The 72089-nt window shown below is 41.9% G+C and overlaps 1 protein-coding gene across 1 annotated transcript; it reads left to right on the top strand.

Annotated features, from left to right (window-relative positions):
- Positions 1 to 15171: 15171 nt before the first annotated feature.
- Positions 15172 to 71092, top strand: ATP10B (ATPase phospholipid transporting 10B (putative); the record flags this gene model as incomplete). The annotated part of the gene is given in 10 exon segments (XM_080698630.1): positions 15172 to 15440; positions 17201 to 17395; positions 36267 to 36471; positions 58173 to 58258; positions 63527 to 63633; positions 65398 to 65529; positions 68259 to 68386; positions 70655 to 70936; positions 70939 to 71040; positions 71042 to 71092. Coding segments are annotated over 10 exon segments (1557 nt in total).
- Between the last annotated feature and the right edge of the window lie 997 nt (positions 71093 to 72089).

The following is a 72089-nucleotide window of genomic DNA, read 5'->3' as shown; positions in this document are numbered from 1 at the left end:
CTTTCTGCTCATCGTCTCCTTTGCGATCGCAACTATAGATCCTTTTCCATGGGCTTCCTAAATTTCAGAGGATCTATCAGGAAAGTATTTGCAACTTTACTGTAAACCTAAAATTCTTCCCAAAAATAAAGATTATTTTAAAACAAATCCACCAGGGCAATCTCAGATGTCTCTGGCTATAGGGGTAAACAGGTGGAATTCTGTCTTACCCTGAGGTAGGAAAATCCAAGAGCCAGGGTATCCAGTCTTTGAATAAAGAAACTGATCTTAACTCCATTATTCACTGTATCTGTGACATTTTTAAGCAAACCACCTCACCTCTATTATTTGTATCATGTATTGTTATAAATATATATGTATATATATTATATGTTTACATTATAGCTGAACATGGTGGCACATGCTTGAAATCCCAGTACTTAGGAGGCTGAGCAGGAGGATTACAGGTTTAAGGCTAGCCTTGGCAACTTAGCAAGACCCTGTTCAAAAATAAAAAATAAAAACAATGGCTAAAGGTATAGCTCAGAGGTAGAATGCCCCTGGGTTCAATCCTCAGTACCAAAATATGTACATTATAAATTATATATTATTATAAGTATCTATTATTCTAGAAGGGTAATGAGATTCACATGTACAATATGAAAGAATTCAGATTTATGCACAGTCATCCTCTAAGCCACAATTTCATCATATGTGAAAATTCAGTGTAAGCAAATTTACTTCTGCACATCTTCTAGTTGATCTAGACAATTTCACTTCCAGTATATGCAAATACCAAGTTTAAAAAAAAACAGAGCTACAAGGTTAGAAATAAAGATGGCATTTGAAAAATAGGAGGAATACTGAAATCATATCAATTGCAACCCTCGAAGTGTACCCTAATTCTATTGAAGGAGAATTATCTGCTGAGAGGTAAGGGGCCATCCTGTTACAAGTACTTTGGCCAGAAATCTTTCTGAGTGAGAGTGAAGGATTTGTCATCCTCTGTAATGGGAAAGGATTTCAGAAACAATTCCCCAATAATTCGCCTCTCTCAAAAATCCAGTTACTCACAATCTCTGTGACCTAAGGAGTCAAAAGTCAAACGCCCTGAGTCATAAGATCAGACCACTTTGTTTTAATGCTTTATAACAGATGTCAGCTGCAAACAAAATTCATTTCACATTTGTTGGGTCAGAAGAGGCAAACATTAAAAACTTCCAGGGAGAAGTTTTTAAATGAAATTTAGACTAAATGAAATTGCATCATGCATATTGTTTTCTAAATGAATTGCCATTGATATTGATGTTATTTAGTAAATTGTCTGGATCGCTTCATTCCAAATGTTTTTCATTTTATTCCCAAATGTTAGTCCCAAGAAAAAGGAATTTCTATGGGTTATCAAGTTCATTAACCACATATACTTTTAAATTAGAGTAAAGAGGAACTTTGCTCCTGTGCTGAGGAGACCACTATCGTATACACCTATCCTACCTCAAAGGATTGTTGGGGGAGAAAATGGAATGATAAGGATGGAAGTTTTTGAAAGTTTTTAAATAACTATAAATTAAAAATTGTGTGGGTGTTAATCATCACACAAGTCTAGCACCTCTAGGTGCAAATCATTGCGCCTGGGAAGGAGGTGTAAAGTGACTGCCCGCCCGGTGACTGGTGGAGGTTGGTGACTGTCCCCAGAAGGCTCTGGGGTAGAGTGCGACTGTCCTGTAAAAGTCCTCAATGCAGACAAGTATGTAGCTCCGTGCACCGAACTAAGAGCTAACCTGGGCAAAAGACAGAGAACTACAAAGTGGCTATAATAGAAGGGCCAAGGAAGCCCTTCTGCGGGAAGCAATCCCATTCCTGGGAGGCTGAAACAAGAGGATTGCAGGTTCAAGGCCAACATCAGCAACTGAGTAAGACCCTCAGAACTTAGCAAGACTTCAAAATAAAAAAGGCTCGGGAGTGTGGCTCAGAGGGAGAAAGCACAGACATCAGGTAGACATTTGGGAGCATGGGGAGAGGGCTGCAGAGTGCTGGCGGTGATGGGTAACAGGGGGAGAGAAAGGTGGGCAGAAAAGAGAAGCGCTTCCTATGGCTTGAGTGTGAAAGAGAGCTCAGAGAAAGACAAAGATGGGGCAGGGGAGAGAAACGGTATAGAGTTCATGACAAAGTTACAAACTACATTAGAGCTTTGTTTCTCCTGCTGGCTAAAGGAAGCTGGAAGCCAGGAAAGGTTTCAAGCAGAGCAATAGCGTGGATGGATTTAGAGTCTGAAAACGTCTTTTTTATTTCATGGTGGTAAACAGATTGGCAGGGAGCAAAGTCAGAAGCCAGGGAACACACCATTAAATTGCTCTGGTGACTGAGGTAAGAGAGGAGAGTGGGCCGGGCTGGTGTGGTAGCAATGGACCAGAGAAGAGTGGAGGAAACTGACGGGGACTTATGGGTTGAAATCAGCAGGACTTGGTAAAAATTCTGGGTAAAAATAGCATGTCTTTTGCCCATGTTAGCTCTTAGTTCTGCTCACTGAGCTACATACTTGTCTGCAGTGAGGACTTTTACATGATAGTCAGACTCTACCCCAGAGCCTTCTGGCGACAGAGGGAATCGAAGGGTTGGGCAACTGAAGGAGTAGCCATTCTACTCCATGAGATGGGATACAGGTCAAAATGGCAGACATGTAGGGTGAAGAGGGTGAGTCTATCCAGAGGCAAAAGGAGCTTTACCTTCTTGAGAAACTTCCAAGTGGCAACATCCAATAGACAGCTGATCTTTCTTGAAATTTTTCTCTACTTCGGGACTGGAATTTGGAAGGCTCTTTGCAAATCTTGTTATTATACTAATCTAATAAGAGGGGATAGAGATAAGAATGGTATTTCGTTATTTCTTTGGAAGTATGACAATGCCAAGCTCAAAGAACATGAAATGCAACTCAGCCGGGACAAACATGGGAAAGCGCCTCCGTGTCTGGCCAGAGAAGGGATTAGCCACATACGTCCTTTGAGATCCTTCACTTTGCATAGAAAGTCAAGGCTGTCATCGAGGGATGGAATAATATCCCTCATCAGGTCTACTTACTCCCTGACTTGGCCCAAGTAAGGATAGGGATTAAACTTGGGGATAAAGTGTTAGAGACAAATATGGGCCTTCACAATTACCCAATTTATTTTATAGAGGAAGAAATGAGAGCCCAGAGAGTCCAACGATTTGCCCATTTATAGGTCACACAGCTGAGCAATAGGATGTGTAAGACAGATGTCTTGACTTAGCTTACCCTGCCCTTCAAGATCTACATGAGATCAGTGTGAATCCTAATCCCATAGCCTATGCAAACCCAAAGCCACAGCTCCCACGACTTCTGCAATCCCTATGGGGCTTAGCTTTCTCCCAGTCACCTCCGGTTCTCACTTCCAACATTGGCTCTATTTCTCATGCTCCACTCTTTCTTTCTTGTGGCTATTCTTTTATCTCGCCCTGTGGCCCTGAGCCAAACATGGGGACAGCCCCCCTTCTTCTTGTCTTGCAGGCCTCTACCCCCATCAAATGATACCCTTCTAGTTGGGTGTGGTGGCATATGCCTGTAATCTCAGTACTAGGGAAGCTGAGTCAAGAAGATTGCAGATTCAAGGCCAGCCTCAGAAACTTAGATCCTCAGCAACCCAGTAAGACCCTGCTTCAAAATAAAAAATAAAATAGGGTAGGAGTGTGGCTCAGAGATAGAATGTCCCTGGGTTCCATCCGTGTGTGTGTGTGTGTGTGTGTGTGTGTGTGTGTGTTTCATAATCAGCAACTCTATGTTGCAAAGGCTTACTAACAATTTCAAAGTAAATGAAAGAACAAGATATATTATCATATATTCTCACTACATATATATGTATATATATATGTGTATATATATATATACACACACACACACACACACACACACACACACATATATTATTTCTTTTTTTTTTTTTGGTGGTGGTACTGGGGTTCCTGGAAGCCCTTCTACCTCCGGGCTACACTCCCAGACCTATTTTTACATTTTTATTTGGAAACAGGGTCCCCTAAGCCAGCGCGCACGGCTGGCTTCGAACCTGTGCTATCCTCCTGTCTCTGCCTCCCAAGCACAGGGATTACAAGCGTGCGCCACCATGCCAGGCTTATATTGAGTATTTCACTTCTTAAAAAAAAAAAAAAGTTCCTCTGCCCTTTTTAGTCAACATAGGCACCAAACTGCTACACTCTAAATCACGGTTTTGTAGGCTTCTGACAGAGGATTCCCCCTCCCTTTTCCTCTTTCCCTTAATTCTTGATTCCTTGTCTTTCACTCCTGTTTCTGATGAGATATTGCTTCCAGTGAAAACCGGGGAAACAACTATCATTTTTCTTCCTTCCCTATATAAGTGTGGTCCCATGCTCTTTGCACTAACCGGGAACCCTGGCTCATATGACCGTGATGATGTTCCTCCTGAATCCCCCAGGTCCTGTTCTCTGCCTGTCCCACCTCACACTTTCTGGGTCTTATGCCAGCATGTAACTTGGCACCATGTGCATGTTCAAGTGAGGGCTACGTATGAAGTAGACTCAATATGTTCCCATATGTACCCATATGTACTCATTTGGACTCTTATCTGGTAATTGCTTTCAGCCCAACGGACTCAGAACAACTTTTTCCACTCTTTCATCTCAGCCCTGATTTATTCAGCATCACTGAGCAATTTATTCACTTTTAATTAGACCCAACTTAATTATCTCGTCTACAAACCAAAAGAATCTATCAAACAACTTTTAAGTGAAATCACACTTCTGCCTGGAGGGATATTAAAAAGCGAAATTATGCATCTCATTCTACCTGTCTCTTATAAAGAAAAGATTGTCTGTATTGTCTTTTTATTTCCCAAGATCCTTTGCCTTTTCTTGGGAAGACACCTGGGAAATCGAGCTTGAAAAGGAAGAAAATGGGAAAGGAAGTTCCAGTTTTCAGTGGAGTGGGTGCGAGAGGCCGTGCTGCTCTGGGTTTTCATTGTGCCAGCTCCTACTTTAGCAGGACGCTGTAGCTAATCAACACTGCAAGCCTCCCCTTCCATCTCCAGAGCTTCAGGTGTCTGGGGTGTGGTGAGGTATTTAACTTCCCATCAACCTGTCCTTCTGGATAACCAGCACCCTGAATCACCAAATGGCTACTTCTACCTCTCTAGGAAGCTTGACTTCTCAGTCATCCTTGTTTTTTTTCTATCTTTGACAACATCTAGTCCTTGCTGTCTGCCATTCATTAGTTCCCCGCTATTATTCTAGCCAGTTACTTTTTCTCACATATATGATAATACACACACTTACCTGTATGTCTGTATTTCATCTCCATTTTATTAAGGCAGGAATTCTGATTTACTGTTCTTCCTCTCCACACGTCACCACCAACCCTGCTTTTAGTTTTAGGCTCCCTCTACTGCCAAGTGTTTCCAAACTTTCTGCAGAAGCCCAAAGATGTATTTTGTTTTCGCAGGATTCACACCTCTACCTGAGAGTAGCTATAACTTTAGGATGCATGGATTGGAGAAAATATGTAACAGCAAATCGATCATGAAATCGGTAATATATTAGACGTTTATATTATATATTATAATGCGATTTGCTACAGTTGAAAATAATGGCCCTAGCTGGGTGTGGTGGCGCATGCTTGTAATCTCAGCATTTGGGAAATGGAGACTAGAATATTGTGGTTCGTGGAAAGCCTCAGCTACTTAGGCCCTTCGCAACTCAGTGGGACCCTGTTTCAAAAAATAAAAAGACTGAGACAGGAGGATATCACAGGTTCGAAGCCAGCCTCAGCTACTTAATGAGGCTCTCAGCAATTTAGTGAAACCCTGTTTCCAAATAAAGTATAAAAATAGATCTGGGAGTATAGCCCAGAAGTAGAAAAGCCCCTGAGTTTCACCCCCAGTACCACAAAAAAAAGACTAAAAAATAGGGCTGGGGGTGTAGCTTGGAGGTACAATGCCTCTGGTTCCATCCCCAGTACTAAAAATAGTGGCTCCCATATATGTAAAGCCTATTATCTGTTTCCTTGTAGACCGTGCCAGGAGCACATGCTAGGCTTCTTATGTCTTGCTATGAGTAGCCTACATCAAAGCAGTGTGTTTGTGTGCTGCACCCTTGGCTTCAAATTTGGAATGGGGCACTCAAATAGAAATTTTCCAGAACAGACCTAAGGATAGTTCTGAAATATATCCTATCACCAGGTTGCCACCGAATTAATCGTATGCCAAACTCTTTGAAGAAGCGTCCTTTAATCTGGGACCTGACAGATAGTTAATGCTCTCCTAAGATCTTGTGTGCTTCCCACACAGCCCAGCCTCCCTTGCAATTTGGTGAAACTATAATGCACCAATAAAAGTATAAAAATAAAGAGGCCATGAGACTGGTTGTGGTCATTTGACTATGAACAGAGTGGTGTAATTCATTTCTGGGTCTCTAATATGACTGTACCTAAAGCCACATGTTTAGATCATGAGGTAGAGGGAGCCTGGATCCCTGGGTCACTGGATGGAAAATAATGCAGCTGGAGTTACAAATTCTCCATGGGTTGCTTTTACCCACTGATATTTGGGGCTTTGTTTCATAGGATGGCTTAGCCCACTTTAACTAGGCAAAGAATAAAGAAAGAACTTTCAAAGATGAAAAACTGCCAAGTGCCATTCACCCTGTCACACAGAAGGAGGGAGGGGGAAAGGAGTAGGAAAGGCTTAAGAATCTGGTGAATATTGAGAAGAAAAGAGGTAGACAAAGGCTCCTAGGCCATGTGGCATAACAGGCTGCAGCAGTAATCTTGGGTCTTATAGAAAATGAATCATAGTCATTATAAACTTTGATAAAATAACTGACATGGTCTGGTTTCCTTAGAAAACTCACTCTGGATGCAACATGAAGATCGGTTGGGAGTCAGCAAGTGAGGATGCAGGAACCAGTCAGAGTTCTGTTACAGTCAGAGGTCCAGGCAGCAGGTAGCGGGGCCTATATTTTGACTGGAAGCCTAAGAAATATTGAGATGCAGATGGGTTTGAAAAATATTTAGAAGAAAAAAGTGGACAGAGCTTAAAGCTAGATTGGCCTTAATTAGTGGAGGAGTCAAAGATAACTCTTAAATCCTTCAGGTCAGCAGAGATTCTAATGGTAAAATGAGGATGCCTAGAACCCGAATGAATTTTGGAGACTCTTAGGAGTTTTATAAATGTTTATATTGAGATAGCTAGAAAATAATTAGAGATGGCAGGACACTGTGATCTAAAGTTCAAGAGAAAAGTATATCAAATAGGAGATCATCCTACCCTAAACTGCAATCGATTTGGGAGGTGGTGAAGTTAATGGCGAAATAGAAATATCTTTTTGTCTGTTTTGAAATTAGTTAGCTGTGCACAATGACACACAACTATAATCCCAGTTCTTGAGAGGCCAAGACAGGGGGATTAGATTCAAGACCAGACTCAACTACTTAACAAGACTCTCGGCAACCCAGCAAGACCCTGGTTCAAAACAAATTTAAAAGAAATGGGGGTATATGAAGTTAGAATGCCTCTGGTTCCATCCTCAGTACTTTAAGAAATATATTTTCTCTTGAAAATCTATAAATAACTTAGGAGTTAGAAGAAAACCAATCAGGGTAAAAAGCATTAACTGAAACACTAGCAACAGAGATAATCATGGCCTGCTGATGATGTTTGAGCTATGGAAAGGTCTCCCTTTCCACCATTCCTTTCCCACAGAGCCCTGTTCCATAAGATCTCATTAGTCGAGTATTTTAATTATCTTCTACAGAAATGCGGCCTCTGATTAATTTTATTTTGAAATTAGCAATTGCCCTTTCTTCTTTATTCTCCCCTCCCCTTTCCTACTGGGTCTCAAGCTCAACAAACAAAGACAATATTCCCAACCCGCCCTGCACACATTCCTATTCAGTATTCTTCCTCTCCAGAGGCAGTGAGCACCTAGCCTCCTAACAATGGCAAACATTGTGTAGTTTGTGAATGAGGCACAACCACAGCTCTTGCTCTTCCCATTAGAAGATACATAGAGCTTCTGGTTGTGTATAAGCTGCCACGTGTAGACTCCTGGTAGCTGGACACAGTGCAGAGAGGCTGATGAAGCTCAGCCTTCCCGGGGCTTCACACCCATCCAGACCCCACGGTAGGTTCAGGTTTCCCCTGTGACCATTCCTTTACCATGAAGGCCTTGCTCAACTTTCCTGGCTAAGTCTTAGAAACAGAAAACTTACTGGGATCTTTCAAATGATGATTGCATCTTTTTGTCATATCTAAAACTTTTTACAACTAAAAGTATTTTCATGTATCTAAAGCACCATCAGTCTAATAATACTTTAACATGTAAAAAAATATATAAGTAGAATTATCACACCAATTGTATAGCATAATCTAGTTTCAAAATAGGAAATTGTGAAAAAAGGAATACCTTGGATTTCAATAAATTCAGCTTTTCCTGAAAGGGAGTTATAAGAAATGATAGGTTCTAGAGAGAAATCGCTTTGGTCCCCTTACTTTTATCTTTTTGCCTGTATGAAAGGTAGAGACTACCTAAAAGTGATGGCCATTTCCTCAAGCAAATCCATTCAAACTACATGGGAACACAAAATGACTAAAAAATTGACAACAATGTTTTGTCTTTAATTCCAAATCCTTCCTTCACTTACTATAATAAAGGCTTGGGTAATAGAAGCTAGATCATTGGTGTTTAAACTTATTTTAGGGGTAAGTAAAATCATTGTTACCATTGTTTTGACCCTTCTGTGGCAGGAAAACCTTCCAGAACACATTAGCAGAACACATTTTCTTCTATTAGTAAATAAGCTTGAAAGAATAAAAATGGCTGATGCTTTGTGGGTGGTAATGTCTGAGAACCTGGTTTCCGTGGAAACAGCGATATAGAATGTGTAGGGCAATGTTAAAATAACAACATCTTTTATCTTAATAAAAGTGGTTACTGTTAGTGCTTATTTAAAAAATAAATGTCAACTCCTTAATTTCAGATATCAATGCTTTTAGCCCAAAGCAAAAGTCAATATTTAAGCTTTTAAGAAATGAATTGACTTAAAATATATTGTATTAGATTAAAAACATGACATTTGGGTGAGGTACAGATTAGAAAAGTGATTAAAGAATTATTATAATTTAGGGAAGACTGAGATAATTGATTGATTTGAGGATATGCCAATTCCAAATCATTTCTTTTTTGGTGGTTATTGTTTAACTAGGTGTCCAGTATAAAATTGATTTTGTGAGATTTACATATTTTGTCCTGAAGGTAGAGTGGCTTAAAATTTCCTGTGGTTAATTGGAGCCCAAGCTTTCTTGGATTTTAATTAATTCTGATGTCAAGATAGTATACAATATTTATCAATGTAAATTTCCAACAAGGTCTCGAGAGTGTTATCAAGTCATTTATATATTTCCATCAAACACAGAGAGAGATGAGGGAAATTAAACCACATTAAACCACAGAAACTCTTGGAGAAAGGTGCTATCCAAGAATTGATGGCCAAAATATCCACCCATCACACAAACAAGATGAGGAAATCTCCTTCCAGTGCTAATATAATACAAGATTTCCTAGACCAGACAGCATCTAATAAACCCAATGCAAAGAGACACACACACAAAAAAAAAAAAAACAAGAAAAACGTAAGCATAGATTACATTTGACTTTTGTAGTTTTTTCCCCATGGTCCTAACCAACCAATACAATTTCTAGAGAATTGTTTTATTAGATAAAATAATTGTCTAACATATTCTTGTCCAGTTTTCGTGTGTGTGTGTGTGTGTGTGTGTGTGTGTCTAGGACTGAACCTGTCTCCATCAACATTCTCACTGATATCATCTAAAACAACCTACCACATAACTTAGAAGAAGAAAGCTTTGTTTGCTCATGGTTGTTGGAGATTTGGGGGTTCAGTCCAAGTCAGGCTGGGTCTGAAGAGCTCAGCACATGGCAGTGGGAAGCAGAGTAAGGGAGACAGCAAGAGCTCTGTTCTCACATAAGGTAGGCAGAAAACCAGAGAGCTAGAAAGCAAGGGGATTCAAAGACAAAAGCAGAGTTCCTAATGCCACAGCCCCAGGGACCCCCTTCTCTAGCCATACCCCATCTGCCTGTGTTACCACCCAGTAAATCTATTACAATAGATGTATCCACTAATAAGATTATAACCCTTGTGATTTATTATGTTATCTCTGAACATTAAGTCATGAATTCTTCAGGGGACATTCTATAGCTAACCATAATAGAACTCAAGGAAGCTCTACCTCTGAGCTATCTGTCCATCCCTTTTTATTATTTATTTTGAAATAGTATCACTAAGTTACCATGAGTTGGTCTTGAACCTGTGATCCTCCTGTCTCAGCTTCCCAAGTTCTGGGATTATAGGTATATGCCACCATGCTTAGCTTTTCTTTCCATTCTTGAAGTCATCAACATATTGGCTCCAGCCAGGAGCAGCTTTTAAATATGTCTGTTCCTTCTTAGGATACTCATACTTCTTAGTATGCTCATAATTATGTATATAACAAACACACACACACACACACACACACACACACACACACACACGCACATTGGTCCATCCAGCTACCTCTTACTCATTCCTTGATCTCAGCTCAAACCCCACATTTTCAAGAACAAGGTCACATGACTCTAACATGTGGCTTCACTGCACTCTGTTCTCCATTGTGACATTTATCCTAGTTGCAGAATATATATTTATATATAAGTTTGTGTTTAAAATACCTCAGCCATACTCAAGTCTGCTCAAGAAGAGAAGAGTGATTATGTAAGTTTTATGCATCTCATACAACACACAGATTTAACATGTACTTGTTGATTCAACAAGTGGCTTCTTAATTGACCCCCTAGCCATTAAAACATGGACTTTTCTAACTATGGGGTTACTTGGGTTCCACTAAAGTGCAAAAGAAAGGAATTAGAGTCGACTGGAAACATAGACCACCCAAGACAGAACATTTTGAAATGAGGAACAGGATTCTCAGAAGAAAACTGTAATTAATCTGGTACGTTATTCTAATGGGCCACCTTATAAAATGTCCCCCTTTCATCTAGAGTACTTCAGCCAAGATGAAAGTAATTCGGGTACTTACAAGAAATACTACTTGAAGCCAGAAGTCATTTCAGAAAAGCAGGAGGAGACAAATAGTACAATGCATCTTCGGCAATCATTTTAGGCTTTTTTTTTTTTTGGGGGGGGGGGTTATAGTTGTTGTTTTTTTTTTTCCTAGTGCTGGGGAACTCCCTCAGATTTCTGAAAGCAATAACAAACCACACCTCAAATAAAAGAATTACACAATCCTCCTTTGTTTCCTGTTCTACTGGTGGGAAGAAGCACTTTATTTAGGTGAAAGGGGGGTCAGAGAGCTGCCACCCTGCCCCTAGTCTCACTTTTCTGCCTTACACTGTTGAGAGCTCACCCTTGTTCTCAGCATGAAAGCTTTAGTGGGTCCTGGGCCCTGGACCGACTCTGGAGCCTCCACCTTTGCTATTTTATACCCTTTAGTTCCATGTGCTGCACAGGACAGGCCTGTGAATTTCTTTTTGTTTCTACAACTAGTTCATCTACCTGAAAAGCCTTCCCCACCTCGCTACCTAGGTAACTCTTGTGAGTTCTACAAGAAACTGTTTAAATAAATGTTTCTTTTTCCAGGAAGCTTCCCCTGATTCTGCCAGTGTGTGTGTGTGTGTGTGTGTGTGTGTGTGTGTGTGTGTGTGTGCATGTTCACATTTATATATACAAAACATACACTTTTCCTTGAACCTTGAGACAACTTTCCCTTTACCTCTAAATACCTTAGGATAGAGTTCCTAGGAATAAATTACTTTTTAACCACCCTATACTTGCTGATCTCAGAAAATCTGAGATATTAAAATACTGTGACCTAATCTTCACTTCATATTCAAATTTTTCCAATTGTCTAATAAAGTTCTCTATATTTTACCTATTTTATCTCTCCTTAGTCCAGAATGGAATCCATAATCACATATTATGTTTGGTGGTTTTATCTTTCTAAGCTTTTCTCAATCATAAATAGTTCTTCTGCCTTTCTTTGACCTTCGACACTGGAGAAGCGCAGGCCAGTGATTTTGTAGAATAACCTCTAATTTGAAGCTTTTTAATGCGCCAGCCACAGAAATGATGTTATACTCTTCTCTGGACATCATATCAAGAGGCACAAAATGTCAACCTGTCCAGATATTGGTGATACTGGCTTTGCTCTCTTGAGTTAGAAGGTGTCTTCCAGAGTTCTCCACCACAGGGAGATTCTTATCACTGGACTAATTATGGAAATTATGGAAATATGCAATTTGGCACTATGTTATTATCTACTAATTCGGCATCCATTTTACAACTTGTTTTGTTTTCATGGACATTTACTTTACATAGTTAAAAAGGACAATAAGAAATATAATTATGATAAATGGAATTTAAGCTACCCACCTAAAATTCCTGCATCTCGCATATCAATCCAATCTCTTCATTCAAAAAGGGCTTCCCACCTAAAAATGAGAGAAGTCTGATATATTTGGCATTAGCCAAAGCACAATTTCTCATTTGCATTTTTTACTCAATTTGGAGATTATCTTTGGATTTCCTTTTCCTTTGCAATAAAAAAGCATCCATGAAAGAGGTATTTTTTTTTGGGGGGGGGGTACTGGGTTTCCTGGAAACCCTTCTACCTCTGGGCTACACTCCCAGACCTATTTTTATACTGTTTTTATTTGGAAACAGGGTCTCTTAAGCCAGCGCAGCTAGCTTCAGACCTGCGCGATCCTCCTGTCTCTGCCTCCCAAGCACGGGGATTACAAGCGTGCGCCACCATGCCCAGCTGAAAGGGGCATTTTTTTTAATAATGATGAGAATAAGATGTCTGCTATTACTTATGACTTGCCAAATGTCATAATATTGCTTTTGGTTGCATTATGGTGGGCATTTGTCATCGTATTTACTTTTCCATTCTTGCTAAAAGGGTTTACTTAGGCTCTGACGAGCCTTCTGCAGCCTTGGGGTCTATGAATTGAAAATCATGTGGATTGATTAAAGCTGTGAGGAGAATTACGATGAAGGTCAGAGCACCACCAAGAAGATAAAATATTACCATTCAAACTAGAAATATAACCTTTTTTTCCCAAGTGATGATATTTACAATGGCAGGCTGGGTGCTCATTGTAAGATTAATAATACCTGACATTTACTCATTCACCTATTCAAAGGAATATCATACTATGAGCCATAGTGAAACTCACCATGACATACAACTCGTAACTTTGCAAAATATACATTCCCTAATATATGTCTGAGTCTTTAAGCAAAATTTGGCCCAAATTACTTATAGATTCCATTGAAAGAGCTCAGCAAGATGGACATTCTTCATACAGCAGTCTCTTCCTCCATCTACAGAGAATGTCTGCCTGGCCAGGTGCCCAGATTCCAGAGCTGCCAGATGCAGCCAGGAGCAGGGGCAGGGTCACCATGCACATCCTCGCTGGCCAGGCCTGGAAAGGCTGGCCGATGGTCACAGTGCCAACAGTGGTCAGTGAAGCTCACCTGGAGCCCAGGTGTCCTGGGAAAGAAGCTGCCTGTGTTCTACTTTTTCTCCCTTTAGACTTACCTACTTTCTTTCTTTCTTTCCTTCTTTCTTTCTTTCTTTCTTTCCTTCCTTCCTTCTTTCTTTCTTTCTTTCTTTCTTTCTTTTTTTTTTTTGTGGTACTGGGGATGGAATCTACCTCCAAGCTACACCCCTAGCCCCATTTTTATTCTTTATTTTGAAACAGAATCTCACTAAGTTACAAAAGGCCTCACTAAGTAGCTGAAACTGTCCGCAAACCATGATCCTTCTGTCTCAGCCTCCCAAATGCTGGGATTATAAATGTGCACCACCATGCTTGTCTCCGTCCCTTAGACTTTCTGGCTCTTTCTGAAATGTCCGATCTCAGAAATCCTGAAGGAAAAAAATACCTTTCCTTTTCTTTAAAAATATGACAACATAAACCAGGTGTGGTGACAGAGGCTTATAATCCCAGTATTTGGGAGGCTGCGACAGGAGGATTACAGATACAAGATGGCTTCAGCAAGTAGTGAGGCTCTCATCAATCTAGCAAGACCCTTATTTCAAAATAAAAATCAGAATAGGGCTGGAGATGTAGATAGAAAGTGGAGTGCCTCTGGATTCAATCCCTAGTCACACACACACACACACACACACACACACACACACACACACACATACACACACACACACAATGTCAATATACCTTTAAGTCCTGTTCAATTTGTTCTCAAAAAATCGTGATCAAGTGACAAAACATATAATAAAATTAGTGTTCTCAGCATGGTGTCATGTGGTGGCATACACTTGTAATCCCCAAATTTGGGAGACTGAGATTAGAGGATCGTAGGTTGAAGGCCAGCCTCAGCAACTTAGTAAGAAACTCTCAACTGAGACCCTGTTTCAAAACATAAAAATTACCGGGCATGGTGGCGCACGCTTGTAATCCCCGCGCTTGGGAGGCAGAGACAGGAGGATCGCGCAGGTTCAAAGCCAGCCGTGCGTGCTGGTTTAGGAGACCCTGTTTCCAAATAAAAATGTAAAAATAGGTCTGGGAGTGTAGGCTGGAGGTAGAAGGGCTTCCAGGAACCCCAGTACCACCAAAAAAAAAAAAAAAACCATAAAAATTTAAAAAAGGGCTGGGGGGTCTAGCTTGGAGGTAAAAAGATCTGGTTCGAATCTCTAGTGTCACCAAAAAGAATTATATATACATATATATTTCTTTATTGTTTCCTTTTTCCAATAAAGAAAGTAAGGTCAATCCAGGTGATGGGAGATGACTCAGCAGTGCAATTAAAGCAGATTGGAAGTCTGGGCTCCAGAGTCCCCGCCAACTCAGTCAAGCTTCTGCTTTGCCCTGATTGTCTCATCCCTCTCCACTGCCCTCAAGACACTGACTGCAGCATTAGTTTATATTCTTTGTATGACTATTTGCTTATTGCCTCTTACCCTAGAACATATGGGTTATGGGGATCAAACTTGCAGCCGTGGACTTCAACATCTACCATGCATGGACAAGCAAATAGGCTGCCACACATCTGTTTCTCCTGACCATAGTGTATCTGTTTCAGCCATCAGTCTGAGGCTAGAAATGGCCCTCTCCGTGGATTCGTGTTGGCACCGGTGGCAATGGCGAGTCCGAGGCAGCTTCCCCGAGTCACCATCAGAAACCAGCCCACTGCTCTCCTCAGAGAGGCAGAGCTATAACCTAACGCAGAGGCGGGTCGTGTTCCCCAACAATGGTATATGCCACCAGGACTGGGAGCGGGTCTCCGGACGATACCCCAGCAACAGAGTCAGCACCGCCAAATACACCCTCTTCACCTTCCTGCCCCGGAATCTCTTTGAGCAGTTCCACAGGTACACAGCCACTTATCCAAGCTATACCTGTTTTAATCAAATATTTGTCTTTTAGATCAGTGAGACCACCTTTCCTTTACTCTCCAAATGCATGTACCTTGAGATGTTTCTCTCAGCTGTGCAAGATGGCAAACATTATAATCTCAGTACCTGGAGGCTGAGACAGGAATTATAGGTTTGAGGGCAGCCTCAGCAATTTACCAGAACCCTCAGAAACAACTTAAGCAATACTATTTCAAAATTAAAAAAAAAAAAATAAAAAGGGCTAGAGGTATGGCACAGAGGTAGAATGCCCTTGGGTTCAATTCTCAGTGGAAATAAAAAGTTGTTCTCATTCATTCATTCAATGAAAATATATTAGTTCATATGTTGGGTGCTGGAGATACATGAGAAAGAGTAGACTGAACTTGTGAGTGTATTGTCTAGGGAGAGACAAAGACATTGCCTTTGTCTTGATATATAATTATGACTACAATAAATATTTTCAAGGAGAAACATTTGGTGTTATTAGAGTGAATAATAGATAAATTTGGCCTAGGTAAGGACATCAAAAAAGACTTCTTTGCAGAAGTTGGAATCGAAATAGAACCTGAAATAAGAGAATGTGTTAACTGAGTAAAAAGAAGTAGAAAGAGTCAGGCCAGGAGCCAGAACACTTTCTGCAGACAGACCCACACATGCAGAGGCTTTCTGGCAGAAGTGAGGTGTACTTGTAAAACGTGGGCACATATGCCACTCTTCTGAGACAGTGTATGAAAATTATTGCTAATTATCAATCAAAATATATCCATGCCTATTCTCCTTGTTATTATAAGCTGCCATTAATTGAACAAATACTATTCTCCAGACCGGCTATTGTATAACCTGACAAACATCATACCACATAACATTTATAAGAGCTCTTTAAAGTAGGTGGCACTCCACTCCTGGGTATCTTTCCAAAAAAGCTGAAATCAGAGGACTACAGTAATATATGCATACCTATGTTCATAGCAGCACAATTCACAATAGCCAAATTATAGAACCAACTTAGGTGTCCATCAACAGATGAACGGATTACAAAATTATGGGAAATACACACGATGGACTTCTACTCAGCAATAAAAGAACAAAATTATGTAATTTGCAAGAAAATGGAAGGACCTGGAAAACATTATGTTAGTTGCGATTATCCAGTCACAAAAAGTAAAGGGTCCTATGTTTTCTCTAATACTCGGAAGCTAGGGAGTAATTAGGATACCAGAGGGACTGCAGACGATGAAGGAAGAACTTCAGAGGAGCCAGGGAAGAGTTCTAAGGAAAGGAGAGGGAGAAGACTGAGGTTCATCAATTGAAACACTACCATCGACTCTGTGTACATACATGAAAATACCAATGCCAATCCCAATACTTTGTATTGGAAAGGGGAGAAATGGGGAGGCGGAGAGGGCACCAAGTGCTGTGTGCATGTATGACATTGTCAACATGATTTACATGATTATGTGAGACTATAATGCACCAATATAAGCACATTATTAAAAATAAACAAAGTAGGTGGTACTGTCCCCACTTTGCACAAGCGAAACCAATCTGGGGTAGTTTAATCCAGTAAGAAAAATGTCTAGACCCATTGGCCTCAGAGCCCCTATTATAATGTTTATCATTGAAAGATTGAAATATAATGTGGTTTTAGTTGGTAAGGAACAAGAGCAGGAAAAGGATAGGAAAGATAGCGTCTGTGTCTTGGTGGTTTCCACTCCACACCTTGTCGCCCCTTCCAGATGGGCTAACCTCTACTTCCTATTCCTGGTGGTGCTGAACTGGATACCCTCCATGGAAGTCTTCCACAGAGAAATCACCATGTGGCCACTGGCCATTGTCCTGTCTATCATCATGGTCAAGGACGGCATGGAGGACTTCGAGCGACACCGCTTCGACAGAAAGATAAACTGTTCCAAGGCTCGGATATATGAAAGGTAAGGACAATCTGTTCCTATCTTCTCCTTTGCCAAAAAGTTATACAGACTCATCAACATGTTCAAAGAATTGGTCTCTTTCTTTACATCATATTTTTGTAGCTTTATTTAATTCAGTGATTCTCAACTGGAGGTAATTTTGATACTCCCCCCAAGTGAGCATTTGACAGTATCTAGAGATATTTTGGGTTGTCGTACTGGTAGAAAGGGTACTTCTGGCATCCAGTGTATAGAAACCAGGGGTGCTGGTAAATACCCCACAGTACAAAGGACAGACATCCCCCGCAAACACAATGAGGAATTATTATCTAGTCACAAATGTTAATAATGAGCCAGGTATGGTGGCACATGTTTGTAATTCTAGGACATAGAAGACTGAGACAGGAGTCTCAGAGTTTTAAGTCCAGTCTCAACAACTTAGCTGGACCCTCAGTGACTTAGTGAAACTCTGTTTTAAAATAAAAATAAAATAGAACTGGGATTATAGCTCAAAGGTAAAATGTCTCTAGGTTCAATATCTAGTACCAAAGAGGAGGGGAATGTCAATAGTGCTAAAGTTGAGAAACCTTTGCTTAACGTATGAAAACACTGATTATTAAGAAGCAGTGTTGCATTAGTAAGAGAGGGTTGTAAGCTCAAGAATTCAACTCTGGGATGACTGTACCATCTCAAGAGACAAAGTACAGGAAAAACTCTCTGCAGAATATCAAGTCATTTCTTCCTAACAACAACAAAAGTCTGCCATTTATAAAGCTCCAGAGTTTCCTGGCTAAAAATCCTTGCTTTTAGAACTGAACCAGGTAGGTTTTAGGACCCAGAGTCAACACACCTGTTGTTGGCTGCCCAGGATGAAAAAGGAAGATACCTGTGGGTGACGTGACATTCCAACAGGTGGAGTCTCAAACCAGTAGAAGGAAGTGGCCTGGTGAACACACACCCATTCCTGCTAGCTCCTTGCTGGACAGATTTCTCTCTGGTGTTTGTAGTCCAGATTCTTATTTTTTGAATTCTTCTTTTGAAAGAAGAGAGAAAAATTCCCATCCCAGGAAGTAAGTCAAAGATGAGAATTAAATTATGAGAATTCAAGAGGCAGCCCTGAGCAGAGATGAGAAAGGAAGGGAAGAAAAGGAGGAAGAGAAAAGAAGACAAGAAACGAGTGGTGGTCTCCAACTTGCCTTTCGAAGGATGTTCCCCCAAAGAGAACCCCAACCAACATTATCTCGGGAATCAGATAAAAACCAGCAAGTACACCGTGTTGTCCTTCATACCCAAGAACATCTTCGAGCAGCTACACCGGTTTGCCAACCTGTACTTTGTGGCCATTGCCATTCTGAATTTTGTGCCTGTGGTCAATGCTTTCCAGCCGGAGGTGAGCATGATACCAGTGTGTGTTATCTTGGCCGTCACCGCTATCAAAGATGCTTGGGAAGACCTCCGGAGGTACCAGAGTGATAACATGATCAATAACCGGGAATGCCTCGTCTATTGCAGGTAAAGCCAACAGCTCCGGGGTAGGCTTGCACGCTCTAATTGTTCGGTGGCTGCTGCCACTGCAGCTGCTGTTTGTAGGAGGGATGGTGGAGGCAGATTGCATCATTCTCTCTCTGTGTGAAGCCTTCGAGTTCTCCAGGGCAAGGATGGTAGTGTAATACCCAGATGAAAGAAAAAAACTCAGTCTTTTAAGATTAGGAAGTCTTTGTTATATAGCATTTTTATAACTGTTCCACTTTTGCCCAACACGGAAAAATTTTGCATACATTCTCGTTGCTTCTTAGTTGAGTGGGGCCGTGAGTATATTTGAGAGTCTGGGGGAATCTTGGGAGGGAAGAGATCTGATTTTTTTTTTCAGAGAAGTACTGGAGTGTTGCATTGGGAGAAACAAGACAGGAAAACATGGCCGGGGTTGACCACTAACTAGTACAGGACCTTAGACACGTGGTAGAACCTCTCTTAGCCTCATCCTGTCATTTTTAAAATGAGAATATTTCCTGGGGTCATCATGGGAATTGCACAAGATAATCTTTAAGAAGTTCTTAGAATTATGCCTGACATAATACATGCTTCATAAGTGCAAGCTGTTGTTAGAGTGTAAAATTCATGTTTTCTCCATTGTTAAGACTGTCCTTGGGCATCCTCACTGATACCAGATCCCACGTCACCATCTGGCCACATTATCTACTGTTATTTTATACAGATCACTTAACAAAGGTTCCATTGGCAAGTGAGCTCGCCAGGCCATTAGAAATGGGGCATGCTCCTACTGGGTAAGGAACAAGGAATCAGAGTGTGTCGCCACTCTGATAACCTACATGTCTCCCAAAGAAGCAAGGCCAGGGCTTTTTGAGAGATTGCAGTAAGAGTCTGTTCTGAGCCAGAACTTAACCTGCAATGATTGAATCACCGGCAGATAAGGACTCTGCCTCTTACCAGACAGAGAAAAATACCCATCTCATGCAAGGAGCGCCTGGGGTCTGTCTTATTCCCTCTGACTTAATCAGCCCAGTTTAGCAGAAGTTGGTTAGAATGAATGGGGCTTGCTTTGATGACCTTTAGGCAAATTCTAAAGAAGGTTTCTCTCTCCTGTGGCAGTGAAAGTTCACCAACCTGTAGCTGGCTGGGAAAAGGGTTTATAAATCAAACTTCACTAAGAAAGCTCTAGCCAGAGGAAGCCCCCAACATGACTATCTAGCACAGGGACTCACTGATCTTGGAAGAAACTCTAAGTGAAACTCCAGTCTCTGCTGGGCAGCAAGAAGGCCTCTGGCCCCTTTGCTGGGAGGCCCACATCTTCACATCTAGGGGGGGGAATTATCTGAGGGGGTTTATTTACTTACATTTTCCAAATATGCCTAATTGCCTTGAATGCTCTTAAGTACACTGGACAGGTAAAGCCGAGACTGAGAGTTCCTCACCTTTGAGGAAGAATCTTATAAAGAATACTGCTAGGGTGTGAGGCCTTTCTTTGAAGAGGCGATTTTATTTATTTTTATTTTATTTTATTTTATTTTATTATTATTTTTTATTTTTATTTTTATTTATTTATTTTTTTTGTGTGGGTCTGGGGATGGAAACCCAGAGGCATTTGACCTCTGAGCTACACCCCCTTGCCCAATCTTTTTTTTTTTTTTTTTTTTTTGGTGGTACTGAGGGTGGAACCCAGAGGCTTTCACCTCCAGGCTACACTCCCAGACCTTTTTTTTATATTTTATTTGGAAGCAGGGTCTCACTAAGTTACTGAGAGCCTCACTAAGCAGCTGAGGCTGGCTTCGAACCCATGCGATCCTCCTGTCTCAGCCTCCCAAGCGCGGGGATTACAAGCGTGCGCCACCACGCCCGGCTAGAAGAGGCGATTTTATTTAAAGTTAATTTAATTTTAATTGGTGCATTGCAGTCGTACATCAGAGTAAGGTTCAGAGTGATAGAAACATCCATGCACAGAGCACTTGGGTGTTTCTCTTCAGGTCCCACCCCACTTCCTCCCCCTCCCCATACATAATATTAAAATTGATATTGACAACTTCACATATGAACATAGGATGATTTGAACTGTTTCCATCATCGAATCTCCCCTTTCATCTCCCTACCTCTCTCCCAACTTCCCTTCCACTATTCTACTATCTCCCCTTATTTACCTGAAGTTCTCTTTGTTTCCCGATTTCTCTCTAGCTTCTACATACGAGTGAAACTACATGGCCCTTTACTTTCCGAGACTGGCTAATCTCACTTCTCATAATATTCTATAGTTCTGTTTTCCTGCAAATGACATAATTTTTGTTGCAGGGGATAGGTTGGGGGGGAAAGGTGCATGGTGTGTGTGTGGAAAAGTAACCCCCCCCCACCCACTATCACACAGACAGACAAACAGAAAAACCGTGGATTCTTGTCCTAAGCTAAGAATAAGTATTCATCGCTTGGACAGCTGCTGAAGATTTAAAGAAGTTTATTAAAAAGGTAGAAATATAGAGATAGTTACAGCCCTGTGCCAGAGAGGGGCACAGGGGGGCAATTCGAATGAAAATGCCAACGAACTCCAGTTTACTGAGTTTTTATCCTGTCTAAGTCCAGCAGGTCCCTCTGATTTTTGGAGGTCATGTTACCCCTTATCTCTAACCCCAGCTCTGCTTCTGTTACCTCTCCAGCCGAATTTATGGCCTAAAGGGGGAGACATCTCTGTCTCCAAACACAGGCCCAGATTTATGGCCTGAGGGGGAGGCATCTCTGTCTCCAGACACAGGCTTTTTTTACCTTTCGTCTTCTCCCCCAAAATGTGTTAAATTGTTCTTAGGAATGCAAGGACATGTTAGCTAACCCTGGCTTTCTTAGTAAAGAAGACATATTTCAAGATTGGACATCTTTCCCAGTATTGACACATTAATACATTTTAAACCCTCTTCCCAATACCAGTACAATTTTGTTCACCTTTATGGCTGAGCCAAACTCCATTGTGTGTCCATCCCATCATTTTGAAACCCGTTCATCTGTTCATGGACACCTAGGCTGGTTCCACAGTTTGGCTATTGTGAGTTGAGCTGCATTAATACATAGGTGTGTGTCACTATAGTATCCTAACTTCAATTCCTTTGCGAAGACCCCCCCCCCAAGAGTGGCATAGCTGGGTCATATGGTTCCATTCCTAGTCTTTTGAGGACCCTCCACACTGATCTCCATTGTGACTGTACTAATTCACAATCCCACCAACAGCATGTTAAGGGTTGAAGAGGCAATTTTTAAGAGACCATTATTTTTCTTTGGGCACCAATCACCCCTCACTTCTTATTTTTCACCTTTCTCAGCCCACCCTCTTTTATTTTATTTTTTGTGGAAGATGGCAATGTGGGGAACCAAGAAACTGTCTGGGGAGGAATGCAACTGGGCCCCAAAGGACCTAGTCCTGTTCTCCTGGCTTGGCCAGAATGTCCTAGAATAATGAGCCTGTTCCTGGGGATGATCTCCTTGTTGATAAGATCACAGACTCACCTGTGCTGGGGGATGGACTGACCTGGACCAGCCTGCCATTGTTCTACTCCCAAAATAGCTTCCAGGCAAAATCAGAAAACCAAGATGATAACACTCTAGAAAAAAAGAAAAAGACTTTAGTCTATAAGCTCACTGGCAGGGGAAAACATAAAAGGTTTTCACGGCAGTATTCTCCAAAGGATATTTGGTGGAAGAACAGTGACAAAGAGATGTTCTATGACAAAAGATGTCCAGGGCCAAAACACGTATGCTGCCTTCATGACCCACAGCCAAGGAGGACTCAGAAAGACACACAGGAAAGAAACCTGTTTCTCTTTAATGAGCTCAGCATTGCTCCAAACTTGTTTGACCTTGTGATACGTAGTGTCTCCTCTTGTGCTCTGATCCAGTGGGTCTTGATAAATGAAGTCCAAGGACTAGTGAAGGGTATATAAATATCAAAGTTCACTTTAATTCAAGGAAAGATAAAAGACAAAAACAGTTCTCACAGAGGGGGGTGGGGGTTCCTGAAAAAGAATAACTACTGAAGTTCTCAGAAAGTGAGCTCCTCTACATTCTCATAACTTCTTCATCAGCCCTTTTGTGATTACTGAGAATTGGATCTGGGGAACCAATATCTTTTGCCCACTACTAGTCCTTGTTTTGAATAGCTTTTTTTTTAGGTCTAATGGACTTTAATCTTCTGGAGCTAGTGAGTTCTAATCTTCTGGAAGATACTTGTCTGCTTCCCTGCTTAGATCACCCTCGGAGTTTATTATATTCTTTTTTTTAATTTTTATTGGTGCATTATATTCACACATCATATTGGGGTAAAAAACTGTGTGTACATACATGTACACATCACTTATTTAACCCCTACCCAATTCCCATCCCATTCCCTCCCCATCTTTCCTTCCCTTGCTTGGCTTAGTGGTTGACTTCGATATATTTATATTTTTATTTGAAATAACTTATCTTTGTTTTATTAAGGAAGCTATATAGTTTTTTATGCGAAGTAACCTGGTTTTCTAGTGATGCAACTGATATGATTATTTCAAGCACCTCAAAACTATTTTGCTTGACCTACAGTACTATTCTGCCTGTGAACCCTCTAACTGGCAACCTAGTCCAAGAATCTAGAGTCTCTCCAAAAGAATAACTAGATTCCTCTGAGGTTCATCCTCAATGAAGAAACCTCTCTTGGTAGAGAAGGGGCGTGAGGTTGAGGGGAGAATGCAGGTCTGAGAGCCGGAGGCCTACACCTGAGGGCAAGATCTGCAACTTGTAGTAATGTAACCACATTCTTCTTTTATTGGGTCCTTTCCCTTGTTATCGCATCTGGGATGCTAAAGTGATACAGGGTGTCTCCTCTTGGGTTCTTGTCCAGTGGATTTCAACAAATGAAGTCCAAGGACAAATGAAAGATACAGAAATATGAAAGTTTAAGCCAAGAAAAGTAGACAAAAACAGCTTCACCTGCACAGGGGAGGAGGTACCCTGAAAAAGACTAACTATTGAAGTTCTTGGTAGGTAAGCTTTTTAAGCCTTAATGGTTCTTTTATGGAGAGAGGTTCTCTGTCTCTTCTTCTATGATTGGTCAGAATTGAGATGTAGGAAACCAATATCTTTGGCCCAGTTTCCATCCTTAATTGAATCATTACCTTGTGGGCTGGTGGGCTCCAATCTCCTAGCTTCATCTGTCCACTCACCTCCCCTCATCCTTGTTTCTATTCCCTGGTTTTGATGTTTATACAGACACCCTCTTTTAACCTTTGCTATTCCCAGGTCCTCTGCTGTGCCTCATTCAAAGTTTAGGAAACTTACTTAAATCACGGGGTCTCCATGTCCGCTTTTATAAAACTTGAGAGTCAGACTAGATCTTGTCCTTCTGAGATGCACAAGGAAAGAACAGAACCCTCAGGTTGCTGAAATAGTACATGACGCTTCCCTTGAGTCTAGCAATGCATGTTCATAAGGAAAGGTTCCGGGACAGCCCTCAGTGAATACCAGCTCCAATTTTGTTTAACTCGGGCCATCTAGGTTTTCTCCCGCACAAGCAGTAGAAACCTCAACTCAAACAGATTTAAGCAAGAAAAGTATTCTGTTGGCTTAAGTTACAATAGGTAATCTAGAGGTGCATAAGCAATCAGCATGATTATACCAAGGATTCTAGACCTGGGCTCGGCAGTCCTGTTCACTCAGCTTCTCTCTGTGTTATCTTAACCCTCAGGCAAACTGGCCTCATGGTAGTCCGTTGGCTGCAGCGGGGTCAGCCCTCACAAATACTTCTGGCAGCCTTTCGTGGAAGGTCAAGAAACTTACTCCCTAAACCTTCCTCACAGCCCAGTGGCCCCCAGTGTGTCACACGTTGACCCAATCCCTCACAGAAGATGTGGTTATGGTAATGAGGCCATACCTGAGCCACAGTCCTCACCCACAGAGCCCGGCCCACGGTCAGCTTCCCTGGAAGCTCATAAGATATTCAGGGAAGATGTTAAACCCACCCAAATGTAAAAATAAAATAATCCCTAAGAAGGGAGAACAGGTGTGTCAGAAGCCACCTCCATGTCCTCCATACTGTCCCTTTAAAGTATGTTTGAGCCTAGACTCTTGGCAAATTATTTTTTACCTATTAATGGGAACATTCTGTACTATGTGTCCCTAAAGACCTTCTGACTCTGAAGTCGATTGATCCTATGAAAGACTCTGGAAAAGAATCTAGAAATACTATGTAGGTGTTAATTTATCTGAATTGATGGAGGCTGAAGGGCATTTCACGGACACATGCTGGGACGTTAGACAAAGCACACAGGACCTGGAAGGATGACTTTTTTTCCTGAGAAGCAGCATATAAGCTTGTATCTCAAACATTGATATTCTCCATTTCATCCCGGATTTATGTATTTCAGAAACTGATGCTCGTTTTTTTTCTTTTTCTTTTTTTTTTTTTGTGTGTGTGTGTGCAATTGAACATTAGGGCCCTTCAGATTTTGCTCACCACTTAATCCCATGCATCATCCAGCTCAGATGTGTTTAGACTGTGAGAAAATGTCACTTTGCAAACAGCAGAAGCCTTGTTAACAGAATTACAATCCTATTAGAGCATTTTCTTTTAATATAGCAACTGTGCTTGTGGTCTAAAGGTGACCCATTAATCAGATTTATGCAATGACTTCGAGGAGAGATTAGCTTCAGAATTGTATTAGCTTAGTTTCTCCCAGGGCTCAGTTTAATGAATCTGGAAACCATACCCAGCAAGAGATTTGTATTTTTTTTCCATCTACCTTAGTTAATTTTATTTGTATTCAGAAAACATGCAATACCAGAGGAGAAATGTAAACCAAAGGAATCCAGGGCAATTTCTGTCTCCATATTGGAATGAAATAAAAGCCGGGCATGGTGGCTCATACTTGTAATCTCAGCATTCGGGAGGCTGAGACCAGGGGATAGCAGTTCACAGACAGCCTCAGCTCTTAGCGAGGCCCTTTGCAGTTCAGTGAGACCCTGTTTCACAAATAAAAACACTAAAATACAGGGCTGGGTATGTAGCTCTGAGGTACAATGCCCCTGGGTTTCATCCCCAGGACTGCAAAAATAAATAAAGAAAAGAAAGAAAAAGCATTCAGACTTTCAGCAGCTAGTCATTCATTTATTTATCTCTTTAGCAAATATTATTTTAGGAATTGGTATGTGTATGCTTCCATGGCAGGCCCTATGTGCTCTCAGAGTATTCTCAGTGTATTTGAGTTGTGATGGGGAGGAAGTCACAAAGAAGGAACTTCTATTAGTCCGTTTTCCTTTGTTGTAACCAAAATACCTGACCAGAACAGCTTAGAGGAGGAAGAGTTTTCTTTGGCTCATGGTTTCAGAGGTTCAGTCCATACTTAGTCAACTCCAAGGCAGAAGTGTCCTGGCGGCAGAATATAAGGCAGGAAAGCTGTTTGAGGCAGTTGGACACAGAGACAGGAAGTAACTAGGGACAGATAGAGTCCAAGGCCAAGCTCCCAGTGACCCAACTCCTCTAGCCACACCCCACTTGACTACAGTTGCCACAGAGGTAGTTTGTTCAAATCAATGACACACACACCAATGGATTTACCCACTGATGAGGTTAGAGCCCTGATTCAGTGATTTCACCTTCAAACATTTCCACGTGGCCAACCGTGAGCTATTCTGGGTACATTCCACAACCAAAGCTTAACAAGCAGTGTCCCGAGTACTTTGCTAGCCCATGCCCAAAGGGACACAGTGGCACCAAGGACATGGCGCCCATCTACCTGCAGGAGCCTCCCCCAAAGAGGTGACATTTCTGTCGGGCACTGAAGAAGGAGTAACCTTAGCCAGGAACAGGGGTCCTAGTTCCCAGCTGTCCATGTGTCAACTGAAAGTTGCAAGTGAAGCTTATGCTGATATCAGAAAGACCAGGACCAAAAACTATAAGAAATTTAGTGGAAAAATAACACAGATTAGATTTTTTTCCAATCTGACAATTAACCAAGACTTAGAGACCTTCCTTCTGTAAGTCAGGTGGCTTATTATAGAAGGAAGGTAAGGTGAGTGCTTTAGCATCAAAATAATCCCATGTATCACAGGAAAACATCCAGTCTTCCAGAATGTGGCACTGGGGGGCCTGCTCTGGCCCACTGCCTGTTTTTGTTTGTCTGTCAATGGTCTTTAATGGCTGTGTCCCCATTGGGAAACCTAAGACTGAGAAAATCAGAGGTCCTGGCCCTCATCGTATTACTAATTAACAGCATGATCTAAATGAAACCACTTCAGTAACCCACTGGTGTCATCTTTAAATACTGATCATAATCTAAGTTCTGTTTCATCAAAAGAATAGGCAAATGGCATGCACGGGGGCTCAAAAAGTAACGGTGCTATAGAAGCAAATGGTAGAGTGCTATGCCGTAGAAAAGCAAGGCACGCCACCTCAGTAATGACCTAACCGGCTGCTTCCCTCAGGGACGCTGACATTAGACCCGGGCTTGTCTCCAGCTGACAATTAGCTCATGTGTGGCCTTACATAGTTTCTTGGTCACTTGAGCCTCCATTTTTATTTTTTATTTTTGGTATTGGGAACTGAGCACCGGGACATTCTACCTCTGAGCTACACCTCCCAGCCCAGTTTATTTTTTGTTTTGAAACAGGGTATCTCTAGATTGCTGAAGGTCTCCCTAGATTGCTGCAGGTCTCGCTAAGCTGCTGAGGCTGGTCTTGAATCTGTGAGCCTCCTGTCTCCCCAGTACTGAGATTACAGGCACATGACACCATGCTCACCTTGGGGCTCCACTCTACAAAATCAAAGCAATACCAGCACCCACCTCCCAGGGATGTAGGGATCAAATGAGATGATCTTATAAAACACTTAATTCAGTGCTGGTGCTAAAAGTAACCATCAGTAATTTTTTTGTTTAAATTCCCAGTCTTCTCAGCTCTAATTTTCTCAAGGCCACACTCAGCCAAAGTCTGGCAAATGTCCTGCTATGGTCTCCACTGATGCAAGGGAGAAACTGCTCATTTTATTAGTAAAAGCCAAGCATATTCACTGAGCCAGACAAACAGAGGGTAGAGTTAACGGTGTTTTAAAAGTAATAAAATAAAACAAAAAAACTATGATCACTCCTTTCCTTTTTCTCCCATTCTGTGTGACAGAATTTTGAAAAACCCTCTGGACCCACCCTACCTGTAGCAGACCTGGGCATATCTGAACAAGATTCAGAATCAGGGAAGGGTAAATGTGGCTTCTTCCAGTCCAGAGCCTAAGCCACTTGGTCCGACCCGACTTCTAACATTGACTGCGTATTAGAATACCAGATTGAGGCAGTTAATAAGGCAGCCATCTGATCTCCATTCTATCTGTATTTCCTCTGAACAGCAGCTCTCTGGAAAACTCAAAAGGAAATAAGGTGTAATTTAAGCTTGACCAGGGCCATTTTAACACCAAAATACCATCATCATGAACCCAACTTTACCCCAAAACTACATGATGAGGTTGTTTCTGGTGTTCAGTGGGATAATGAGTGGAAGATGCTTTGCACGGAGCCTGGCATTTGGGGTCACTGGGAAGCTGTTATCTAAAATGTTGCTGTGGAGGGCCTCATAGGGGAGCTGAGGCTGGCCTCAAACCCATAGTCCTTCTGTCTCAGCCTCCCAGTTACTGGAATTGCAAGCATGTGCCATCATGCTGGGCTCTCAAATGAATTTATATTTTCAATAATTCCTACAGAATATCATAAAATTCTAGGCTCAATATCAAATTATTGTTTAATATTATTAAAATATTTTACTAAATGAAACCAAGAAGTGAAATAAAAAATAAAATGTTATGGTTTATTGGAGTTTTGAATACATTGTCTTATCACTTACCTATTTTTTATACTCTTGTTACCTATATGTTATTTCCCAGGAAATAACAAATATCTCCTAACAACATGATACCTTTTATTTTCCCCTAGAAATACAAAAAGACGATCTCATGAGTCAAATGCCTAAGTTGGTTATAAATTTCAAAACACTCAGCCAGGTATAGCGGGACAGGGCTGTAATCCCAGTAGTTGGGAGGCTAAGGAGAATCAAAGGTTCGAGGTCAGCCTCAGCAATTTAGGGAGACCCTATTTCAAAATTTAAAAAATACAAATAAAAAGGACTGGAGGTGTAACCCAGAGGTAGAATGCCCCTGGGAGCTACCATTGTGATTGATTTCATGGAATACATTGGGGAATTATATACCAGTTCCATTCTTATACTTAGCACTTGTAAATTTCTTATACGCAGGGCAGGTAATAAATCCAAAGTTATATTAGTAAATTTAGTTAATATTAAATAAATGTCAAAGCCAGGTGTGATGGCGCACGCTTGTAATCTCAGTGCTTGGGAGGCTGAGACAGGAGGATTGCACAGGTTCAAAACCAGCCTCAGCTACTGAGGGAGGCTCTCAGCAACTTAGTGAGACCCTGTTTCGAAATAAGGTATAAAAAATAGGTCTGGGAGTATAGCCCGGAGGTAGAAAGGCCCCTGGGTTCCACCCCCAGTACGTACATAAATAAATAAATAAATAAATAAATAAATAAATAAATAAATAAATAAATATTTAAAAATAAAAAAATAAAATGTTGCTGTGGAATGTTCTAGCAATTTGATAGCCAGGAATCGCCATGAACTTCACCCAAGGGGAGTAAGTTAGAAAGGTCACTGGCTGCAATTTGAAAATGTTCTGGAGAAGACACAGGTCCTTAACCAGAGAATCTGAATCTGAGCTCTAATCACCCAGCAAAAACGGGCCTTGAGGGAGAATTTGAAAAATGCAGCGCGTGATTCTCCAGTGTCATCTGAAGCATGACTATGTAAAGTACCACTGGCTAAAATTCCCAGACCAAGAGACGGTGGCGTCCAACCCCAAGTTTTCGTTCAGCATTTGACACCAGCGATCTGCCAGCAAATCTCCTGGAGAGGTATCCATTTGGCAAGTCCCCCGCGTACATGCACGCACATGCACATACAGCCCGCTGCCTTGCCCTGCCCTCCCAGCAGGCTATAAATCACTTGAGCCAGTTCAGCTTGTCATTTCAGGAGAGAATGCATTAGGTCCTCCCTAAAACTCAGGGGTAGAAAAGTCATAAAACTAAAATTCGGGTGTCCCCGAAGCTCAGCCCTCTTGTCACTAGGCCTGATTTGTATTTCAGCAGGTGAGCATCTATCGCTGCTGTCTTGCCATTATAGAACTCAGAATTACAAACGATGGGGCTCCTGCTCTTGCCCCAGCCCCTGCCTGGTTGATGTCATCTCCTGAGATTTCAACCTCTTAGTACCTCATTCCCAAAGACAGCCACAAGACCGCGTAAGCTCACATAGCCGCCACTTATGTGGGCTGGTAGGCATATTTGTGTGATGGTACCCAAGTTCAATAACCCTTCTGGGTCTCAGTTTTCTCATCTTTAGAATAAACATAGTGGTAATAATAACATTTGTTTGGTAATCAGACAGCTAAGTGGCCAGGTAGATGAGGTGCCAGATTCATTATGGGCACGCCAGACATATAAGCCAATAACAAAAGATCACATGATTATCAGAAGTCTCTGTAACAAAAAAGAAAACAACCGATTGCATGTTAAAATGATTAAAGCTTAAAGCCGGACATGGTAGTGCACTCTTTGTAATCCCAGCATTCGGGAGGCGGAGACCAGAGGATCAAGATTCACAGACAGCCTCAGCTACTTAGTGAGGCCCTTCACAACTCAGTGAGACCCTGTTTCAAAAATAAAAAGACTAAAAAGTAGGGCTGAGGATGTCACTCGGAGGTACGATGCCCCTGAGTTCCATCCCCAGTACCCACCCCCCAAAAATATTAAAGGTTAGGAAAGACCTCCCCTCTATTTTCTCATCTTCAAGATAACTCTAGGAAAAATCAATAAATATTTATCAAACGCTCCTGATATGCAAGACACCATACCTGACCCTGTTAGGGTGCATACCTGTGAGACCCAGGGTTACTCCAGCTCTCATCAAGCTTATTACATAGTTGAAAATAAAAGATGCATAAAACAATTAGGAAACAGAACCATGATATACAAAGAAGTACGGCAAAAAAAGCTGTTGGTGCGCAGGGTCCTGGGGTACAAAGAGAAAACCGGATCTTCAGAGTTTAGAAGCTGGATGCTGGGAGAGGCATCACGTGCTCTCAAACATCCCCAAGCAGCTTCTTCACACCTGTGGCCGTGACCTCGCAGGAAAGCACCTGCAGCTCTTAATCCTCTGAAGCATGATTTCTCTGTGAATGTCACTTCTTGGTAACGTTGTGTGCTCAGTTCTGCTTTCTGTGTGACAGCCATGCGGTCAGGGAGGTCAGGGTGGATGACCCCCAGGCCTGGGGCTTCAACATCCTGCTGTAAAAATGATTTATATTTAGGTCTTTTATCTATTTTGAGTTAATATTTGTATATGGTGATAGGTAAGGGTCTTTTTCATGTAATTATTATTTTTCAACAATATTTAGTTAAAAGATTATTATTTCCTCCACCAAATGTTTGTGGAAACCTTGTCAAAAATAACTTGACAATATATGGAAGAATTTTTCTCTAGGCTTTTATTTAACTCTAATGGTTTCTATATCTGCCTTTATAACAGTACTACACTGTTTCAATTATTGTAGCTTTATAAGGTTTGAAATCAGAAAATATACATCTTCTATTTTGTTCTTTTTCAAGATCGTTTTGGGTATCTAGAGTCCATATTCCATATTAGGATAGATTTTTTTCTGAAAAATATATAAATGTATGCTAGTTTCACATAAAAAAATATTCCCTGGTAAGAAAGAAAGCAAAAAGAAATATTGAAATGTTATCTTTAAGTCATCAAAAACTTGGTATCAGACAAATAAAACTGTTATGCGAGATAAAAAAAATGTGACCCAACCATGCCAAGCTTCCTCAGCCTCTGGGTAACAGTGGCATCCCATTAATGCAAATGCCAGCGGTGAGGCACAGCGTCAACCTGTCCATTGGAGACCTCTGTCCATCCACATTAATCGTTTCGCCTCCCCGGAGAGAACTGGATAGCTCAGGCAGGGTGAATATCGCTCTTTTTGCCCAGGATGTCAGCCCAGCCAAGAGTCCTGGGCTCCTACTGTTCCAGCGACTCCGCTATTCCCTTCTCGGGCTACCCTGAGTTCCCCAAGCCCCTCTCCCCTGCCACTGTGATCAGAAAGTTAGGTAGGAGGCTCATAGTCATACAACACATGAAAGGTAGCTCCAGGTTTCAGACCCAGTTCACCTGACTCTCAATCTGTTTTCTTTTTCTTTCTTTCCTTCCTTCCTTTCTTTCTTTCTTTCTTTCTTTTTTTGATACTAGGAATTGAAACCAGGGCCAGTCCCCCTCTGAGCTATACCCCCAGCCCTATTTTATTTTTATTTATTGTGGCACTAGAGATTGAACCAATGGGAATTCTAACTCTGAGCTCTACCTCCAACCCTATTTTATTTTTATTTTGAAATCGATTCTAAGTTGCAGAGGACCTCACCGAGTCGCTGAGGCTGGCCACAAACCTGCAATCCTTCTGTGTCAGCCTCCCAAGTACTGCGATGACAGATGTGCACCACCATTCCTGGCATATTTTTTTTTAATTTTGAGATATTCTCACTAGGTTGCTGAGACTCTTACTGTATTGCTGAGGCTGTCCTCAAAAATGTGCTCCTCCTGTCTCTGCCTCCCAAGTACTGCAATTACAGGCATGTGCCACAATGCCTGGCTCTGACTTCAAAGCTCTACACCCCAGTAAAATACCTCCTCTACACCCGCACACTGCCATCTGCACAGCTAGGCATTATGAGTTTTGCTGGAGCAGCCGCTGAGCCCTTACTTCCCCACCCTGGATCCATGGACAGAGCAGAGGGTCCAGCCTGACTCTGTTACTCTGCTCCACAGCTAGGTCCCTCCCTGTCCCCAGCCTCAGTTTCCCTCTCCTGAAGAGTGAGAGATTGAATCAGAGATCTATCAAACCTCCTCCAGCCCAGATTTGAAGGATGTTTATTTCTGGGAATTTGTCATAGGCGCACACTCCAGAGCCATTAAGTGCTAAGTTTGCTGAAATTCGGTACTTCATTTCTGGTCTTAGGGAAATGCTGGGACCTTTAGAGTTTCTTGTGTTTGTAGATTGTAGCATCCCTGGGCCCAAGCCATAAAATGTCATTGTAAGCATGAGATAGCTTGGAGAAGAAAATGCTGGGAGCTACTCTTTTTCACCACTATCATCATAAAGGAAGCCCACGATTAACCGGGTGTGGTGGCGCACACTTGTAATCCCAGCATTTGGGAGGCTAAGACAGGAGGGCTGCAGGTTCACGGCCAGCTTCAGCTACTTAATGAGGCCCTTTGCAACTCAGTGAGACCCTGTTTCAAAATAAAGACTAAAACGTAGGACTGGGGGTATAGCTCGAAGGTAGAATGAGTCTAGGTTCTATCCCCAGCGCCGCAAAACAAAACTAAGTGCCAAGCTCCGAGCTCAGTCCCTCTTATGTCTTAGGTCGCCGATCCTTTTTCAAGCGCACATACTGCCTTTGATGGACAGATGAAGAAAGAGAAGCTACGAGAGTTAAGTCACTTCCCCAAGGTCCCATAGCTCCCAAATGGGGCGCTTTGATCCAAAGACACTCACTCTGTGCCGTACGCATTCTTCCCCAGTGCTCCTCATTTATACCAGGGAAGTTACATAGAGCGTTCTGAGATTGGCATTCAACCACACTGAAGGACAGCCCAGGCTGGCTCATCGTCCTGTGTTGAATAGAAGATTCCACAAGACAGCTTATCCTCCTGACAGGTCCACTCGAGCGCTCTGAGATTCTTTTGATAAAACCCAGTTCCTAGAGAAATGGAGCTTGAAGTGTCCTCTCTATTTTCCCTCTCTCACCTGCTTCCCCGTGGCATGCAGTTGGCTCCGACCTCCGCGTGCTGTTTATTTACCTCTTAATAAACCCTTTCTCCTTTCGGAAAGCTGTTTAACACTGTGCCGCTTAATTTCTTCTCGAGGCGGAATCTGCCAGATGGAGTCTTCGTCCCGAGCTAAACTGATTTGTCTTTATTTTTAAGCAGCAGTGAACATCGCATGAAACTAAAATAGCAGTCGGTTCCCAGGTGCAGACTCACCGAGCAGGGGATCGGTCAGGAGTGTGTGGATGTGTCCACCTGGGGCAGCGGTTCCAAACGGGCCAGATTAATGAGGGAGGGAGTCCCGCAGGCGGCTCCGGGCCAGCTGCTGGTCACATCTGGATGTCACTCAATGCAGAAGCACTACTTTTCCATTCCAGCTGGATCCGGTCACTCCTCATCTCCCCTGGCTGGACCCCCTCGGGCCGTGCATCCAGGGTTTCTCCACAGACATGCTCCTGACAGTTATAAAGGCAAAGCTGATGCCAGAGAATCGGGTGACCAGGCAAAGTGACCAAGTGCCGGAAGGACCTGTCCCTCCTGTCTCATTTGTTTTTAATCCCTCAAAGTGTTACCACAGTTGTCTCTGACTGCATAAGATAATTCTTCAAACTGTGTACCAACTAAATTATTAAACTATGTTTACCCCCCCAAAAAAAATCTTCTTTTAAATGTACACACCAGCCAGGCATGGTGGCACACGCTTGTAAACCCAGCATTTGGGAGGCTGAGACAGGAGGATCGTGGTTTGTGGACAGCCTCTGCTACTTAGTGAGGCCCTTTGCAATTCAGTGAGACCTTGTTTCAAAAAAGAATACAAAATAGGGCTGTGGGTGTAGCTCAGAGGTATAATGCCCCCGTGTTCTGTCTCCAGTACCGCAAAAATAAATAAATAAATAAATAAATAAATAATAAATATACACACCAACTTTTATGTATGACATTAATATGGATTATTCATAGTTCCCCTATCTTGTAATTTCTTTGGTTTTGGTATCACAGTTCTTCACCTCCTATTTTCTATAAGGAATTGTATGGAAATAGTATTATCCCTTCTTTCGTTATATGGTTGAATTCACAAATAAAATCATTGGACTTGTAAAAATATAAATGTACACCCCCACATCACATTGATGACATTGCTTCAGTACTCCTGGACACCGGCAAGAGCTTCCTGGAGGCGTGTGTGCCTGTTAGCAGAGCTGACCCCAGAGGTGGGCAGTCTGTCTTGAGAAGGCCAAGTCTCCACAATGACTAGGAATGTCCCTTCCTACCATGCGCATCCTAAGGAAGGGAAATTGCAGCTAAAGGAAAGACAAAGACATCTGTTGCCAGGATAGCAGTGACCTCTTAGGATCCAAGGAGTAATATGCTGAGGACGAAGGCAAAGCCGACTTCCAGCTTGGGTGTGACTCTGTGGATCCTGTGATACCTGTATCACGATGGGGGTTGACAACTTTCCACCCCAGATCACAACACTGTTGATAAATATGTGCATGTCCTAAGTTCATCATCAAAGTCCCCCGTCATCTTAATAACCCATATCCCATAATAAGCAGTAGAGTCCCGTATTAGAAAGGGAAGAAGATTTCACATTTGTGAATGGAGGTATGTTGGCCTTTGCTATTCCTCTGAATGCAGCAGTCCCAGCTAGCATCTAATATCTGCCTAGCAGCTAATATCTACCTAGCATCTAGGCAGAATCCAGAAGTACTCTCTGTCAGGGTGATGCTTTCCAGACCTATACTTCCTAAATCCCATCTCAAATAACCAGATGGAATGTTGAGATTGTAGCCAGCAACTGGTCTCCTACCACCCAAAGGCGTTGCCCAGGGGAGCACAGGGCCAATAAGGGGAAGAAAGGGGAGAGGCAGATGAGTTGAGTAAGATTTGCCCCATTGTTCCTGGGGGTAATTATGCTGTAATATCTAAGAATCTTTTTTTTTTTTTTAAGATTTCTCTTAAAGAGCTGAGCGTGGTGACACATGCTTGTAAACCCAGTACTTGGGAGGCTGAGACAGGAGAATCTCATAGGTTCAGAGCCAGCCTCAGCTACTTAGGCCCTCCACAACTTAGTGAGACCCTGTTTCCATATAAAATATAAAATAGGTCAGGGCTGTAGCCTAAAGGTAGAAGGCCCCTGGGTTCCATCCCTAGTACCACCAAAAAAAAAAAAAAAGCATTCTCTTAAAAAATGGTGCAGTAGAAAACCCAGTCCCATCACTCTCTGAGGTGCCTAAGATAAATTTGTCCTTAAAGTGCCTTATACTTAGAATGGGTGAAAATTCTAAGTAATCACCAGGACCAATATTTTCCTGGGTTCTATAAACTATGCCTCACTGATGTAGGGAGATATAATGGTGGTTTGGGGAGGCAAGGTAGAATCCAGAGTGTTCGCTGACTTGGGAGACAGTGGGATGCAGGTCCAACCTTCTGCCATTCATTCATTCTTTATCTTCCTGAGGAATCTAAAGCTGCCTTTCTCCCTCCCCAGAAAAGAGCAGAGTTATGTGCAGAAGCGCTGGAAGGACGTGCGTGTGGGAGACTTCATCCAAATGCAATGTAACGAGATCATCCCTGCCGACATCCTCCTCCTCTTCTCCTCCGACCCCAGCGGCATCTGCCACCTGGAGACTGCCAACTTGGATGGAGAGACGAACCTCAAGCAAAGAAGTGTTGTGAAAGGCTTCTCACAGCAGGTAGGGCCCTTCTAAGACCTTCAGAGGTAAGGTCAAAAAGAAGCAGCCAACTAGTTCTATTGGAAAATTGAACGTAAACTGCTACATAGAAAAACAGTCCTCTTGGCACCCCTGTGAGATGGGTGTTGTACCCATATCCCAGAAGAGGAAGCTGAGGTTTAGAAAAGTTAAATAACCAACTGACAAGGCATCCCCGTATCTAAGAGGGTACCCACTCACCAGAGGGAACTGCTCTCTTCTGAAAGCTAAGCAGTGTGATCACCATTCGGTTATTCCTGGGGCTACCCGTCTTCTTCTCTCTTCTTCTGCAATCCCCCTCATTCTTCCCAGCTTAGTTTTAGCAGTATCTCCCTCCACAAATATTTACTTTTCTTTCACCCTCTCCTAAACTGCAGCAAGATCTGAGTAACTCTTTTTCCATTCACGCATGCCTTATCAAAAGTGCTAAGACCTCCTTGAGACGAAGGAGCCACCACAGACAGCTCCAGTCAATCTCTGCACTCCATTCAATGGTACTTGGGATGCTATAGAGAAAGCATGTTGTTGCTTGGTTGTTATGAGCTCAGACTCTTGGCTCTGATGGAGCTGAGTTTAAATACGGATAAGTCTTGCCATGTATTACCTGTCTCAACTTAGACAAGCTATGACTCTCTCATACCTCAGTTCCCTCATCCAGATAATGAAGACAAAGATAATGCCTCCCCGTCAGGTAAATTACAAAGACTAAATGGTATAGAGATGAATTACTCAGCATGTAACAGGCTCATAGTAAGAGACTAGTAATGAGTTGGTGCTAGTATCAATGGCTTTTGGAGGCTGGGTGCGATATGACAATTTTCAATTAAAATTCCTCTTATGGGGGCTGATTTCCAAACTGGCACCTTTTTCTGGATAACATGGAAAAGAGTAAAATTCCATCAATTGTTTTCTTTGCTCGGCAAGTCTTTAGCTGGGAAGAAATTGAGTGAGCCATGGGATTTGGGAGAAAGAAGGCAAACACCCCATTTCCCCAGAGATGAAGGAGATTGAGTGTAGCATCAACACAGAAGCTCCCCCGGGGAGGCAGCTCATAAAAGTGCCTCTAATTTTATAACTTACAAATGCAACTCTTCAAACTGTGTACCAGCTAAATTACTAAGCAGCACCTCCCTGTTTTGTCCTATTTTGAATAGAAACAGAAGCACCAGTTGAACAGTTCTCAAAGTCCTTTTGGCACGATAGACTCAGTCCTCCAATATCCATTCTTGCGTCCCTTCAGTGGGAATGCTAACAACTCGCCCAGCTTCACCATAAGATGGAAATGGGATAATAAAAGGTACCCATGAGACACCTAGGATATGGTAGCTTCTGCAGCTACTGAAGCCACAGTGCTGGCCCTGGAATGGTAGCCAGTATCGCCACTTCACCAGCTTCTGGACACTGCAGTTACCCCAGCGGTCTGCCCATTGGTCTCCAGACTGGGAGCTGCAGCTTGGCCTCTGAGGCTTTTAGTCTTTTGCTGGTCCCTCCCACATTCACTGAATCACCCCCAGTATTTACAAAAAGGCAGAGCAAGATCTGGTCTAAGTTTACAGTGTCATTCTAGATAAGAAGGAAGAGTGTATCTGGGCTCGGGGCCCACACTTGCTTTCTTGACTAGAGACTTTCAACCCTTCTTAGCCATAACCTACAGTAAGAAATACATATTGCACACAAATATGTGCATGCACACACACACACACACACACACACACACACACACACACACATCTGCCTGTGAGTGTAGGAGACTGATGCCTTAGCTTGACTGTATGCAAGGTACTCTGAGACTTTCTATTTTCATTCTCATTCATATTATCTCTCTCCAGTTCTAAATCTTTTTTTTAACCCTCTTGCACATGTTGTCGCTTTTCAACCAGTGGCTTTTTTGGGCAAGAGTTCCCAAGCTGGTTCATGCATATTAATTAGATAGTTGGGGATTTAACTAGAATGAAGTCAAGTGAAAGGGTCATTCACACTCCACTGCTATGAACCAGCCAATTTAATAAGTCATTCAAACTCTCACCCTGAATTCTCAAAGGATGCATGGCAGGAAAAACTTAAATGCATAAGGTAAATTCATGTGTTAAAAAAGGAGATTTGTGTGAGGTTGACGGTATTAAGAACGTTCTCTTCTTGTCTTGATTCTCCCCCTCTCTTTGCTCAAGAAAATAACAGACTTGAGCCCATTCTAATATATATATATGTATATATATATATATATATATATATATATATATATTATATATATATATATTTATCTTGTTTATTCTCACAACAATTCAAGAGAATAAGTACCAACACTTCTTATCCATAAGAAAACTGAGACAGAGAGGGGTCATGTGACTTGCCCATGGTCACAAAGGGGAGTTGGAACAAGGATTAAAAGCTAAGTTTGTCTGACACCTCAGTTCTTAGTATCTCTTTGCAGGTGGCTTGAGTTTACCCTGAGATGCTTACTTTAAAAGTACACATTTATCATTTCAATTTCCCTCCCACATACAAGTAGCAGGAGGCAGGAAGAATTAGAGAATTAGAATTAAACAATTAAGTCTCAGCCCACTCTCTAGGGAAGAAGAGTTTTGGCTCATTGCTACCTGGCTTCTCCCTCGTATCCTCAGTGCAAAAGAATTTCTGAGTATGGATCTCATTCCCTTTCAGCTCTCACTATACTACAGGCTTTCCTTAATGTCTTGAGCAAAGATGTAGATAGAAAATATGTAGATACAAGCTGCTAGAAAAATTAAAGTTGCAAAGTCAAAGGGGGTGAGAAGACAACAGGTTACAAAAGTTTTGTTTTGTTTTGTTTTGTGTGCTGAGGATGGAACCTAGGGACATTTTACCTCTGAGATACACCCTCAGCCCTAGTTTTTATTCTTTATTTTGAAACAGGGTCTCACTGAATTTTGAAGGGCCTCACTACGTAGCTGAGGCTATCCATGAACCACAATCCTCCGGTCTCAGCCTCCCAAATGCTGGCATTAACAAGTGTGTGCCACCACGCCCGACCATAAAAAAGTTTTAAATGCTGTGTGCTACTAAACTTTTCTGATAACATTTTAATAAGCCCCAAGGAGGAGAGGGACAGGTACTGATATGTAGCTCTTCTAAACATTTAAGCACAGAAACCTTTTATTCCAAGAAATATATCCCAGAACTACCACAGGGCAGGTGGGACCACCGTTTAGAGATTTGCTGCAGATACATTATAAGTGCTTAGTATATACCACAGTCACCACTGGGGAACTTAAAAAACATACCTGAATCTTTCTTTATGGACCCCACTACATCATGGTTCATCAGGACTGAGCACACATATGTTTAAAATGTTCTCCCAGATGACCTTGATATGAAACTACCGCAACCTTTTTGAAAACTTGCACAGCTGAAAGAAGGTGCCAGCTGGAGCATTTTCAAAAAGCTACTTCTCATAAGGAAAGCAAAACTTAGCACCTGTGTGCTTCTAATGACTCACACTCTCACTGTCTTTCTCAGTCCTAGCAACCATCCTAGGAGGTGGGTATTACTGTCCACAATCAACACAAGAAAACTCAGAGGCACAGAAAGGGCAACTCTCACCAACGGTCTCATAAAAGACTTTGAATACCTACAAGTACGATTTGTTGGGGAATTTGATGTCTTAATAAATGAATACCAGTGGCTTCTGCTAACTTGCTTTCCTTGTAAATCTCTGTAGCCTCTGAGACCTGTACCTTCTCCACACAGTTTTTACTAACCACAGAATTATCTAGAAATTTTCTACCCCACACCTATACTCATACAAGACTTTCACTGTCTTGAGAATGGTAAGAGATTACTCAATTCTGCTCTTCCAAAGCCAGCTTCCCTAGGTCAGCATTTCTCAAGACACAGTATGCCCAATGCTGATGCCAGGAGACAGCTCTTGAAAAAGGTGTTTCATGGTCAAGTCAAATTGGGAAGCTGGCATCTTGTGGACCCTCTTGGAGGTTCCAAAGTTCATTGACACAGTAAATTCTCTGAGAAGACCTGGAGTCGGTAGGTCTGTTAAACTTTAACACCAAGGTCTCCAAACTCATTTAACTTTTTTTTAGCATGAATACATATTAACTTCTATGGAACATTTAGAAAAATATTAACTTGCTTGTGGGTCAGACATTATCACAACAGATGAAGAATGAGAGAGAAGTTGACAAACCTTATGACCCAAGCAGCTCATTCTTCCCTTTCCAACTTAAGTTCAAATGGATTTCAAACATTAAAATTTTTTTTAAATAAAACACTCTGAACAGGGTCTTCTCTCTGTACCCCTGTGGTCACCAATGCTAGATTTGAAATCCTTTTCTCAGAATTCTACTTGGACTAGCCAGGCATGGTAGCACCTGCTTGTAATACCAGCATCTGGGAGGCTAAGACAGGAAGATCATGGTTTGCTGACAGCCTCAGCTACTTAGTAAGGCCCTTTACAACTCAGTAAGACCCTGTTTCAAAATAAAGACTAAAAAATAGGGCTGGGGGTGTAGCTCGGAGGTAGAATGCCCCTGGGTTTCATCCCCAGTACCACACACACACACACACACACACACAAAAAAAAAGGTATTCAACTCGGATGAAACCAATTGATTTTTTCAGTAAGAACCTCTATAATGATGAGTCATCTTTGAATTCACAAAATTATTGACCTACTTATGAAATAATTTTCTATATCATATTGCCGGGAAAAGGAGAGAAAGAAAATGATCCACAATTAGAATTATGCAAAATTCTACACAGCAGGCAAGAGGATTTGGTTAGAGGATTAAGTTTTATACTTTTCTCTTTAGTGACATTGTGATACATAAAACCTCTTCTTTAAAAGGGTTTTATCCCAGGGATTTAACACCTGAAACTAAATACTTTTGACATTCACTTCGGCAAATGGACAAGTTACCAAAACCAAAGAATCAGAAATAGATTCTCCCAATTAATACCTTAGATCAAACATGCTCCTTGAATCTATTATACAAGTCACTAAAATATAACACTGACAGGAGTACGTGTCAGATCACTTCTAGTGTCAATTACAAACATGCCATGCCAAGTCTGGTCCATGAGTAATCATTTCTGTGGCACCAGAGAGCTTGCCAGAAATGTGAAATCTCAAGGTGAACCAGATTCTTCAACTTAACAAGATCCCTTAAGTGATTCGTGTATATTCAAGCATGAACAGCACTGGCCTAGAGCATCATTGATTAATGCAATAATTGCTCTTATCTGTTTGATTGTTCACTGTAAAATCTCTTCAGTGAGTCTCCCTTTTAACTCTCTTGACTTCCACCCATAGTAAGCACTTAAAAGCCACTTGCTCAGCTAGGAACAGTCATCGTGGCCTAGAATCTCCACAGTGAAACTGTGTGCTAATTTTAACATATTTAGAGAGAGGAGCATTTTGCTTACAAAAAGCTGAAGTCTGATAGAGAAACATTTATCCCCATCCCAGTTCAGTGATGATAAACCCCAATGGAACCAAATGTGGCTGCCTAGCTTCTCAACCTTGCCCTCCCTCAAAACCAACAAAGAGTACGTTTCCCTGGTTGGTTTTGTAATGGGTCCTGTCCTGACAGGTTGTTTCAAATTTCCATTAAGAATGATACTTACTGCTTTCGTATAGGGAATCCTCAGAAAAATGGGAACTAATTTACCATTTGACCCAGCAATACCACTTCTGGGTATCTATCCAAAAGAAAACAAACCAAACTACCTAATTAATCCATGTGTAGCTATGTTCATAGCTACAAAATTCACCATAGCCAGACTATGGAACCAGCCAAGATGTCCATCAACAGATGAATGGATTACAAAACTGTGGGATATGTACACAATGGAATTTTACTCAGCCATAAAAAAAACAAAGTTATATCATTTTCAGGGAAATGGATGGAACTGGAGGACATTATGCTAAGTGAGGTTAGTCATTCACAAAAAGTAATTAAACGGATGTGTTCACTAATACATGAAAGCTAAGGTGAAATGGGTCATAGGAGGAACTTTAGATGAAAAAGGAAATCCTATAGAGGAGCAAACAAGACAACCTAACTGAGGGATGGGAGGGGAAAAGAGGGAAACTCCCTAAGGCACATGATGTACGTATAAAAACATATCTCTGTCAATCACTAAGTCAAGCATGGAGGGGGGGAAGGGAAGGGAATGGGATGGGGAGGGGGTAGGATTTAATGGGGTGATGTGTGCATGTATACTTTCACAAGCTTTTTATCCCATTAAGATGTATGAAGTCAATGCACCAATAAAAAAATAATAATAACAGTAAAGAAAAGAATGACACTTACTGCTTTCTACCTGTTGATTACTTGCATAAATGTTGAGCAGAGGTCACATTTTCTAGGATTCTTTAATATAGTCTATATATAGTAAACAGTATCAATGGATAACTTGATTGGATGCATACTGTGTACCATACACAGTTCTTCTTAATGTTTTACAATGGTTATTTCTATTCCCCAGAAAGAGCCCTGTGAAATGGGCACTTTTGTTATCCCCACATGATAAGTAAGGCAATGCCAGCTAAGTAACCCTGATAGCAATGAACTGAGCTCAGTTGAAATTCAGCCAGAATTTTTTTGATCATTATTATGGAAAGTTTTAAGTATTAACAAAACAAAGGAGACTAGGATATTTTTTTCAACAATCAACTTATCACCAGTCCTGTTTTATCTATTTGCCATCCCTCTACATTCTGAAAGTTACTTTGAAGCAGATCTTCAATACATAACATTTCATCTACAGATATTTCAGTATGTATCTCTAAAGGATAAAATTTTTAAGTTTGCCAATATACTATTACCACCCCTCAAAAACTAGCAGTAATTCCTTGATATTAATTTTGAAGTCAGCAGTCAGTGTGTCCCAGTTTGTTTGAAACGGCATCCAAATGAGGCCAAATATTGAGATTAGTTTCTTAAGTTTATTTTACTTTATGGTTTTCCATTTAGCTCTCGTTTTTCTGGTGTATTTAGTTTATGTTGCTTAGTAACTCAGATTGTTGTTCTGTATAGTTTTCCATAGTCTGGATTTTGCTGTTTGCATTGTCTCCCCATGGTGACTTTATCATGGTTTCCTAGTCCCTATACTTCTACTTCACAAATTGGTAGTTGGAGCTAGTTCCTGAATCAGAGTAAGAATAAATTGTGTGTGTGTGTATGTATGTGTGTGTGTGTGTCAGTGTTACATCCTCAGAAATATAGTGCATGACCATCTTAAAGCACAAAAATAATTGTCTTTTTTCAATGTGGATAGTGATGAAGATTGTTTAGACCCTTTAATTCAATGAAATTTAAAAATCATGATATTCTCATTTATATATATATATATATATATATATATATTGTGTGTGTGTGTGTGTGTGTGTGTGTGTGTGTGTGTGTGTGTCACTGGGGACTGGACTCAGGGGCATTCTACCTCTGAGCCACATCTCCAGCTCTCATTTTTATTTTGAAATATTGTCTTGTTAGGTTGCTGACAGTTTCACTATGTTACTGAGGATGGGTTCAAACCTGTGATGCTCCTGTCTCAACCTCACAAGTACTGGGATTACAGGCATGTGCCACCATGCCCAGCTTAATTCATTCAATTTTTAAAATTCTCCTTGTCAAATATTTGTTCTGAGGTGCCATCTGTGCAGAATAAGTATCTGATTCTTTTATTTACTGATTTTGAAAATAATGAGTTCTCTGGCATCTTCTAAAGATGTTCAATGGGTTTTTTCTTTTAGTATCTATAAAAATTCTGAGGTTTAAGCATAATTGATGCATATCAAGTCAGTACGGTTGTTTTCTTTACTAACTGCCCATCTTTGGCTCAAAGGAATTTCTTCAAAAGAAATTCCTTCTATGTTCTTATAACATAGAAGTTATAAGCTTCTATGTTCTTATAACATGACCTCAGTATATTGTCCTTGATAGAGCTAGCTTCTTTCCACAGAAACTTTTCTCTTAACACCACTTTCAAATGTCTCATAGATTTTGGTATGTTGTGTCTCTATTTTTATTTAATTCTAGGAATTTCTTTATTTCTCCCATTATTTCTGGCTGAACCATAGCCACTGCATAGCAAAGCTGCTTTCAGAATAAACTCTTTACATCCCACACCAACTCAAGGACCTTAACTTTCAGAAGTATATTCAAGTATATATACTCATATATACTCCATATATGTGAGATGTACAATCTCACAAAGTCAGGGGTCTGTTTTCTCTCTTATGTGGATAAATGAGGAGAAAGACAAGTGGAATAGTAGAGGGCGGGAGGCAGATGGAGAGGGTGAAGAGATGGCTCGAGGAAAGAAGCATCAAATAATGGTATGTCCATTTTTGAAGGTATCATTACCAATCCCACTAACATGTATGGTGAGCAAGGCGAAGAGAGCAGGTTGGGAGCCAGAGGCAAATGCACCAAGTGCTCTGTGTGTGTGTAAATCGGTGTCATTTTGAAGCTCACTATGATGTATAATTACAATGCACCAATAAAAGTATAAAAATTGTTTTTTAAAAAATTATTTAAATGTAGATACAGTCTTTAAGTTATTTTTACCTAAGGACATTATTTAAAGTTCACTACATTAGGACAAAGTATTTAGGTATGGAGATGTGAAATCACTTGAATATAAAACAGGGAGATATAGTAAGGGAAAAAAAGTTTTGAAAGAAGAGAGCAGATAGGCTAGAGGGGGGAAGCTTATAAAAGGAATGGGGAAGGGAGCAAACAAATATGCATAAAGTAACAAAACAAGTTACAAAAGCTAACAATTATAAATCAAAGACTAGAAACAACCAAAAGGAAAAAAGAAAAAAAAAGAAAAAGAACTAGCGACAGTGTGAAAGAAAGAAAAAAATGGCAGTCCTGCTAATTTATATATATTGGCCCGGGCCCTTATAATATCTGTATGTCTGTTCACTGTGGTAGACTCTGGAGTATATTCCAATGTCTCTCATTTGCTCTGTAACCTATTGTCAGCTTTTGGACCTACTTTATGAGTGTTTGCACCTCTCTCTTTCACCTCCGACACCTTTGTGCTCAGGTGTCAGGGCATCGGGTGTCACTGTAAATGAGTTCTGTGTAAGCTCAAGGTTCTGCGTTTTCCTACCCTGGGCTTTATGCTTTCTGACCTTGGGCTCTGCACTCTCTGGTCCTAGGCCCTGCTTTCTCTGGCACTGGGCTCCACCCCTGAGCCCTTGGATCCATACCCTCTGTTCTTGGTCTACACTCTCCAGCCCTGGCTCTGTACTTTCTCCACCCTGGGCTCTGCAATTCTAAGCCCTGTGCTTTAAGCTTTCAGGCCCTCATCTCTGCACTTTTTGGGTATGGGCTCTGAATTTTCCAGCCTGTGATCTGTGCCTTCCTACCCAGGTCCTGCACCTCCATACCCTCATCAGTAGAGGGTGTCCAGTGTAGTCCTAGCGAAATCCCCTGTGACCTGTGCAGGTGTTGTGCCTTGAGCACCATGGGCCTTTCCTGTGTCTCTGGAGGTTCTAACTGGACTACCTGTGGGATGGGCCACCAGATCTTAGCCCGCTGGGGTCCCTGAAGCTGCTCTGGGTGGTCATCCACCAAGTAATGCAATGTGGTTACCTTGCTGTCCTATGGGCCAGGTCTCTGGAGGGCACAGTGTGCCACTGCAGGTGCTGGCCTCTAGTGAGTGCATGACTTTGGCTCTTTTTCTGCATTCCTGAAGTGTGGTGCTGGTTGCTTAAGATGTTGGAACTCTGCCACCACTTTCTGCACTTCAAGTTTTTGGATTGCTTGTCTAAATTTCTTGGGGCTGCAGAGCCAAAGCCAGGAATCACAGTTTGGATGACAGCCCGAGATGGCACTGGCTGTCACATTCAGTCATGCTTGGGCTCTTTGCAGTGAATCTTGTGTTTAGAGTTGGATTTCTTTCTGCCATGGTTTCTTTTTTAGTCTTTGTTCATAAATATCTTCCACTATTTTGTTGTTGTTGTTGTTGTTGTTGTTGTTGTTTTCAAGACACTGCCTTCTTGGTTATTAAATTTTGTTACAGCTACTGAGATGTGCTGTGTCCCACAGTCACCATTTTGAATCTCCTATTTCTATACCATTTAAATGGACAAAGCAAGGAGTCTTTTAGTATTTGAAACACATCAGGATCCATGCCGATAATGCAATTCAAAATCAGGATTGAAAGTCTATACCGTACTACATCAATACTAAATAAGTAAATTGTTCTGCCACATCAATGTTCTTAACCATTGTGCTGCATCACCCCCTTTTTTAATATTTGCCTCTCTCAGAAACCTTTTCAGGTAGGAAAGGAAAGAACTTGCAATACTTTAGAGATGCTAAGACTTGTTTTCAAGGATTATACTTATCAAACATTACTCAGTTAATAGAGTCTTTAGTCAGTATTAGGACTCAATTCTAATAAAGTTTATTTTTTTTCTATTGCTAAAGTTATTCTTATCTTTTATATGTGTTTTTTATTTCTTAAATGGATATAATTTTCATGTATATTAAAATAGTAAAGTTCTTCAAGTTTTAGATTATAATTAGTCATAATAATAATTATTTCATGGTGATCGAACAACCCTGGGAAAAACTGATATTTTTCTTTTGGACTTTTGGCCTCCTTTTAGTGACTTTCTCTTCTAGTCTTCTATTGCGGTGTGGGCATACATACACACAACATGCAGGCACAACATAAGTATCATAGTGCCTCTCATTCCAAGGGTTGGAATTATTTGCACACTTCCATTAAAAAGGTTTTTCCCATTTTTATCCCTTCAGGGCCTTATGAGGAAGCTCTGCTAGATTATATGAAAGAGAATCTCTATTAGGCATTAATGGATAATGGATTAAAGATTTTCTCCTCGCTGCTTCCATATGTCAAGATAACATGTTTTCATTTTAATATTGACCTTCACTGCCTTAAACATTAAGGACGATGGTAGATATTTAAAGTCAGTATGGGAAATATTTGATGTCTCAAATGATAACCATACTGATATGTTATATGGATTAGTCCAAAATCTTGGTTGCATGTGATAGATTTAAGACAACTGGACTGAAAGGGGGCTGACTGTAAGAGTACAGGGGTAAGAGAGTGCCATGCAGTGATGTACAACTGGAAAGTCAGAATCTATCCGTGCAACCTCCACCTCTTGTCTCCAATCTCTCAGACCAGCTACCTTTCTATGGAGGAAAGCATAGCTCCAATTGTACTTGTGCCTACAGCTTAATCTTAGAGAGGGCCTAGCAACCATCCCTAATATCTAGCTTAAAGAAGCATCTCAGGGAAAGCAACTGATTGGCATGCTGGTACTGTGTACCCATCCCTAGACTAATTAAGTCCTGGGGAACACTTCTGCGAGTGACAGTCTCCTCTTGAAAGTCATTTTTAAATTGGTCTTTGGAATGGGAGATTTCTAAGAAGCATGGTAATAAACATCCATAACACTTATTATACCACAGGGCTATATAAGCCTAATGTATGTATCACCAAAGTGATCCATTCTTAAGAAGAATGTCTCAATATCCTATGTCTTTCTCCTGTAGCCCTTAGAGCTATTACCTCTTCCCAAAGGCCCTTCCTTGCCTGACCTTTCTCCACCTGGGCAACGCTCTGTCACTAGAGTCATATTCTTTCTCTGTGCCCCATACATTTTTTTCTTGTCCCTTTAAATTATTATAGTTCATTCAATAAATCCATCTTAGGAGCTCCTCCTGTGGCCAGTCACCATGCTAGACTTATCACCGTTCTCATTTATCAGCACAGTTGACACATTGTGGTTTTATCTTCTGTGCACTTAACATAGTTTCACACATCAAAATTCGGACTCTATCATTTGTAACCCCTTTGCCAAAAACACTGGCTCACATAGAATTTTCTTGTTTCTCAGTTACTTAGAGGAAGAAAATTTGGTACAGTAAAGACTCTGTGTGCCGTAATCTCTAACTGCACCACTGTCCAGCTGGTGGCTGCTTCCCATAGTTTAGGCATTCTGCCATTCAGTCACCCATTTGTGTGCCAAGTCTTGACTGAGGAAGTATTGATGGGAGGCCTCCTATGGGGTAGATGCTATTGGATGCTCTGGTGATACAGAGTCAACAAGAGAGAAGCAGGCTGTGACTATATGCTCTCACGGGGAACTACACAGGCAACTGTTAACAAACAACTCTACTACCAACTTGCTCTTTTTAGAAATGACAGGAAAAAAATATCTTTTCTCCTGTATTTGCTTAGAATGTTAAACCCATGCCTTATACATTGGGGAAATTCACGAAAAAGATTTCAGTTTTATTTCTCCCTGAATATGAAGCAGAATACTCATACACTTAGGAAAAGGAAAGTAAGAATGTAAAGAATCCTCTGGTCCAGTCTGACTATTTCCTCATCCCAAGGAAAGTAACTGCCAGTTACTCTGTTGTGGGTTATCTTGAAAGGAACTCTTACCAACCAGGAAGCAAAAAGATTATCAAATGCTGGTAACTGTCGTTAGTTTTTCAGTTATGATTCTCAGAAATCATGGGGTGGTTTAATTTGTATTCCAAAAAGAAAACCTGAGTCACCTAGCTCAGCAGCTAGGTGTGAAAAACATTTGGTTTCACCATTTAGACAAGCCAGTAAAGAAAGAAAAGCCTTTAAGTAGTATTCTTGCAAGTTTTCAGCATACAATCCACGTCCTTGGGTAGTGTGATTTGCCCTATAACTCCTATGACTTGGCATGGTCCAGGTGAGCCGTCCACAGATGAGGGTGACTTCCGCTGTTTGCCATCCTCATCCTGGGTACAGGTGGCTCTTCTTGGAAGTTCCATAGCCTGAGCTACATACAGAAACTGTCTCAGAGCTACACAAAAGCTTGGTGAGCACTGGTCCTACTTTTCTTTTTTAAAAATGTTATTACCTCAGAGTCGAAAAACAAACGAATTCTGCATTCGAGGGGTTTAGCTATTTTTTCTTTTTTCTTCAGACAATGAAATCTTTCTTGAATAATATTTCCTAGTGGCCATAGAGAGATTTCATATGCCTTCTTTCCTCTAAGAATTTATGGCTATGGGTCACTTTCTTTATAACATGAAGATCCTTTGTAGTTATCAAAAATAGTAGTGCTTTTAGTATACATTAGTTAAGAATGTTTCTTTCTTAAAAAAATTAATATGAATTTGTTAACTTTTTTAAATGAATTTGTAATTTATTAATGTCAAGAATTCCTACGGAAATTGGAAAAATACTAGACTTATTTTTACTGTCTACAGATAGTATTTTGGTAGATGTAAGAAACTTGTGAATAGGTTGCAATAGCTTAATCTACCAATTGGGAAGCACTGACTTACAACACAGCTTACCACTTAACATCTTAAAATGTAGACATCACACATTACAAGTGAATGATTAGGTATTAAGAATCATCTAAGTTCACAGAAGAAGTGATTGCTATGGTCTGTGGTGAACAGAGATGGGTCCTTAAGAGATACACCCTTGAGCTTAAGTGAAAGTTTAAGAGGATTGGCAATATGTTTTCAATAGGGAATACGCCACTAAAAAGTCTGTCAATATACCAAGGGTGTGTGCTCCAGGGAGACGGCACTAAATGCACCAAATGTAGAATGTGCCAACTTTTTCTAATTGGTACATTGTAATCATACAGCTTGATAAAGCTCAAAGTGATTGAGGCATACATGCACACAGCACTCTGAGCCCTCTCTCAGTTCTTGCCCTATTTCCCCACCTTCCCATGCTCAGCACAGTTATTGACTTCGGTAAGTTTGGGTATGTGCCTCATGGCCATTGAGGTGTTTCCCTCTTCCCTCCTCTCATCACCGTTAGGTCACCTTCCTCACTCATCTAAGGTTTCTCCATCTTTGTCAGGAGTCCTTCCTATGTCCCACTTTTTTCTAGCTTCCTCGTATTAGGGAGAATATCCAACTCTTGACTTTTTGTGACTGACAAGTCTTACTTAGCATAATGTTCTCTAGTTCCATCCATTTCCCTACAGATGGCATAATTTTGTTTTAAGGGCTGAGTAAATTTCCACTGTGTATATATACCATTCTTTTCTAATCCATTCATTTGTTGATGGACATCTTGGCTAGTTCCATAGTTTGGCAATCATGAAATTATGCAGCTATAAACACAATTTTGTATGCATAACTCTGGCGATTTGGTTTTCGTTCTTTAATACCCAGGGGTGTTATAGCTGGGTCATATGGTAGAAAATGCCAGTTTTAGAATGAGACAATCCTGAGTTCTGATGAGATGTGTAACCTTGGTCCAGTTACTTAGCTCCATCAACACTCAGTTTCCTCTTCAATGAAATGGGGCTAAATCTCTTTTAAACCTTTATAGGAGCATTGGAAGAAAAAATTTTTTTAAAGGCAGCATTTTGTGAATTGCAATTTCACGGAATAACGTCAGAGGAAATCATTCAGCATGCCCATGGGACAGAGTAAGCCTCCATGTGGCTTAGAAATATTTTGTTGACAAAATGGTTCTAGATAACCAAAGCAAAACAGAATCACTACAAGACCACAGAAAGGAAAGGAGAGCAGAAAGACACACACCAGCTGACTCACAAAACGGCAAGAAATCTGAAGCTCCAGGCTCAGAAACAAGTACCAGGAAACTTGAGGGCAGTGGAGGAATATCAGTAACGGGAATTATTCCTTGAGTCAATATATTCAATTCAAAGTCCCACAATGGGCAAGTCAAATGGGCAGGGCATCTTGACTTACATTCCCCTGAGAACTACAAACCAAGGAGGTAAGGTCACTTCCTGCAAAGAACATCAAAAGGTTGTTATTGCAAGAAGGGTGGGAAGGAAGGTGTGTGGACAGACAACAATGATACACTGCTAACAACTTCAAGAGATCACGCGCCATTTATTGGTCAATTTGATATTTGTCTTTTAAGTTGTCTCCACCATTAAACCTCTTTTCAACCTTTTAATTACAAGTCAAATCTCACCAACACATTGCTGATGTTTACAGGAAAATTATCTCCTTTGTTCTGATGATAATTTAGATGAGGTAGGGAGGTGAAGATATAATTGTAGTTTTCTTTAAAGGTAGAAAGATAGAGATTCAGCAAGTTTTTCTTTTCTGCTACACAAATGAAAAGGGTTTTTTAGGAAGTTTGTGTTTGTTTGTTGTGTGTGTATGTATGTGTGTGTAAACCCCAAGAACTTGTGAATGCTAGACATGTGCTCTAGTATTGAGTTACATCCCCTGTCAAAAGGTTCTTTTCTAATGGTAACTTCAGAGAAGAGTGATCATCTTAGTAAAAAATTTAAAAAAGTGTCTATCTTAAATATATAGATTTTACATTATGTGTGTTATTTATTCCCTAGTAAAGGCATCACCATTATCCTTTTTAATTTTAGAAATTATTCTTTTTAAATTATTTTGCTATACTATGATGTATGAATACAGTGCACCAATAAAAAGAAAAAAAATTAAAAAAATAAAATAAAATTATTTTGCTTTTTAGAGCCAAGGAGGTAGTCTAAGGGAAGGAGAGGGGGAGCATGAGGATCAAGGGAGGAATTAATACCATCAGCGTTGTGTACCTCTGAAAATACCAATGTCAGTCTCAGTACTCCGTCTGGGGAAGGAGGGGATGGGGAGGGAGCCAGGGTAGGGACATCAAGTGCTGTGTGCATGTGTGTCACTGTCTACATGACTTACATTATGATATTAAACTATAATATACCAATTACAGCATATATATAAAGTTAAAAAGAGAGTCTGCCCTGGTATAGACCAAAGGATCGACTTGATATTCTGTTGTAGAGAATGGGCCTTGAGAACTAAAACCTCAGACCCCGGGAATATGTTTCGGCCTGACTGCTTTATCTCAGTGAGCCTGGGCAATGATGGGCTGTATCTGAGACACAGGTCAGCAACCAGTATCTCAGCCCCAGAGAGTTATTACCCTCTGTTCCTTTGCTCACTTTCCTTTGCTTTTAAAGCTAGCGCTTTAAAAAGCATTGACACACCTGCGCCAAACTGGGAACCTGAAGTTGTTTTATGGCTACAATAATTCATCTGTGTTACTGGTCTCTTTTTCCACCTCGTTTTCCCTTTCCACCTGGCTCATGTATCATTGGTATTCAATAAATGTTTGAATTCCTCAATGAATGAATGGGACCTAGGACTCTGAAGACTTTTTTTTTTTTAAGCAAAACAATTCTCATAAAAATGTGGCCTATTCCTATGAGTCAAGTTAAGACCATACCTGGAATTATTCCTAAATACATAAGTCAGTTTTCACAGTGAGGTCTGCTTGTGTCTCCTTACCATCAACTTTTAATATGTACAGGCCAAGCCAAGTGTGGTGGCCCATGCTTGTAATCCCAGTACTTGGAAGGCTGAGACAAGAGGATTGTGGGTTCTCAGACACCCTTGGCTACTTTTGAGGCCTTCTGCAATTTAGTGAGACCATGTTTCAAAATAAAAAATAAAAAATAGGGCTGGGATATAGCTCAGAGATAGAAGACCCCTGGGTTCCATCCCCAGTATAGCAAAACACACACACACACACACACACACACACACACACACACACACACGTACGTATGTATGTATGTATGTATGTATGCATATATTTACAGGCCTAAAATCACCCTATTCAGTACTAACTTTACTCCAGTTTATCTTTGTGGTGTTCCCGTTAAAACTTGCTATTCTGGAAGCTTCCCCAGAGGAAGCTGAGATCTACTAAAGGATGTATAGACCTAGAAATACGCATGCTAAAGGTGTAAGCATTGTGGAATGGAGACACATAAAAGAGAGCGATTAATTCTTATTTTCTGGGATAAAAGAGTTGAGTGTGATTAGAATGGGCTTGATAAAGAAAGGGGCAAAAATATAAAAAACCCTTAAATGCTAAAAATAAGTCAAAGTCCTTAAAAGAATGCTTTCTAGGCAATGCTAGTGCCTTAACTTCTCAACTTACCTGTGTAAGTTCCCTACTTTAAAATGCAAATATACTTAAAAGATTCAACATTGCACTGTCTTAGTTATAGTGAGATTACATATTTTCTAGTATATGTTAGAAAATGGGTTCATCTGTTATATGAGGTACTTTATTCATAGGATGTGGGAAATGAAAATAGAAAGGGAAATAGGAGAACCCAAAGACCAGTCAGTCTTTTCTTTGTGCATCCAAGTAGTACTTTAGTTAAGAGAGAGACTGTTTAATGGAACCAGCAGTGCTGAGGATAAACCTCCTTCCTCTGCTAGCCGAAGGGCATGGGTTCCCCCTAAACCTTAGTTCCCTGGTCCGTAAAACAAGAATTTTAATAAAACCTACCTGGTAAAGTTCATCATCAGAGTTAAAGAAGATAACACATATGAAATAGTTGCTTCTTGGTACAGAAACCCTCAATCATGCTGCAGTGCCAGGCATGGTGGCACGCGCCTATAGTCCCAGTACTTGGGAGGCTAAGCCAGGAGGACCACAAGGTCAAGGACAGCCTCTGGAACTTAGACTCTCAACAACCTGGAAAGATCCTCTTAAACAAAAAGGGCCAGAGGTGTAGCTGGGGGGTAGAGTGTCCCCAGTACAAAAGATGATCATGATGGTGGTCGTGGTGGTGATGATGGTGATGATGATGATGATGATGATGATGATGATGATGATGACGACGATGATACAGCAACAATAATAATAGCAGGAGGAAAGAGAAAAAGAAAAAAGGTGATGAGAATGATGACCCTGGCAACTGACTTTGGGTTCCAGTGACTGGAACCGCAATGCCAGCTCTGTTGCTTCTCAACTGAGACAATGGCTTACTGCAAACTACATTTGTACAGTTGTCTCAACCTCTTAAAGTTACCATGAGAATTTAATGACAGGCGCTTGGCACAAAGTAAGCACTCAAGATGGATAGGTCTGCCCTAACAATCCACAGACATATGGTTGTCCCTGGATAGGACATCTCTCTTCCTGTGCCTTGCTGGCAGCCATTGGACTTGCATCAAAGGTCTGCACCTCAGGTAAAAGTTTAAGTCAAAGATAAAAGGTACAGGAGGTTCATCCCTAAACAGAGAAAAACATTAGTGTGGTAAGGAGAACCTCCCCCTATCTCAGAAAGGAATCAAGCACCTGAATAAGGTTAAAATAAGGACCTTTGTAGGTGTAATATGATTTGGCAGTTCCTCCTCTCTTTGGGCCATTTTCCAGCAACTTCCTTAGAGTGAGCTACAGCAAATACTTAGAGCTAATCAGTATCTAAGTGGTTGTCTTTGAAGACAGCAGAACCCGTGGACACTTTTCTACAATGCATCCTAGAAAGGGAGGGAAGGAAGAGCCCAGGGGACAGGTGGAGAGAAAGAGCAAGGCCACCTTGATATAAAAAGAGAAAACACTTGATCTGCAGCTGTTCACTTCAGGTCCTTGTTTTCCTTTTTGACTCTGGAGTCCGGTGCTGTGAGCCAAGATGGTGAGCCCTAACTCCAACTACAATGGCAGTCGTTTAAAACACAAACAACAACAAATGCTGGCGAGGGTGTGGAGAAGTGGGTACTCTAATACATTGTTGGTGGGATTGAAAATTAGTGCAACTACTTTGGAAAACAGTATGGAGGATCCTCAGAAGAATGGGAACAAACTTACCATTTGATCCACAAATACCACTTCTGAGTATCTACCCAAAAGAATGGAAAGCAAACTATCAAACTAATGCATGTGTATCTATGCTCATAGCTGCACAATTAACTATGGAATCAGCCAAGATGTCCATCAACAGAGGAATGGATTACAAAACTGTGGGATATGTACACAATGGAATTTTACTCAGCCATAAAGAAAAACACAATTACATCATTTACAGGGAAATGGAGGATATTATGCTAAGTGAGATTAGTCAGTCACAAAAAAATATGAAATCAGATGCTTTCCCTAATATGCAAAAGCTAGGGAGAAATGAGTAATAGGAGGAACTCTACATGAAGAAGGAGATTCTATAGATGAGCAAATAAGGTGACCTGAGGGGATAGGAGGGGGGAAGAGGGAAATTCTTTAATACACATGATGTACTTAAACATATCAAAGTCAGTCACTAAGCCAAACATGGAAAGGAAGAAGGAAGGAAATGGGGCAGGAAGTGGGTAAAAGCTAATTGGAGGATGTGTGCATGTATGTCTCCACCATCTTTTATCACATTAAGATGTATAACTACATTGCACCAATAAAATTTTTTTTAAAAAAAGAGGAAGACAGGACCCACAGCCAGTGCCCAAAAGAACAGGACAAGGAGGACCAGGGATGAGACATTTCAGGAGGAAGTTTGCTGGGAGACACTGCAGAGCAATAGAAGAATCAAACTTCACACTTGCTGGCGTTCTGCGGGTGCGATGAAAGGGACTACGGGGACCTGGAGTCGCTGCAGAAGGATCATTAGCTCTCAGACCCCACTGCCACTCATATCTAAGATGAGTCTGGATTTTGAAACCCAGCAACAAGCTGAGTGGTGCAGATCAGGAGCGAAATGCACAGCTTAATCAGCCTGCAAGGAGCTGACAAATTACAGCATGGTTTGTCATCACAGAAGCCAGCAAGTGTTTGTCCCTGAAAGAATCAATACCTAGAGGGAAAGAAGCCATATTTTTAGAAACTTTTGGATAGGTAATTTATTTCAAAGGAGTGGAGAATTTATTTATGTTGGCACCCCCACAGATGCAATGGCCAGTATATTCACACAAAGACAGGAAATGTGATCATTTCTCCAAATCAATTTGCCCCTTTGAACAGCTGTACCTTGGAGCTCTCGGTGATAAATTTGCTAGCCAGGCTAAAAGCTTTTTCTTCCCAGGAAACTATTTTCAACACCACCTTTAACACTCTTGCCTTCTATTTGCATAACATGTCGCACATTTCAAAACTTTCCCATGTAGATTCTATCCTCTGAGGCACAAATGAGATGGGCAGGCAGGTGGTGTTAAACCTGCTCTACAGATGAGGAAACTGGGGCTCAGGCTGAACATGGGATTAGTCAGTGAGACAGAGTCAGAAAACAGGATCTCCTCATCCCTGGTTGGGTCTCACTCCTGTTATTCTGTAAAAGCTTGTACAACTGAAACACTTTTAAAGGGTAGAATTAAGAGTATGTGTAAAATACTCTGCTATGAGTTTGTTCCCCAGGAGAAAGTGAACTTTGTAAATAAATAGGAAGCTTAGAGATTCAAATTCCAAACCGGGTCTGACTGTGGGCAGCCAACTTTATCTAAGTCATACATCTCCCAGCAAAAAAAGGCAGGATAATTAACTTTTTTGCTCCATGGAATAATTACAAGCTTGAAAATAAGTTTTATAGATAGATAGATAGATAGATAGATAGATAGATAGAGGGGGGGGAGGGAGGGAGGGAGAGTGTTTTCATCACAGGGTCAAGCAAAAGATTCCAGTAAATTCTGTGGTGTGTGTATATATGTGCATGCATGCGTGTGTGTGTGTGTGTGTGTGTGTGTGTGTGTGTGACTGAAGATTGTAACCAGGAACATTGAACCCTGAGCTACACTCACAGTCCTTTTTATATTTTTCTGTTGAAACAGGGTCTCACAAAGTTGCTAATGGTCTCTAAGTTTCTGAGAATGGCCTTAAACGTGCGATTCTCCTGTCTTAGCCTCCCAAGTTCTGGAACTACAGGTGTGCATCCAACCACACCCAGCTAATTTTGTTTTATTAGCTACTATTTTCACAACATTTTTATGATAACCAAACAAACTGAAGCAATGGAAATATTCATTAGTGAGTTAGTTAAAGGAAACTTGGCACTATCACACAACAGGTTTCAGTTCAGGTGTTAATAAACATAAAAATGTTCAACATGTAAAAATGTTCAGGATATAAAACCGTTAACTCCTTTTTGAAATTAATCAATGACTCTTCATACATAAATGTGTATGTGTGAACATTATCTTTTAAGACCCTGGAAGTAAGCCAGGCGTGGTGGCACATGCCTGTAATCCCAGCATTCCGGAGACTGAGACTGAAGGATCTAGGTTCGCAGACAGCCTCAGCTAATTAGTGAGGCCCTCTGCAACTTAGTGAGACCCTAAAAGAATAAAAAATAAGGCAGGAGGTGTAGCTCAGAGGTCAAATGCCTCTTGGTTCCAACCCCAGACCCACTAAATAAATAGATATATAAAGAAAACCCTGGAAGTATCATATGTGCAAGTGTCCTTGCTGTGGCTATCTCCAGGGAGTGTGATTTATGATCCCTTCTCTTTGATCATGTTCCTATGCTGCCCAGTGTGGGCACACATATAGCTCTTTCACTTCAAATTAAGTTAAATTTGAAAACCAGTTCCTGGATCCAACTAGCCCACTTCAAGCACTCAACAGCCACGTGTGACTGGCAGCTTCTATATGGACAGGACAGACTTAGAACATGTCCATCACAGCATTGAGTTCTGTTGGGCTGCACTGGGCTGCACTGGGCTAGAGACCCAACCCCGGGCTGCCTGAGAAATGTGGTAAGGGCAACCACCTTCCTCTACCCTTCATCTAACTTTTTGTATCAGTTTTATCCTCCTAAATAAGGACTTCATCCTGATACATCTCAACTATCTCAGTATGAAAAGGCAGAGATGACCTTCTTCCCAAGGTTTCTAAGGGTGATTAGCTCTCCCAGTGATCCTAAGACTAGAGCACTCAGACTATATATCCTCACGGGTCCTCTCTCTCTCTCATAGGAGATGCTGTTTCAACCAGAGCATTTCTGCAATACCATCGTGTGTGAGAAACCCAACAACCACCTCAACAAATTTAAGGGTTATATGTGAGTATCCCACGCCCCTTCACTGCTGATAAGATCTCCCCTGTAACTACAAGATGTCTTTTTTGAAGTGATCAAGCAGATAAGCATCTAGATCCTGAGGAGTGTTTTATTTTGGATTTTATCATAAAGATGGGACTATAGAGATCTAAGTTGAAAAACTTTCCTTTGTCTTTTTTTTTTTCCTTCTGAGGGACTGTTAATTAAATGGTTAAATTCGCTAGTGTTTTATTTAGTGTTTTATTTAGAGTCTTAGTGAAATTGCATCACAATGAACATCATTGCTCTGATCATCACTCTGATTAAAGTATGATTTAATTAAAATAGATTTTCTATATTATAGTTAGAAATAGAGACTTTGGAATTTGAGTGACCTGGGCTTGAACTGGGGTTCTCTCAATTATAAGTTATGTGCAGCTGGGCAACTTAATTAACCTCCCTAAACCTTGATTTCCACATCTAAAAATTAAGAAATAGAATATATGTTGTCATAGGGTTTCTTTCTTTTTAGAAAAAAAATTAGCATTTGCAAAACCCTTAGTGTGGCAACTGACAAAGAATAAATGCTCATTTAATGGTGGCTGCTGCCATTGCATTATTGGTGTCCTTCAACTTTGGTTCAGCCTAAGAATTTTACAGTAATTCTGTGCCCCCATCCAACTACTGGCCTCTGCAAAATAAGAGCAATGGAAGTCAAGTATGGTGGCACACGCTTGTAATCCCAGCATTTGGGAGGCTGAGTCAGGAGGATCAGGGTTCACGGACAGCCTCAGCTACTACTTAGTGAAGCCCTTTGCAACTCAGGGAGATCCTGTTTCAAAGAATAAAAAATAAGGCTGGAGGTATATAGCTCAGAAGTAGAATGCCCCTGGGTCCTATCCCCAGTACTGTAAATACATACATACATACATACATACATACATACATACACACACACACACACATAAATAAACAAATAAACAAGAGCGATGGTAACAGAAAGGAATCATTCTCCTTCTATGATACTGTAGCAGTGCTTAGAAAACTTTCACAGAACATCATCCCATCTTACAAGGAGAAAGGTGTCCTGCTCCCCATTTTTCAGGTGGGGAATCTGATGACCTAAGACTTCAAAATGCAGCCAAAGTCACCCAGGTACAAGACAAAGGCAGGTCTCAAATTTGGGTCTTTGGTTGTCCTCTCTGTCCTCTATGTCCTCTCTGCTATGTTGTCCTCTGTCCCACTTTATAGAACCCAGCCATGCTATGGGAACTGGTCACTGATAAGGCCTGGGATAAAGCTAGAGAGGACTTATTGAGATGCAGGAGTTGATGCTTTTCTCTACGCACATGTTCCCGAGCCATATGGGATGTCACAAGAAGCCATATAAGAGGGAAAAGAATAAGAACAATGCAGGAGAAACAGTAACCCTTGCAGCAAATTCCTTTTGAAACATGTGGGAAAGGCAGACAGAGATAGGCAGAGAGGGGGATGAGCTGAGAAAAGAACTTGGTTGCCGGTATCTGACAAAACAAAGCTCATCACCTGCTCTGGCAAATATATATATATATATGCCCTTGGGCCCAATGTTTGAGGATTTGGTTCATCCCAAGCCACTTGTGCATGGAGCCATTCTTATTCTTAGATAATGGCCTCATTGCTGGGTTTCTATCTGGGAATCTTTCTCCTCCACATACCTCTAATCAGCAGCCAGCATTTCTCAGCTTTTACCCTAGGCTCTAGGCCATCTTTCTCAGAAAGATTTCAGGACACAACTGCCCAGCTCCATTCAGCCTCCAGGAACTCACCTTCCTGGTTGCTACTCCCAGAGACCCCTTTGCCTCATAGATAATCTCTAAAGTCCAACTGAATAGAGAATTCACCATGGTCCTGCATCCCAGCTGTGTTAGGCAAAGAGAATGCCCACAGGCCCAGCACCCAGAGGTGGTCTGCACTCTTTTCCTGAGCAGAACCACTGGTCTGATGCCTCTGGGTCCCCTTAAATTAAGAGTTATCTGTTACTGCACAGATGGAGTAGAAGATGAACAGCTTTTAATGATTCAGTTGAAGATCGGGTGTGTCGAGCTTGAAAATGCAACTTTTAAACAAATCTCTAAAGAGCATTGATTCTCAATCAGAGACAACCTTCCTCTTCCCTAACCAGGGGACATTTAGCAGCCTCTGGAAGCATTTTTGATTGTCACAACCTGGGAGGTGTGCTGCTGGCTTCTTGTGGATAGAGGCTAAGGATGATCCCCGGCATCCTACCATGGACAAGACAGTTCCTGCCACCATGAATTATCCAGCCCAAATGTTAATAGCTCCAAGATTGAAAAATGCCTCTCTGGAGTCTGTGAAATGGATTGTGCCTGTAAACAAAGAGTGCTAAATAGAGCAGCAGCTATGAGATATGAGATAGCCAACCCTTTTTACCTTCCTTTCCAAATGTTCCTTTCCAAATGGGATGCTATGAGTGTAAGTAGAAACCCCTATCATATATCAGCACTACATATCTCTCTCTCTCTCTCTCTCTCTCTCTCTCTCTCTCTCTCTCTCTCTCTCTCTCTCTCTCTCTCCCTCCCTCCCTCCCTCCCTCCCTCCCTCTCCTCTCCTCTCCTCTCCTCTCCTCTCCTCTCCTCTCCTCTCTCTTTCTCTCTGTGTCTGTCTGTCTGTCTCTTCTCTCTTTTTAGTACTGGGGCTTGAACTCAGGAATATTCTGCTAGCCCTTTTTATTTTTATTTAGAAATAAGATCTTGCTAAGTGCTAAGGCTGACCTCGAGCCTGTGATCCTCCTGTCTCAACTTCTCATGTCCTGGGCACATGCTGCCATAAATATGTTTTTAAACCATAAGCTATTGGTTTTTTATATTCAGGATTCATTAGCCCAATGGTCAATCAACAGCCAGCCTCTCCTTAAAGAGAGTGAGCAACCTTGGGTTCTAAAAGTTTCTCTTGGATGGCCTTTATGACTTTCTGTCATAATTATCAACAGCTCTACTTTTCTCTTGAACTTTTAATTCTCTTTGTTTTTTTCTTCAATATATTTTTAAAAGAATATTCATATCACTGGCCCTATGAGAAACTAATATCACTTGCATAGAAGGTCATAGTAAAAATGAATACAATAAATCAAAATAGTTATTATCATGTTCTAATAAAAGTCAATTACCTGCCAAAGCTTCCTCTTCTGTGTTAAAAAATGTAGGATGCCGGGCGTGGTGGCGCACGCTTGTAATCCCCGTGCTTGGGAGGCAGAGACAGGAGGATCGCGCAGGTTCGAAGCCAGCCGCGCGCGCTGGCTTAGGAGATCCTGTTTCCAAATAAAAATGTAAAAATAGGTCTGGGAGTGTAGCCCGGAAGTAGAAGGGCTTCCAGGAACCCCAGTACCACCAAAAAAAGAAAAAAAATGTAGGATGGACAAGTGGTAGAAAGGTTTAATGTTACAAATGGAATGAGGATGTTCTCCTCAAACTGGAAATGTAAATGACTTTCTGACTCACCATCAGATAACGGGGTGGTACTTTGAGAACCCTAGAGTAGTGAGAATATATCACATTCATGTTGGTGTCCAGGACCTGCAATCCTGAATTCTAGGATGCTCCATGTACTAGGAGTGTCCTTGGAAAAATCTCTTGACCTCTCTGTACAGCCTATTGATGAGTAAGGATAAATACCTGGCTAGTTTTCCAGAGCTATGACGAGCCAAAATAAAACCATGTGAGTAGATGTAGTTTATAAACATACTGAGGATTTTCTGACACTGAATGACATACAAAGTGGCCGCACTCCTGGAGGGAGCCAGAGCCTCTAGGCTTGAATTCCCGTGCTGCCACTGACCAGCTTTCCTCATGCATAAAGTGGCTACGGTAACATGACCTAGTCCGAGTCATGAGGTTCAGTTGAGTTCACACATGGAAAAGGCATACGACCTAGAGAAATTAAATATTAAAGAACTATAAGAAGAAAACTTCCTGTAGTCTACAGTTCCTCAAAGATACATTCTCTGCTAAACTCCTTGCTTGCTTTATGACCTACCACAGACCACAGCACAATATAAATAGTCAACACATTCTTGAGGAAGAAATGAACCAGTTTTAATATTACCCTGCCTGTGTTGTGAACTTGCTGGATTTTATGTTGGTCTCTATATACGGCTGAGATTCTGTTCCCTGAGCATTGTCTCAGAGTTGGATTAATCCATAAAGTTTTCTGTTAACTACTGTGAGAAAAAAAAGAAGAAAACTTTTGAAGGTTTGAATTATTATCCTCTTCTCCCTAATGTTTTGGGGACTTTTCTGTGGTACAAGGGATTGAACCCACAGGCGTTTTACCTCCAAGCTACCCACCCCCAACCACAGCCCTACTTTTTATTTCTTATTTTGAAACAGGGTCTCACTAAGTTGGAAAGACCTCACTAAGTAGCTGAGTCTGGCTGTGAACCTGTGGTCCTCCTGTCTCAGCCTCTCAAGTACTGGGATTACAAGTGTGTGCCTCCACGCCCAGCTTGGGACATTATTTTTAAACTTGCTGGAAATCTCAAAGGACAGGATGGACTAAGAGCCAGAACTCAGGAAATAAATGTAGATGGTTGTCCTCAGAAGTTTCTAAGATGAGGTAGAACACAGCAGTGCCCCCTGGGGCCTGAGGGAGGAAGAAATTTCGTCTCCTCAAAAAGCTGCTCCCAGGAAATTGGGCAGCCCCCCTGATTCTCCTCCTGTGAGGTCCCTAATTTTTGGAGACTGAGCAAGTGGAGGATGGTACAGGAGAGGGGCCAAATGAGGAGTGTACCTCTGAATAATGAAGGCGACTCTCCATCCCTACCTGATCTGAGCTCCCTTCCTGTCCCATCCTGAGAAGAGCGACTACTGTCTGTAGACTTGTAGGTTCAGCTGGCACAGTTCTGGTCCCCAGAACACTGCCTGAAGGGACAGGATGTCAGGCCTGGTAGGGCCAGAAACCACCTCTGTGCACACATACTTTGCCTCTACTCCCAGGTGAGTGCAGGAATTGAAGCTAAAGCTTTTTCAGCACTGAGGTCTGGCTTTTAGGTGGGGAAGGGAGGTTTTCTGCAAGGTGGACAGTTCTCTGCTGATGCGCCAGGCCTCCTAGGAGCAATGTAGAGATTCACGCAGGAGATTAGGTCCCCGCTTACTATTGAATTTTGGAAGAAAGGGAGGAGAGAGACTGCATTCATACACCACTTTTGTTCTGTGACACTTTTTGTTCAGCGACTATATAGAGAAGCCACCAAACCAAGACAGCCACCCCCTGTCTATCCTTTGTCATCCCCAGGGAGCATCCTGATCAGACCAGGACTGGCTTTGGGAGTGAGAGTCTGCTGCTCCGAGGCTGCACCATCAGAAACACAGAACTGGCGATGGGTATCGTCATCTACACGGGTCAGTGTCTTTGTCACTGGGAAGATTTTTTTGTCGATGGTGGTGATGGTCGTTCAACATTGTCTTTATTCCTCCTCTCCAGATCCATGTTTGGTCAGCAGTAACTCATAGCAGTTCACATAACTTTCCACTTCTCAGCTTAGCAAACTGAGGCTGGAGATCGTACCAGCTCATCAGTTCACAGGACACAAAATGGGATTCTGAGTTAGTATCACTCATCTGAGCCATTCAGGGAGGGGGAGTCACACTCCTTCTGCTTAATGACTTCATGACACTAAAGATGGAATGGAGAGTATCTTCTTGGTCCTGTAGAATCAACTCACCCCACTTAACACCTTCACCCTTTCGATTTCTTTATTTGGACAGTGGCGTTTTGGGTTGTCAAAACTTGGGAGATGTGCTGTGGGCATCTTGTGGATAGAGGCCAGGGTTGATCTCCAACATCTTACCATGCACACGACAGGTCCCACCACCAGTAATTATCCAGCCGTACCACCTCACTCTGCACCCAGTGGTACCACCAGAACTCCTCGCTAGTACAGCGACTTGAGTCTAATTTATTAAGCCCAGGGTTAGCTCACTCCTACTTGCTGTTTTAAATCCACCAAGCAACAAGCTAAGCAGCATTAGAGTCTTTTGCTTCTGGAGCTGGTGTATTGGTTTGTCTTTAATTTTGCACAGAAAATATGTGACTGGCATTTTTTTAATTTGACTGCCAAGGAGTACAGCATGGTAATTAAAATTCAGCAGCACCAAAGAAGAGGTTCTGTCTGAAAGCAAAGTCTCAGTTTGAATCTCAGCTCTCAGCTACATCATCTGTGGCACTATAGGTTGGTGGGAGGAGAGAGAGACTGGAATTCAGTGTCCCAGCTTCCCATTGTGGCTACGATGCCAATTTATTGGACAGGTCCTTTCCACTTTCTGATCCTTAGTTTCCCCACCTGGCAGAGACGATGAGTAGAAGAAATGGGTAGTCTTCAAACTTTGTCATCTTTATCTTTGAACAAAAATGTATGCATATTTCCAAGTCAGGGCTGGAGCTACTGCAGTGATGGTCTTGGGTCCCTACCACTTTTGCACAGGAAACACCAACACTTTAAGCACAACCAAAGAGACAAGTATGGAAACTAGTAGCCCCAAGCACTGTCCTATGACAGAATCTGTGCACGCACAGTTCAAAGTCCCCCGGCCTAAAGCTCTCTTTTCTCTCCCTTAACCATCATCTCTGAAACGCTTGCTCTGCCCATGCTAACATCATCACCCATCTGCCTTTGCCCTTCAGTGACTAGTTTATTTGTCTTTTTCATGGCATTCATTAAAAACCACAATTTGTTGCTTTGTGTATCCACCAGAACGTGAACCATCTGTCTTACCCTTGTATCACACCGCCAGCCCAAAACAGCCAGAATCGTGCCTTTGGGCAGATGAGAAAGCAATATCCTTCCTCAATACAGCATTTTGCCAGAAATGTGTCCTACTAGACTTACATGTTTCAGACACCTACAAAATGTGGGGTACCCTATGGTGTTGTGCAGTGCACATCCTGTGCATGGTAGCCCTGCCAGTGGACCCCAGAGTCCTGCGTGCAGGGATATTCTAAGCCAGGACCTCTGCACCTGTTCTCAGCTCCCTCCCAGAGGCTGGGCAGACTCTGATTAGCAAGTGAAGCCTTGCTTTTATCAAAGCTCCTATACAAAGAGCCCAGGACAGAAGCAATCAGGAGCCCTTGACCTGAGTACTGATGGCCTCATTTCTCTCTTAAAGGCCACGAGACAAAAGCCATGCTGAACAACAGCGGCCCCCGCTACAAACGCAGCAAGATCGAGCGGCGCATCAACACAGACGTCTTCTTCTGCATCGGGCTCCTCTTTCTCATGTGCCTCATTGGAGCTGTGGGTATGGAATGTTCTGGAAAAGAACAACACAGTGGTCTTGTTTCTTTGGGGAAGCCACTTCAATTCTCTGAACCTCTGTTTTCTTATCTATGAACTGGGCTAATGAAAACCAAGGTCTATGCTGCCGTCCCCAGTTCCATGAGGGGGTCTCATCGGTAAAGTCCCATTCACCATATAGGATAGCAACAGGTCCCCCTTGTTGGCAGGGGCACTATCCAGGCTACCGCGGACATTATGGGAATGCCAACAAGGGGAGTCTTTCCTGAAGAGGTCACCACTGGAGCAGAGTCCCAAATGGAAGAGGCCTTCCCTGGAGGAGGCAGGGGGCGGGGGCAGAGGCAGAAATGAGAAGAAAGTGAGGGGCTACTCTTAGCCTCTTAGGTCGGCACAGTAAGGCCAAAGTAGGAAGGAGAATCAGCAGCCGTCTATAGGGTTTGGCAGGAGCAAGGCCAGGAATCAAGGCCGAATTGGAACCAAGCTGTGGCTGAACTCAGAAAATATAGACAAGAGTGATTTGGGGCCACTTAAGTCAGTGCTTAGAATGGAGGCAGAGGGCCCTTGGGGGAGCTCTTACCTACTCTGCCCCTTATGCTTGAATTAAAGGATGGTTCTTGGGGGTGCTAAGGGAGACTCCCAAAGGCCCAGGGATGGTCCCAAGAAAGAACTTGTGTGCTTATTCCAGGGCCCAACACAGTGGGCAGTGATGGTGCTGGCCTTTTCTTTGCCTTGGTCAAATGGTAACCATCACTGGATTTTAAAAGATAGTGTCTGGCCAGGGATAGTGGTGTACTCCTTTAATCTCAGTACTTAGGAGGCTGAAACAGGAGGATCTCAGGTTCAAAGCCAGTCTCAGCAACTTAGCAAGACCCTGTGTGGAAATAGGTGTAGCTATACCTCTGAGGGTGTAGCTCAGAGGCAGAATGTTCCTGGCTTCAATCCCTACTACTACTTCTACTACTACTACTACTACTACTAATAATAATAATAATAATATGTAAATTTTTATAATAATGATAATATAATAATATATTATAATTTATATAATAATAATAATAATAATAATAATAATGATAAGTGATTTTTCTTGGACTCAAGGAGATCCACTGAGAAGACAATCGGATCTACTCTGGAAGTCGGCCTGGAATTTTCAATAGCATTCAGTGTGAGGGTCTCACAGCTGTAAGCAGAGCATCTGGTGGGATAGGGATTAGAAAAAAGCAATCTCCACCCCTGCCCACGTGGCAGCTGCTCTGCTCTGGGACAGGATTTTCAAGGCTTGACAGAGCTGAAAGGACATTTGAAATCATCACACTGCGTCTTCAGAGAGAGGAAGTTAATGATTAAAAGACAAGATAAGGCGCATGTAGCCCTGAGTGGCTTGGCAGATAACCAGTGGAGAAAATAACCCATGGAGAAAGTCAGTGGAGGAGGGGGCAGAATCCTAACCTATCTGAGAGGAACAGCTCGTGCCTGGCAGGACTCTGTTGGCGCCTCATTAAAGCACAGGGCGGTGGCAGTGAGTGGCATCCCAGGCCCCTGTGCCAAGCTCTCTGTATTTTTAGGGGTGGAGTATCTTCTTGCTTTGCCCGGCCTGCATTCCCTTGGTCTTTCAGATCCCCCCACACCCTCCCAGGCTCCTGGGGTCCTCAGATCCTCCTCCTCTGTCTCCTGAAGCCTTCTCTGCTTCTCCTGTGCTCTCTTCCTACTCAACACCAGAGGCTCTCACCCATGCAGTTAAGTCTTCAAATAACTCTATGATAACACCTGTCTGTTAGCCTCATCTCTTCTGCCACGCGATGCCACCTGGCTCCTGTGCAAGGCAGCGTCTTGGCCCAGTCAGGGCTCCCTGTGTCTTTTCTCCCCTGCATTTCCTACCCCAGCCAAGAGCACTAGACACAGTAGGTGTCCTTGCCATGTAGGCGATGGCTCTGAGGTTCTCTGGCAGGGCTAGACACTTTGTCTCACACAAGACTCAGATGATGGGTGCTGCCTCCCCTTTTGATGACAAAGAAACAGAATTCAGACCTGTCTGTAGCAGCTGCTACAGGCCTTCGCTGCACCCCGGGCTCTGCCCCAGCACGCATGTGCCGTATGCATTGTGTTGTCCCTTTACGGCCGGTCCCCAACTTGTCCTCAAAGACAAAAACCAGGACTGGCTCTTTCCTGAACTAACAAACATTGCCTATAGGAGCACAAAGAAAGCTGAGTGGATAGATAGGTTCATGATAGAAGGAGATTTCGGGGATAGGTTTGTTAAGAGTCCTTTACCATGCAGTCTCCACCACATAACTAAAAAAACAACACAGGTCCCTCCTCCTCCTCCTCCTCCTCCTCCTCCTCCTCCTCCTCTTCCTCCTCCTCCTCCTCCTCCTCCTCCTCTTCCTCCTCCTTTTCTCTCTCTCTCTCCCTCCCTTCCTCCCTTTCTCTCTCTCTCCCCCTTTTTCTCTCTCTGTCTCTCCCATCCTTATTTAATTAGATTCCATCAAAACATAAATAATCTCTGCACTTCTCTGGTAAATCAGACTTCGAGGCCATCATTCAATCAAGGGGTTGAAATGAAGGATCTATGAAGGATGACTTTGGAAAGCAAAGATACACACAGCTATGTGGTGTGGACAAAGGATGGGGTTCTCCAGTGCTCCCCCACTTCGGGGACTGGGTTGAGTTGATGTCATTGACCAGCTTCAGTACTAGCTGAAGATTCTGTCTCATCCTAGCTTGTCTTCTCAGGTCACAGCCTCTGGAACCTGACCTTTCAAGAACACCCTCCCTTTGATGTGCCAGAGGCCAATGGAGAATTCCTCCCCCTCGCCCTTGGGGGCTTCTACATGTTCCTCACAATGATCATCCTGCTCCAGGTAGGAGGCCTCCCTAATCCCTACAACTCTACAAAAGAAAGAAAAGTCAGTATCGGACTAAGAAGGAAGCAACTGGACTGAGATGAGCAGATCGCCATTGCTTTCTTGTGGATCTTTCAAAAGTGTTCACCTTGGAGGAGATGTGAGGACAGCCCTGCATTGTGGACAGCCCTGGTCCCTCAGATAAGAGCTGCAGGAAGAGGTTGACCAGGCTTTTCTACTTAACAGGGGGATTTTGACAGCAACCTGCCCACATATATATGTGCCTTTGCCATATGTAGAACAGGCAAAACATTAATGACCTAGAAACAAAAAAGATAAAATGACACAGTGAGGGAGGAATGGAGAGAGAGAGAAAGAGAGAGAGAGAGAGAGAGAGAGAGAGAGAGAGAGAGAGAGAGAGAGAGAGAGAGAAAGAGAGAGAGAGAGAGATTGAGATTACTGTTTTAACAGATTGATATGTTTCTAAAAGAACATAATGGAAAAAAGCCTAGAGGACACCTACAAATGTGAAGCAGCAAAGAATAAAGATGTCATTTTTTTTAAATGTTTATGCTCTATGAGAAAATATAACCTATGAAAGAAGTTTTAGTTTTGCTCTGAGGAAGTCTGATCTGGGTTAGATTTCTTTCAGTGTTTGGAGGCATTTCTTTATCTTCTTATTGGTGATTTGTTATCAGTCATTCACTTACCTACCAAAGTAATCTTTCAAAGTGCATCAAAGCTACGTCTCCCTGCACAGAATCTGCCGGTAATTTCATATCTGCTCAAAGTGGAATACAAAGTCCTTGACCATAGCCAGAAAGGCCCTGTTTCCTGGACTCTGACTCACTGCCTGACCTTGAATCCCACTTCTCTCTGTCTCCTTACTCATGTAGGAGGCCTGTTTATCGTTACCCACCAAATATCCAACCACCCCCATGATCCAGAACCTCCCACTGATGACCTTACAAGTCACAGCCTCGTTTTCCAGTCTTTGCTGTAAGAGAGTCCTCCCTCTCACACTCTCCCTTCCATTTTCCTCTGTGAGACTCAGCACCACCTAATTTGTATTTTTTTATTTGCTTTAACTGGAATGTGAGTTCTTCAACACTAGGGACTATGTTGTGGTGACTCCCATTTCCAAGATCTAGACTACCAGAGCAAGCACTAGATAAACACTAGTTATCAAATCAGTAGACAGTGCTCAGATTAAGCAGGTCTGAATACCTATAAACATGTTGGTGGCCCTCCACGGCACAGAGGTCTGAAAGGGATCAGGGGACTTCTGACAGGCATTAAGGCTTACTCACTTGCTTCTAGCTTAGCCACTTAAAACACCAATAGTTCAGCCGGGATTGGTGGCGCAAGCTTGTAATCTCAGCATTCGGGAGGCTGAGACCAGAGGATCGTGGTTCGCAGACAGGCTCTGCTACTTGGTGAGGCCCTCTGCAACTCAGTGAGACCCAGTTTCAAAATAAAGAATAAAAAAAAAATAGGGCAGGGGGTGTAGCTTAGAGGTCAAAGGCCCCCGGGTTCCATCCCCAGACCTGCAAAAAAAAAAAAAAAAAAAAAAAAAAGCCGTAGTTCCAGGTGTGGTGGTACACACCTGTAATCCCAGTACTTGGAAGGCTGAGACAGGAAGGTCACAGGTTTGAAGCCAGCCTCGGCCAACTTAGCAAGGCCCTCCATGATTTAGTGAGCCCCTGTTTCCAAATAAGAAATAAAATCTGCCTAGGGATGTAGCTCAGAAGTAGAAGTCTTCTGGGTTCAATCCCCAGTGCCACAAAAATGTTAAATAAGTGAGTACATTTTTTAAAAATAAAAATAATAAAGACCAATGGTGCTGGACATGGTAGTGCACACCTATAATCCTAATACTTAGGAGTCTGAGACAGGAGGAATGCATGCTTGAGACCAGCCTCAGAAACTTAGCAAGAATCTGTTTCAAACTAAATTAATCAACTAATTGATTAATTAAAAGGGCTGGGGATATAGCCTGGAGGTGGCATGCCCTTGGGTTCAAGTTCCACTACCAAAAGAAGTAAAGTAAAGAAAAATAGTGTGTGTCTAACTCATCCCCACATTCCAGGTTGAAAAAGACATATATTTTTGTAGATTTCCCCAAAATCTATGGGAGACAAGAACTCATTGACTTTTAATTCCTCAAAGAAAATCCATCCTGTGAGCTGACCTCAACTATCCACTGAATACCTTAGCAACTGACTAGTGAGTGTCTGCAGGCAGAGTCCCCAGCCTCTGACACGCCGGGACTCCATCTCCCCACAGGTACTCATCCCGATCTCCTTGTACGTGTCCATTGAGCTGGTGAAGCTTGGGCAAGTGTTCTTCCTACACAATGACCTGGACCTGTATGACGAGGAGACTGACCTGCCCATTCAGTGTCGAGCCCTCAACATCACAGAGGACCTGGGCCAGATCCAGTACATCTTCTCCGACAAGACTGGAACCCTGACAGAGAACAAGATGGTGTTCCGGCGCTGCACCATTGTGGGCAGCGAGTACTGCCATCAAGAAAATGGTAGGCAGGATCCCAAGTTCCTCCACCCCTCTTTCTGAACAGAAAACTCTCTGCTCTCCTAAGAAAAGAAGATAAAAACATGATGCCCTGGCTGCCCATAGAGGCTGTGTGGCTTTTTGACAAGCTGCGTCCTTGTATCCCTCTGGTCTTCCTTATCACAGCACTGCTATTCTTATTGCCTATAAACTTGCGTCTATGCACAAAGCCTAAACGTAACTCCATTGGTGGTACCCCTTCAGTTGATCTTTGCCCAGCACCACGTATAGTACAGGATGGTGATGTCAGGGATGGACTGAGGACATGTCCCATTTGTGTGCTAGTTATACAGGCAACTATTTGGAAGTCCTTAGGTCACTTTACTGACATGCCAAGACAGGTCTAGGTTTAGGCATGGGGTCAGATTTTATATATCTAGCATATTCTTTCCATGCCGACAGATTTTAAGGAAAGTCTCTTGGACTTTGTGGCAATGATTTAGGAAATGGATTTGTAAAATGCCTGGACTGTTCTCTTGCCTAGACTGAAAGTGGCCCATAAAACTGACCTGATTCCCTCAAGTATTCTTCTCTCTCTCTCTCTCTCTCTCTCTCTCTCTCTCTCTCTCTCTCTCTCTCTCTCTCTCTCTCTCTCTCCTCTCCCTCTCTCTCTCTCCTCTCTCTCCTCTCTCCTCTCTTCTCTTCTCTTCTCTTCTCTCTCTCTCTCTCTCTCTCCTCTCTCTCTCTCTCTCTCTCCTCTCTCCTCTCTTCTCTTCTCTCTCTCTCTCTCTCTCTCTCTCTCTCTCTCTCTCTCTCTCTCTCACACACACACACACACACACACACACTAATTAGGAAAAAAAGAAACCTTTAGAACAGTGTTCATATAAAAGTGTAGAAGACATGAAGAAAGGAGAAGATATGATAGGCATCCATATCCCTTTTGCAGTGGTGATATTTCACCATTTATCTGATCTCTTTTTAATAGTAACCGATATTAAGCTGGGCATGGTAGCCCATGCTTGTAATCCTAGTACTTGGGAGGCTCAGGCAGGAGAATCGCAGATTCAGATCAGCCTCAGTAACTTGTGAGTCTCTCAACAACTTAGTGAGACCTTGTTTCTAAGTAAGAAATAAAATAGGGCTGGGAGTATAGCTCAGAGGTAGAAGGCCCCTGAGTTCAATGCCTAATACCACACACAGTAAA

This window comes from Muscardinus avellanarius (assembly GCF_963383645.1).
Source record: "Muscardinus avellanarius genome assembly, chromosome: 7".
Classification (NCBI taxonomy): Eukaryota; Metazoa; Chordata; class Mammalia; order Rodentia; family Gliridae; genus Muscardinus; species Muscardinus avellanarius.
Note: the sequence above shows the minus strand (reverse complement) of the source record. Positions and strands in the feature narration are given on the sequence as shown.